Below are 69189 nucleotides of genomic sequence, written 5' to 3' on the forward strand. Positions count from 1 at the left end.
TACAAAAATTAACCGAGCATGGTGGAGGAGGTGGAGGTTGCAGTGAGCCAACTTTGCAACACGGCACTCCAGCCTGGGCGACAGAGTGAGACTCCGTCTCAAAAAAGAAAAACACACACACACACACAGAAGAAAGGAAAGGAAGGAAAGAGAGGAAAGTGAAGGAAAGAAGGAAGGAAGGAGCAAGAAAGCAAGAAAGCAAAAGAAAGAGAAAAAGGAAGGAAGGAAAGAAAAGAAAAGAAACAAAATGGAAAGAAAGAAAAAGGAGGAAGCAAGGGGAGTGAGGGGAGGGGAAGGAAGGAAAGAAGGAAGGAAGGAAGAGAGGGAAGGAGGGAGGGAGGAAGGAAAAGAAAACAAAAGGCAAAAATCATTCCTGCTTTTAAATTTTTTTTATTATTTTATTTTTTTGAGACGGAGATTACAGGCATGAGCCACCGTGCCCAGCACTTTGGGGAGGCTGAGAAGGGCGGATCACGAGGTCAGGGAGATCGAGATCATCCTGGCTAACACAGCGAAACCCCGTCTCTACTAAAAATACAAAAAAAAAAAAAAAAAAAAGTAGTCGGGCGTGGTGGCGGGCGCCTGTAGTCCCAGCTACTCGGGAGGCTGAGGCAAGAGAATGACGTGAACCCGGGAGGCGGAGCGTGCAGTGAGCCGAGATCGCGCCACTGCTCTCCAGCCTGGGCGACAGAGCCAGACTCCGTCACACACACACAAAAAGAAAATGATTAGTAAAACAGTGAGCAAAGGGTTAAGCATGAGGTACACAGGGAGCTCTGAAGAGCCAAGATTTTCAGAGGACTTAGAGAAAGGGACATTCTATCAAGAACAAACGCAGAATTGCAGCACAGACTTGTAGAAAAGGTGTCAGGAAGATTAAAGCCTAGGATGAGCCGGGCCTTGCCAAAATAAGTTAAGGACAACTAAAAGGACTCTTTAATCTATATTTAGAAAGAGAAGAAAGAGCAAGAGAGGTGTAGGCATGATGCTTGGGGCAGATGGTGTGATACTGGTGGATGATAAAGCAAAATTGCTCCATTTCTATTTTGTTTTCATCTCTCTTATCAGTGGACGTCTTTGAGCTAGAAAATACTCTCTACCAAAAAAGATGGACATGTGACTGAGTATTGATTTGACCCACTTATTTGTAGCAGGATTAGGCAGACTAGAAAAGTTCTATTTGAAATTAGACCAGGCCGCGTACGGTGGCTCACATCTGTATCTCAGCACTTTGGGAGGGCAAGGCGGGGGGATCACTTGAGGTGAGGAGTTCAAGACCAGTTTGGCCAACATGGTGAAACCCCGTCTCTACTAAAAATACAAAAATCAGCCGGATGTGGTGGTAAGCACCTGTAATCCCAGCTACTCAGGAGACTGAGGCAGGAGAATCGCTTCAACCTGGGACGTAGAGGTTGCAGTGAGCCGAGATGGCGCCACTGCACTCCAGCCTGGGCGACAGAGCGAGACTCCGTCTCAAAAAAAAAAAAAAAAAAAAAAAAAAAACAAATTAGACCAAGTTCTTGAATGAGGCCAAAGGGAAGTATCAAAGTATGGGAGAGGTGGAGGCAGTTGGGGCTGGAGAATCAGACCCAGGGGCGGATGCATGGAGAAGGGTAAGCCTGTCAATAAATAAATAAATAAACAAACAAACAAACAAATAAACATTGTCCAAAGGAAATGGTAAAACCAGATGACAACGCAGAAAAAGCTGTGTTGGCAATGGGATCGGAGACAATATAATAGAGAATGGAAAACAGAGTTCCTGTGCCAGGAACTCTCCAAGCTGCTTAGTATATATTGTCCCATTTAATCCTTACAACAGTCTTCATGCAAGTGGTATTATGATCCCTGGTTTCTCTAATATGGAAAATAAGACTTCGTTTGCCTAGTTATTCAGCTAGTAAGAGGAGCAGGTGAGATTTGACCCCAGGTCTGGGTGACTTCACAGTCTATATTTTTCCTCTATATACTGAAGAGGGCACAGTGACGTGGAATCCAAGGGACAATAAATTCAAGAATCTGAGGTGCCCACTGGGCTCAAGGAAGTCTGTGAGCAGGAATGAGAGTCCCCATCCTGGAGCTAGAAGTTAGGGGTAGGATGACCTTCCCTGGGCAAGAAGACACAAGGACAAATGGACACAAGGAAAGTTTTGGAGGTGATGGAGATGTCTATTACCCTCATTGTGGTGATGGTTTCGTGGGAATATGCATATGTCCAAACTCATTGCCTTGTCCAACTCATTACATGCAGTTTATTGTGTATCGAGTATACCTCAGTACAGCTGTTTTTTTTTGTTTTTTTTTTTTTAAGAAAAGAACAAAGTTAGGTACTAGGTGTAAATTGTCTTGTACATATCAAAACAATGACCTACTCACAGAGATTAGGACAGAAGGTCAGGAATTAGTAGTACAATTCTAGGAAGGGCGATTTTATGCTGAGCTGCTTAAATACTTCCTGCAAAGATCCATGAAACATGGGAGAATGGTAAAAAGAAACCCCAGGACGAGAGCTGAGCAGAGACCTAGAGAATAATATCTCAGATTGGAGAGGATGGAAGGCTCCAAAAGGAGGGTCTCCAGGGATTAAAAAAAAAATGAAACAGGCAGAGTGTGGTGGCTCATGTCTGTAATCCCAGTGCTTTGCAAAGCCGAGGCAGAAGGACTGCTTGAGCCCAGGAGTTTGAGGCTACAGTGAGCCAGGATCACGCCACTGTACTCCAGCCTGAGCGACAGAGCAAAATCCCATCTCAAAATGATGATGATGATGATGATGATGATGATACTGATAAATTGTTTGAAACAGTCTTTTTAACATTAGAAAAAATAACTAACAACAGTGTGACAGATATATAGGAGCATTTGGGGGATATTAATGAAGAAGCCCTTAGAAAAATAAGCAAATTTTAAAAAGTCAATTTTAACTTTAGGACTAATTAAAGTTGTAAGAGAAAGGAAACAATCACAGCACATTATGGGTTCTGTTAGTGAATCCCATTTAAAATCTGGCTATAAATCTAAACCACACGCAAAAAAAATGTAATATAACTGTATCGAGAAGGATGGAAAAAGAAGAGGGCATGAAAGAGTGAAATCTTCAATAATGATCACTGGAAGTCAGTAGGTAATGTCCAAGACTGAGACATTGAGAAAGAGCCATATAAATAGTTCATCGAGCAATATGGAGTTAAATAACAAGAAAATGGCTAAAGGAGTTCAAAGTAGGTGCCACTGGGGAGTCAGTCTGGGTGGCAGGGGGGTGGGGAGGCTGGGCAGGGTGCAGTGTGCAAGCAGAGACTGCTTTTTTCATTATAAGCCATTTTGTACTATTGAATTTATTAATTATATCCTTATATTATTATGGTTAAATTGCTGTTTTTTAAAAAGCAGATGGAATTTGAACAATTAAAAAGAAAGAAAGAGAAACCACACCAAAATAATTGTGAGTCTTCTCAAGAAAGCCTCAGAGGGCTGGGCACAGTGGCTCACACCTGCAGTCCCAGCACTTTGGGAGGTTGAGGTGGGAGGATCACTTGAACCCAGGAGTTCAAGACAAGCCAGGGGAACATAGCGAGATGCCTGTCTCTACAAAAAATTTAAAAATTAGCTGGACATGGTGAAGCGTGCCTATGGTTCCAGCTCCCTGGGAGGCTGAGGCAGGAGGATCACTTTAGCCCGGGAGGTCGAGGCTGCCACAAGCCGTGTTCATGCCACTGCACTCCAGCCTGGGCAACAGAATGAGGTCCTGTCTCAAAAAAAAAAAAAAAACAAGAAAAGAAAAGAAAGCCTCAGAGAAACATCAAGCTCCAGCCAATGAACTTAAAGGCAAAGGGTGAGCCACAGGGCAAGCACCAGGGTAGCTCACTAAACAGCTCTTCTAGAACCATCCACAACAAGTGTACTTCCCCTCTACACCTCGGAAACAGAGTTGCTATAGCTGCAGTGGGCTCTGTCCAGGGCCAGTTCTCAAGCCACTGGTCTTGTTCTTGGGCTTATTCAAACCCAGATTGTTAAGCCCCACCCCAAGAGTTCCAGGAGGGCCCAGAGAGGCAGAGAATTCACATTGCTAAGTTCCCAGGTCGTGCTGATGCCACTGGTCTGGGATCACACTGAAAACACTGGTCTAGGCGGAGGCTTGAACTGCTCTCTACAGAAAGTGGGTAACGTGTCTGAGGGGAGCTCCTAAAGATGCTGAGAGCTGGAAGAGAAATACAGCAGGGCTTAAGGTAACTCCAGGGCTCCATGACAGACACCAAGTAGATGAAAAAGGAAGAGAAGAAGGAGGAGTAAAAGACAAGGATAGAAATAGACTAAGGTTCTATTCTCCTAGAATAAATCCCTTCTTACTTTGATAATTGAGGAGTTCCCTAACCTGCTGGCTGGCTTCCCAGGTAGTACACTGGCAAAATGCCTGTAAATGCTCTTCACCCACTTACCTAAATCCCACAATCAGAGCTCCCATTCAGGGAAGAATCATGTTGATAAACTGCAGCAAAAGCCTAACCCAGCTACATACTAATAAGCAGAAACTTACATCATAAACACGAAAGTACAAAAAAAGACATGTGAGGAAAATCAGCAGTATAAAAAAGAACCAACCTGAAAAACAGACACAATAAGAAATAGCTCACCCTGGAAGATACATGATCCAGGAAAGTAAGAGAAGTAATTGTTTTGTTTTGTTTTGTTTTCATAATTATAATGAACAGCCTCAGAGAAACTTAAGCACAAATTTCAAGCAACAAGAACAAGCTGTTATGAAAAAGAAGACTTGATCATTCCCCATAAAGTTTGAGGAACCTAAACAATATGACTGCCAAATTTATTTTTTAAAAAGCAAATGAGCTGAATAATGAATAAACAAAGCTAGAGACCAAATTAGTGATTTGGAAAATAAAACCAAGGACATCTTCCAGAACATAACTCAAAAAAGCAAGGAAATGGAAGATATGAGAGAAAAATTGAGACAATAAAAGATGAAGGAAGTCCAACATTTATCTTTTAATTCTACAAGGAAAGAAAACAGAGAAGGGAAATAAAATATCAAAGAAGTAAGATTGGGGGAAAAATACCTAAGCTTAAGAATGAAATGAATAGTTTCAGAGTAAAAGGGCCCACTGAATGGCAAGAACAGTGTAATAAGCCCCATAGCCAGGGACATCTTAGTGAAAATTCAGAATCCTAAAGATTAAAAATATCTATGTGTATGCATATCAAAAGTTTCCAGGAGAAAGCATGTTATCTATTTCAGACCTTGCTAGATGCTTGAATGTCTTTCAAATACGGCTACTTTAGGCTGTGTTTGAAACAGGTGGCTCACGCCTATAATTCCAACACTTTGGGAGGCCGAGACAGGTGGATCACCTGAGGTCAGGAGTTCGAGACCAGCCTGGCCAACATGGTGAAACCCCATCTCTACTAAAAAAAAATTAGCCAGGCATGGTGGCGCCTGCCTGCAATCCCAGCTACAACGGGGGCTGAGGCAGGGAGGATCACTTGAACCTGGGAGGCAGAGGTTGCAGTGAGCCGAGATCGTGCCTCTGCACTTCAGCCTGGGCAACACAGCGAGACTCTGTCTCTAAATAAATAAATAAATAAATAAATAAATAAATAAAGGGCTACTTTATAAGTTGTAGGGCTCCATGAAAATGAAAATGTGGGACCCCTTCTTCAAAAATTATTAAGTAGTTCAAAATGATAACAACAGGGCATTAAACTAAGCATGGGGCCCTTCTGAGAATGGGGCCACTTATTTTCTTTTGCCCCTTTATTTTTAGGTCATTCTCAGCCACCAGTGTCTGTTGTATTTCATGCCACATTCTTTCTTGGAGCGCACAGCTCTCATGCCAATGAAGGCAGCCCTGCTTCCAAGTTCTGAGAAGCACAGACTTTGAAGCTAGAATTCTATACTCAGACAAACCATCCATCAAGGCAAGGGGGTAAAGAGAGACATTTTTAGACTTGAAGGATTTAGAAAATTTACTTGAAAAAATTATTTCGGCAGTTTCTGGAAAGATGAATAAGGACTCCAAGAAAGGATGTGGCATGAAATACCAGAAGCAGTGGTACCTGAAAATGACCTAGAAATAAAAAAGATAAGAGGAAAATGGGAGCTATTTAGGTATTAATGTTTAAGTGATTTTTCTTTACACTTCTAAGTTTTAATGACACTGGATTACATTTTTCTCTGTAGAATCAGTCATTATTGGTTCAATGGTGACTAATATTTAAATAATTATAATATTATAATAGCTTTTAAGATTATTTTTATTCTTAGAATCAATCTATAGTCAAATCACAGGAAAATATAATTATGGTTACAGAACAGAATGTAAATATTATAAACCTTGACAATGTAAAAAAAAAAAGTCTAATAAAGAAATGGCAGGTGAAAGGGAAAATAAATAAAAGTATGCAAACTGCTTCATTTACCTTAGGAGAGAGTTAATAGGAACTGCCAGAATTTGATAAACTGAGAAATAAAGATCTTAGTATTTTATTTGAAGTTGTAAAATATACCATAGAAGAACTAAGGAAGAACCAAAATATCTAATAAAAACTGATTAGGGAAAATGGGTGATTACAGATGCATTAAATTTCCTTCCTTTTTTCCTTCCTTCCTTCCTTCCTTCCTTCTTCTCTCTCTTTTTTTTTTTTTTTTTTGAGACGGACTCTTGCTCTGTTGCCCAGGCTGGAGTGCAGTGCCGCAATTTTGGCTCACTGCAAGCTCCGCCTCCTGGATTCACGCCATTCTCCTGCCTCAGCCTCCCGAGTAGCTGGGACTACAGGCACCTGCCACTATGCCCGGCTAATTTTTTATATTTTTATTAGAGATGGGGTTTCATTGTGTTAGCCAGGATGGTCTCGATCTCCTGACCTCATGATCCGCCTGCCTCAGCCTCCCAAAGTGCTGGGATTACAGGCGTGAGCCACTGTGCCTGGCCTCTTTCTTTCTTTTGACAGGGTCTCACTCTGTTGTCCAGGCTGGAGTACAGTAGCATGATCTCAGCTCACTGCAACCTCTGCCTCCCTGACTCAAGCAATCCTCCCACCTCAGCCTCCCAAGTAACTAGGACCACAGGCATGCACCAACACGCCAGACTAATTTTTTTTTTTTTGACCCATGTTACCCAGGCTGATCTTCAGCTCCTGAGCTCAAGTGATCCCCCATCCGTGGCCTCCCAAAGTGTTGGGATTACAGGCGTGAGCCACTGCAACTGGCCTAAATTCTTCATTTTCATAGCAGGGAATTAATAGACACATTCTGCACTGATAAATCAAGAAAGAAAGGTATAAGCAAATTTCAGTTTCTATAATAACCACCAAAAAAAATAAAACAGGAAATCTTGAAAACAGAAGCTTCTGGGAAGTAGGACTAAGGGAAGAATCTGGGGAGGGGAGTGTGAAGTTTCTTTTGCATTTTATACCTCTCTGCCTCATTTTAATTTTTCTGTGTGCACACATTCTTTCTAAAACTAAAACTAAGTTGAGCAAGAAAGAAAGTAAGAGAGAGAGGGATCAGTAGAATACAGTATGGCGGGATGAACTGGACTTTCTTTCATGATCTCCTGGTTGCTAAACTGGCAGATCAAAGGAATTAATCGCTACCACATCCTAGGCCCTCTTCTAGGAGCTGGTGGTGTAGCCATAAAGTTTAACAAAGAAAACAAAACAAAAAACAGTTCTCATAGAACTCTCATCCTAGCTCAGAAAGCTGACATCCTGGGTGGTTAAGTCCTAAAGATATTTCAGTTAGGGAAAGGGTTAAAGGAGTGCCCAGGGTGGGGGAATGACATGTTGTAGTTAAAAACTGAGTGATCAGGGAAAGCATCACCAAGAACGTGACTAAATGACTAAAGGTAAGGAAGTGATGAAGGAGTGGCCACATGGATATCTGGAGGGAGTATTGCAGACAGAATAGCAAGTGCAAGGGTCCTGGGGCAGGAGTATGCCTGGTGACTTCCAGGAACAGCAAAGAGGCCAGAGTGGCTGGAATGGAGAAGGCGAAGGGAAGTATTACAAGGGATGATGTCAGACAGGGAAGGGGATGGGCAGGTCATGCAGGCTTTTTGGCCTTTTGAAGGACTGTGGTTTTATTCTGAATAAGTTGGCAAGAGATTAGGTTGCAAAAAGACTGTGGCTTCCCTCTTGCTTTCTCTCTCTTCCTCTTTTACTTTCTCACTTTGATAGAAGCTGGCAGCCACACTGTGAGATGTCCTGTGGAGAGGCCCACATGGCAAGGAAATGAAGGATCCTGCCAACAGCCAGTGAGGAACTGAGGCCCTCAGTCCAACAACCCGTAAGGAACTGAATCCTGCCAACAACCACGAGTGAGCTTGGATAAGAACCCCACTCCCCACGTCAAGCCAACGACAGCCCCAGCAAGCATGTGACGGCAGCTTTGCAAGAGCCCCCGAGCTGGAAGACTCAGCTAAGCCATGCCCAGACTCCTGACCCAAGGAAACTGTGAGATAATAAATATTTGTGGTTTCAAACCACTAAATTTTGGAGTAATTTGTAATGCAGCAATAGATAACTGTCTTAGTTCATTCGTGTTGCTACAGAGGAATAACTGAAGCTGGGTAATTTAAAGAAAAGAGGTTTCTTTGGCTCACGGTTCTACAGGCTGTACAAGAAGCATGCCTCGTGCTGCTTCCACTCATGGCAGAAGGTGAAGCGGAGCCGTTGTGTGCAGAGATCACATGCTGAGAGAGGACGCCGGAAAGAGTGGGTGGGGAGGTGCCAGGCTCTTTTTAAACAACCAGCTCTTGTAGGTACTAAAGTGAGCAAGAACTCACTCACTCCCCCATCCAGAGAGGGTGTTAATCTATTCCTGAGGGATCCGCCCCAATAACCCAAATGCCTCCAATCAGGCTCCATCTCCAACACTGGCGGTCAAATTTCAACATGACGTTTGGAGGCGACAGTCATCCAAACCATAGTAATAACTAAGACACCACTGACAAAATTTCAAAAATAATCTGTGCTGGGAGTAGAAAAAAGGCTTCATATATAGGGCATTTTGTAATGCTATACACTAGAATCAATTATCAAGCAAAATCTTGATGGGCAAGAACTTCCATTTGATTAGGCACCAATGAGAATCAAACCCTCTGTGCACAAATGTACATTACCTGATGCTTGAAAGGATTTCGCACAGGTGAGCTTCTGGCTCTGTACATTTAAAAACTTGCTTCTGCTTCATTGTTCACATACTTTATTTCTAATGACTCATTGCTAACTCTAATTACAAACTCTTGCCCTCCACTTTCATGTCACGGGTGAATCGAATCCCACAGCGGAGGAGGGGTCCTGGCTTACAGAGGTGTGCCAGAGCTGGCTCGTTCTAGCTCATGAAGGTCCATTGTTAGCTTTTCAGGAATTTTGGGAGGCAGCTGTTAAACATAGCCATTATTAATTAAATTTTGTAAAGTTAAAATTAAATAATACTAAAAATGAAGATAACAAATACTCAAAACTCGTCTCTTCCCAATTATTTCAGTACATTTTACTGTCACTGTGCTCCTGGGGTTATTTACATTCTACTGGATTCATGTGGTGAAATACTATATACCCCGGTGTGCTGCTCTTCCCAACTGCATATGCAGTGGCCATGGACAGCTTGGAATAGGCCACAGTGGGAGTATTTACACCATGGAAATTAGCAAACACTATAGATCTGGTTGTGAAACATTTACTAGTGTACCATTGCCTTGTAGTCATTCCTGCTCCAGGACAGCTAGCCATAACATAACTATACACAGATTTGATGACAATCTATACAAATACATTCCACAAAACCCAAACAAAATGAAACCCAACTCGAATTTCCTTAGCTGGATGCCCACAGTGCCTATGGTCGCTTGTTCAGCGCTAAGAGGAGAATAAATGTGACAGAGAGTAAGTCAGACTGGAAGGAGAGAGCCATTTTAGCTGCCTTTTGAATTTTTTTTTAAATGAGATTATATAACCTCATTGCTAGGACCCCTCCTAGAACAGTGGAAGAAGCCCCAGCAAGTGAGAGGCCCTGAAACCTAAGCTTCATTAGCTTGGTGGTACCTCTGCCTCTGCTCTAGAACTCTCTGGCTGTTTCCACTGCCCCTCAATGACTCCTACCTGGGGTTGAGCCCAAGGGTTGGGGGAAAAGTAGGGTGGGTGGCTTCTCTATGCTCACTCTGGCAGGCTCCATAAACCAATAAATGTGCAGAGCAAGGACCTTGCATTTTCCCTTCCAGGCTTCTTATCGGAAAAGAATTACACCCTTGGGCTCATCTTTCTTTCTTTTTTTCTTTTTTTAAATAGTCTTGCTCTGTCTCCCAGGCTGGCGTGCAGTGGTGCGATCTCGGCTCACTTCAGCCTCTGCTTCCTGAGTTCAAGCGTTTCTCTTGCCTCAGACTCATGAGTAGCTGGGATTACAGGTGTGTGCCACCACACCCAGCTACTCTTGTATTTTTAGTAGAGACAGGGTTTCACCATGTTGGTCAGGCTGGTCTCGAATTCCTGACCTCATGTGACCCACCTGCTTCGGCCTCCCAAAGTGCTGAGATGACAGGCGTGAGTCACTGTGCCTGGCCCGATAAGAACTCTTTTCTGAATATAACCACAATACCATTATCAACTAAAACCTATCAGAAAAGAATTATACCCTTAGACTCATCTTTTTTTCTTTTCTTTTTTTTTTTTTTTTGAAGTGGAGTCTCACTCTGTCACCCAGGCTGGAGTGCAGTGGTGCGATCTTGGCTCACTGCAGCCTCCACCTCCTGGGTTCAAGCGATTCTCCTGCCTCAGACGCCTAAGTAGCTGGGATTACAGGCCTGTGCCACCACGCCCGACTAATTTTTTGTATTTATATTAATAATAGAGATGAGGTTTCGCCATTTTGCCTAGGCTGGTGTCCAACTCCTAACCTCAAGTGATCCACCCACCTCAGCCTTCCAAAGTGCTAGAATTACAGGTGTGAGACACCATGCCTGGCCTCATCTTTCTTTTTCCTATGGGCCCTATCCTTCTCAGAGACATGAAGCCCCAGTCTCTTGTCCTAGCACTAATGGCAAACAAAAACAAAAACAACCCCCAAAACAAACTGCTGGAAAAGAATCCTTGCTGACTTATCAAGAAGAAAATACAGCTGTATTTCAAAAATGATCATTCGGCTACAGAATGATTCTATAGGGGTCAGGACTGGAACCCAGGTTTGGAAGCTACAGGGAGGCAGATTTTAATTTGGCATGAACAAGCTCTCCATCATCTGATGCATTCAAAAGGAACTCAGTTTGTCCAAGCAGAAGCTGGAAAACTAGTCTCAGGATATTCATTCACACAGCAGATAAAGTTTTGAATTAGATGACTTTCAAGTCTCCAGCTAATCCCACGTTCTCTAATATTTTCGCTGTTAGGATGGCAAACACACCACCAGCTTTAACACATCTTTTATTTTAACTGAGTAAAAATAAATTATCATTCAAAATATACTTCATAACTTAGAGCTATTGCTAAATAATTTTCCTTTAAAATTGTATCTGGAAAAGATCTGATATGACGGAAAGACAAAGCAAAAACAAAAATTCTCCAAGCTCCAAGATTCGAAATTTGAGAAAAATGTTCCAGGTCTCAGTATGAAATGATCCAAAATAGGCAATATAATTTTCACATCTCTTGGAAAAATACTGAGTCATATTGCCCACCCACATCTTACAAAAATAACAGAAATCCAATGATTCAAGCAAGATACACTCTGTCATTGTCTGAAGCAAACATTTGAGTCATTCTGGAAAATTAGGAGCAAACCCCTGTCAGTGACAAAAGTTTTTAATTCCACGTCCCAAGGAAAATTTTGCAATGACAAGTTCTTTCCAGCCCCAGACATGCCTTTTCCCTGCACCCTGGAATACCTTAGGGCTGGATACCGCCCTCTCTCCCGAGAACAACAAACAGCACGTGTGGAGCAGGCTGGGCTGAATGGGTGACGTCATTCATTCACACAGAGCACAGCCATACATCCAGCGAGCAGTGCTGAGGACTCCATCAACAGTCCTAGGGCGAGTCTAGTGGGCGGGAAAGGCTTCCTAGAGACCCTCACAGCCCACAGGACCAATGGAGGCCCTTCCTCATCCACTCCGAGCACCCTGTCCTGCAGACTTTTCTATTCTCAGACGCAACACTCTAGCCCTCCTGTGGTTTACAACTGCCTCCCTCTCTATCTCATATCCCTTTCCCTTGCTTGTGTTCCTTTTATCTCCTGCTCCCCATGAACTCCTTTTTTTTTTTTTTTTTTTGAGACAGGGTCTTGCTCTCTTGCCCAGGCTGAGGACTACAGGCATGCACCACCATGCCCTGCTAATTGAAAAACCAAATTTGGCCAGGTGCAGTGGCTCACGCGTGTAATCCAACACTTTGGGAGGCGGAGGTGGGCAGTTCACTGGAGGTCAGGAGTTCGAGACCAGCCTGGCCAATATGGTGAAACCCCATCTCTACCAGAAATACAAAAATTAGCTGGGCATGCTGGCAGACACCTGTAATCCCAGCTACTCAGGAGACTGAGGCAAGATAATTGCTTGAACATGGGAGGCAGAAGTTGCAGTGAGCCAAGATGGTGCCATTGTACTCCAGCCCAGGTGACAGAGTGAGACTCTGTTTTTTTTTTTTTTAGAGATGGGGGTCTCGCTATGTTGCCCAGGCTGGTCTTGAACTCCTGATCTCAAGTGATCCTCCCGTCTCTGCCTCCCAACATGCTGGGATGACAGGCGTGAACCAACAATTCTGGCCAGACTCCTGTCTGCCTCTTCCTACAAGCTCAGGGTTGCCTGTGCATTGCCCAGTAGAGTGTCCAATGGCAGTAATAGCTGGATGAATGCCCTGGAGAAAATGACAATAAAAACAAAATAAATTCGAAATAAGCTGTCTCTGAGCCTGTTACTCCTAAAGGAACAGACCTAGCCTCCTCATTTCTTCCCGGAGGAATTTTGGTGCTTCCAGTTTTCTTATTCTCCATCACTCTCCAATCCTTCACTACTAGGGACATCACTGAGACGGCTTCCCAGATGGCACCAATGGCCTTGTGGGGCCTTGTGCCTGGCTTCCTTTGACTCCTCTCTGCAGCACTGGATAGTGACAGAAACCATTTATTCTCTTTGAGAATTCTTCACCTGACAAGGCACCCCTGGTTTCCCCTGTAATTCTGCCAGCTAATGTCTGTACAGCCCTTTCACTGCATTGTCTTCCCCTTTGTCACATCTTTCCTGATTCCTTTTTATTTCCACTTTCTCAACACTGCAGACCTCCTCCTCTACCCTCAAAGCCTCTACTTAGTGCTGCTGATGACACCCAAATCCCCCACTTCCCAGCTCCATTCCCACTGCCCCTAGAGCTTCGCCCTCAGCCTTTCAAACTCTTCCTGCCAGCCTCAGAGTCTTCATCTTTGCCCCTAACCGAGGCTGGTCCACTTCCTGAACCCCGTGGCAAGCATCTGTCTTCTTCCAGTCACAGAGCATCAACCTTCCATTTTTTTTGATTCATATGTAGGCCTTGCTGACCTGGGCAACACCCTCATCCCAGTCACATGCAGAAGATGAATTCTTTCTTTAAAATCGCTTTCCCATCCATCCCCTCTCTCCCATCCCTTACACTCCTCTAGCTCTGGCCTTCCCTGCCATTCACGTGGATTCTTGCAGTCCCCACCCCACAACATTGTTTCCCCAAGTCTGAGCCTTTCCCTCCTCCAATTGAGCTCAAAAAACTCTCCCAAAGCACCTCACAGATCTACTGTGCCCTACCCATGACACTTCAGTGGGACTCCATCCTCCCAGAATAAAACTTCCTTAGCCTAGTATTCAAGCTCCCCCAGCAGAAGCAGCGACAACAACAAAAACAACAAAAAATTGTAAATAAATCCGGCCCAAACCCATTTGATCAGCAGCACTGGAGGAAGAATATAGTGCCTAAGAGCTCAGGCTTGAACTCTAGAGCCAGACTGCACTTTCTAGTAGTGTGTTTTTGAGCAAATTATCTAACTTCTCCGGGCCTCAATTTCCTTAGCTGCAAAATGAGGCTGAACAATAACATTGCCAAGGATAGGCAAGCATATGCAGATAAAGCAGTTAGAGCAATGCCTGGAATATTGTAATTGCTCAATAAATGGTGGCTAGCATTATTTTTCAACCTGCTCTCCCACTGCTTCTAGACATGAATCTCTTCACCTCCTAGTCCAATTGACCTGCTGGGGGTTTCTCCCTTTCTGGGCTTTGCCTATGTGAATCTGTCCATAGGAAATGCCCACACTGCTCCTTGTCTCTGTTGATTGAAAGCCCTTAAGGTCAAACTCAAATGCTATCTTCTCCATGAAGCCCTATTTAACTTCTCTTCAGCTGGAAGAGTTAGTGACGCTTCTCTCCTGGTGCTTCTCTTCTTATGCTCATTTTTATGGGTAATGTGTCTGTGCTACTGGATTGTTTTTGGCCCTTAAGGACAGAAAATCTTAATTAATTTTTCTATTCTTGCATAATCATTTCATCCCAGACATTATGTTTTTCATCTCTGAAAGTTCAATTTGGGTCATTTTTATAGCTTCCATGTCTATCTTTATCAAGCTCATATTTTTCTCTATGGTCTTGAACACTGGGAGTATAATAGCTGTCTTAATATTCTTGTCTACACATTGCATCATCTGTGTCATTTCTGAGTCTGTTTCTATTGATTGGTTTTTCTCCTCATGATGGGTCATCTTTTCCTGCTTTTTTGCTTACCTGGTAATTTTTGCTTGGATGCTAGACATTGTCAGTTTTACCTTCTTGGGTGCTGGAGTTTTTGTGTTTCTTTAAATATTTTTGCACTTTGCTATGGGATGCAGTTAAATGACTTAGAAAGAGTTTGATCCTTTCAAGGCTGGATTTGAAGCTTTGTTCAAGGGGCTCAGGACAGTTTTATCTCAGCTGGACCTGATTTGATCCCTGCACTGAGATAATACCTTTTTGAGAACTCTACTCAGTGGCCTGTATTTCTACTCTGGCTGGCAAGAGCAGAAACTATTCCCAGCTCTGTGTGGGCTCTGGTGGGTGTTCCTGCTGCCCTTTTTGAGTAATTCTTTTCCCAGTCTCTGGTTGTTTCCTCATAAACAATCACCGATTAATACTCAGATGAAGAACTCATGAGGAGCCCTCTTCAGATCTTCAGTTTTCTTTCTTTCTCTCTGTACGTGTGTGTGCATGACATTGTCTCCTCTCCATTACTCCACCCTGCAAATTCCAGCCACCTTGGCTTTCCCAAACCCTGAAGTCTTCTCCCTCAACTCAAGGACAACAATGGGCTCCATTTGGATTCCTCCTCCCTGCAATAAGAACCGAAAACTCTCTCCAGGTAGTAATCCCGGGGGATTGCATGCTTCCCCTCATATGTTTCCATTCTTTCAGTTTTCATGGTCCTGCATTGCCTGTTGTACAATGTCTGAAAACAGTTCTTTCATATATTTTGTCTGGTTTTTAAATTGTTTTAGGTGGGAGGGAAAATCTGGTCCCTGCTTCTCAATTATGGCTAGAAACAGAAGTATATCTCTACATAATACTATGAAGCATGCTTTGTTCATCTAAGTGATCAATAACACTATAAAATAGCATTTTAACTGGGTGTCATGGTGCACACCTGCAGTCCCAGCTACTTGGGAGCTTGAGGTGGGAGGATCGCCTGAGCCCAGGAGTTTGAGGCTTCAGTGAGCCATGATCACATTACTGCACTCCAGCCTCGGTGACAAGACCCTGTCTCAAAAAATAAAATAAAATAACATTTTTATTTCTAATTTTAAAATTAATCTAGCACAGAAAACTTTTTAACTACAGAGAAATACAAAGAAAAAAAACAGTTCACACATAACCTTCCATCTTTTGCTGTATGATCTTCCTCTCTTTATAAGTACATTGCTCTTCTTATGAATACACATATGAATATATTTATTATTATTATTTACTCAGCAAACACCGTTGAATGAATACCGGTGAATTGGTGCCAAAGAGTCAGGTATCATGCACAGGAACGCTAAGAGTCCCCTTAACTCTTAGGCAGGAAACAAATGGCTGTTTAGCAGGTAGAGACAGCTGCTTAATAAGGAAACCCCTCGGCGGGAAGTTACTTAAGGAGTTTGGACAACCAAAGTCTAAATACAGAGCCCAAACCTGATTAACTTTTGGCGTGTGGGTTGCCCTGAGTTGGCAGGGCACAAAGCCTCTCTTTCCAGAACAGAATTTACTCTGTGTCCAGGAAAGGCAGGTAGAGAGGGTGTCTGATTGCATGCTGAGCAAGTCGAGTTTGAATGGCTGATGGAAAGAAGGAAAACAGGTGACAGGGTGTAGGCACCCAGCCTCATTGAGGTCATGCTCCATTTACCCCAGTGGAGAAAGGGCCGTCTTTAAAGTCCCCTGACTTCATGGGTAAAATGCCTTTTGCTCCCTCCTCCTTGTGCCCTGCTCACAGCAGGCAGACCACGAATATCGGTTGGAATCGTGAATGGGATACATGAACAGGATAATAGACGGTCTCTGAGATGCCAAGTCTTTTTCTGGAAAGCTCTGTCTCTCTGTGATGGTTTTACCTTAGCAAAGCGTTTTGTCAGCTCTGCCCACACCAAATCTGAGATGTTTGGCACGCATTCCACAGGGATGCAGGGGCCTAATTAATTGGTTCACAGATGCAGAAGTTTTTATTACCCTTTCAGTTTTCAATTATCTGACCTACAACTATTGTTTAGGTGACCAAGCTGGTGTCTTTTGATTCCTGCCATTGACCTCTGACCTCTTGATTGCTTTTGGTGGCGCTCTCTGAGTAGTGGGAGAGGGCAGGGGATGGAAAGAAGTTCAAGTGTCTACCAAGCACAAGTAGAAGAGGTATTCTTTTGATTTTTTTTAATTTTTTTTTTTTTTTTTTTTTGAGACGGAGTCTCGCTGTGCTCCCAGGCTGGAGTGCAGTGGCGTGATCTCGGCTCACTGCAAGCTCCGCCTCCCGGGTTCACGCCATTCTCCCGCCTCAGCCTCCCGAGTAGCTGAGACTACAGGCACCCGCCACCACGCCCGGCTAGTTTTTGTATTTTTAGTAGAGACGGGGTTTCACCATGTTAGCCAGGATAGTCTCGATCTCCTGACCTCGTGATCCACCTGCCTCGGCCTCCCAAAGTGCTGGGATTACAGGCTTGAGCCACCGCGCCCGGCCAGAAGAGGTATTCTTTTGATGAGAACCCAATAAAAAAGCCCAAAAATATATAAGCAACAAAATACAGAAAAGAGAAAGAAAGAGAGAATAGAAAGCAGCAGATTCTTCTTTTACATTGAACACAGAGGATGAACACAGCCAAGCAGCCTCAGATCAAACAGGCTCGGCCAAACACAAGAGAAAATCTTACAGGCAATAATAAGATCTGAGTCCTCACTGACAGAGCTAAAGCAAGAACTCCTGTGTCCCCCTCTTATCTCATGGGAGGCAGGTAGGATCCTGGGGTATTTAAGTACACAGGCTCCGTGTTACAGACTACAGTTCTCATCCCAGCTCCACCACCTAATACCAGCATGACCTTGGGCAAGGTGGGGCTGAATTTAATAGCATCTACCTCATGAAGTTGTTGTGAAGATTCAATGAGGTAAGGAGTGATGGCGGGACGCAATGGCTCACGTCTGTAATCCCAGCACTTCGGGAGGCCAAGGTTGTCAGATCACTTGAGGTCAGGAGTTCAAGACCAGCCTGGCCAACATGGTGAAACCCCGTCTCTACTAAAAATACAAAAAAACTTAGCCGGGTGTGGTGGTGTGCACCTGTAGTCCCAGCTACTCGGGAGGCTGAGGCAGGAGGATCACTTGAACCTGTGAGGTGGAGGTTGCAGTGAGTGAGCCGAGATTGCAACACTGCAAGACAGAGCAAGACTCCATCTGAAAAAAAAAAAAAAAGAAAAGAAAAAAAAGAAAGGAATGAAATATTTAGACTATCTCTGGTACTCAGTAAATCTTGATAATGTTAGTAAATGTTAGCTATTATTATTTTCTTTTCCAGAACTTTTTCTTTGCATATTTGATTTTATTTAAAGAAATTATGCGGGCCAGAGTTTTCAATTGTTACAAAAAGTTGAAGCCATGATGAAGCAGACATTTCTCGGGGGGGGAAAAAGGGAAGTGAGAAACATGGGGAATAAAATATATTAAATGTGAAATACACATGAATGCCCTTTTGAAATTACTTTGATATTTGGAAACACTAAAAGGTATATAACTTACTCCTAGAAGATGTTATATAATGAATGTAAAAACCTGTCTTACCTAAGCATTAACTCTAAATCAATCAGTTGAGTTTACTGTTGACTTACTGTTATACATTTTGAATTCTTGTAAATGGAGCTACAGCTAAGATGTTGAGGGAATCTAAGTTGTCAGTTTTTGCCTATTTATCAGAATCAGGCAAAATCTAAAAGCTGGGGGAAGAAGTCAGTCTTACGGTAAAACAAAGAAAGTCATTATGCTCTTTGTACTCAGTGCCCTCCACTCTGTCAAAAAGATACAGAAAGTCCCAGTTTCCAGAAAAGATGATGAGAATAAAATGAACCCAGATTCACAGAAAACATCTTTTTTTCCACTTGTCTAATCAGTCTTGTTTTGTGTGCTGCCACTGGCATAGATGCCTGCCTTTCTGTTTCATTTTGATCACTTTCAAGAATTTTGGAAGAATGTCGTTTTATCCTAATTAAAATTAATCGCCATTATTCCCATGCCATGTAATTTATTTGGTCACTCAATAAATATTTATGAAGTACCTCCAGGGTGCCAGGCCCTGTGGTCAGGGACATAAAGACACGTGGTCCCTGCCCTGGTGGAGTTCACTGGGTGGAGAGAGCCTTGTAGAGAGGCAAGCAAACTGATCCGTGCCCGAGCTTTAGAGAGGAGGGTGCTCAGGGATAGTGCCCTTCCAAAGGGAGAAGAAACTAATTACTGGGAGGGTCAGGAACTTTCAGGGCACATTTGAGCTAACATACATCTTCCAAAGAGACCTTTATTTTTCATATTCTGTAGGATTTAGGGGACTTGGAAGTGGTTAGGAGCCACTGCTTGCAAAAGTCTCACCCGAACATGGTAAGAATAACTTTACAATCTCAAAATTAGCTGATACCATCTGTGTTATTCATTAAGAAACACCTGACATAGATGTTCAGCCTCGCCCACCCATTTCCTCTCTCAGTATATGTTGCATGCCTACTATTTGCCCGACCAAATGGAATTATGCCATTAGAATAACTAAGAATTACCCTGATTACCTTCAGTGAGTTCCCTATATTAGACCTACAAGCCATTCTTATTAAGGACAATGGTTCTTACATCCAGAACTCCTTAGAGAACTTCATGTTTAACCTTAAAGAGGTTCTTTGCTTGTAATTAACTCCCACAGCATCTTAATCGGGATCACTACCAAGATTCAATACAGAGTTTCAGTGTCATTTTTCTTCCAGACGTTCTTTTATTTTTATCTCTTTTTTTGTTGTTGTTTTGTTTTTGTTTTTGAAACAGAGTCTCACTGTGTCACCCAGGCTGGAGTACATTGGCACGATCTCAGCTCAATGCAAACTCCACCTCCTAGGTTCAAGTGATTGTCATACCTCAGCCTCCCAAGTAGCTGGGATTACAGGTGTGCACTACCACACCCGGCTAATTTTCTATATTTTTAGTAGAGATGGGGTTTTCTCACGTTGGCCAGGCTGATGTCAAACTCCTGATTTAGGTGATCTGCCTGCCTCAGCCTGCCAGAGTGCTGGGATTACAGGCGTGAGCCACCATACGTGGCCTTGTTTTTGTTTTCAAGACAGGGTCTCACTGTGTCACCCAGGCTAGAGTGCAGTGGCACAATCACAGCTTACTGCAGCCTCAACCTCCTGGGCTCAAGTGATCATCCTCCAGCCTCCGCCTCCTGAGTAGCTGGGACCACAGGTGTGAGCCACCACACTCAGCTATTTTTTTTAACTTTTAGTGGAGACAGGGTCTCGCTATATTGCCCAGGATGGTCTTGAACTCCTGAGCTCAAGTAGTCCTGCCACCTCGGCCTTCCAAAGTGCTGGGATTACAGGTATAAGCCATGGCACCTGGCCTCTTTTTATCTCTTCTTGAAGATGGTATCTACCCAGGGACTTTTATGGGAATGACAAAAGGTCACAGCTTAGACATTAGTTAGGACAAGGAAGGATGTGAAGGGGCATGAGTTGGTGTGGAAATACCAAGTATGGGTGGAAGGGGGATGAGCAGATAGGTGGGGTCAAAGCTGCAGGCCCTCTGAGTGGACTCCCTGGGTTCCAGGAGCAGGGAGCCAGTGCAGAGAGGGTGGGAAAAGAAGTCAGACTCCTTTACTGCCAGATTCGCTTCTTTCTCCATGTGAACACTCCACGGACTTCCAGAAGCATTGATCCTCTGCACTAGTGTCCCCAGATTTAGGGACAAATAGATTTCTTGAGTTCCCAGAGGAAACAGATTCTGAGATGAGACTGGATACAGAGCATGGCCCCAGGATCTGTCACTGATGGGGAGTGAAGGGAAAAGGTGGGGCAGAGGGAGGAGCCTCAGTCGATCCCAGGATCCCACAGGGAGCTCTGGAGCTGGGATGGCCCTTCAGAGCTGCCCTGAATTGGAGCTAGCAGACCACACCTGGGCATTGACCAGTCCTTAACATGGGCTGTCCTGCAGGAAAGGGGTGACCTTGAGCAAGGAGGGCAATTCCTGGAAAGAGACTCAACTAAGAGCAGCCATCAGCCACCCATGTCTCCAGCAACTGAGGGAATGAGCACCCACAGAACCCAGTACTGAGGATAGGTCATTTACATAACAAAGGAGCAGTGGTTGCCTGTTCGCATTTTGTTTCACATTATTTTAATTTTTTAATGGAATGCTTCATGAATTTGCATGTCATTCTTGCACAGTGGCCATGCTAATCTTCTCTGTATCATTCCAATTTTTTAGTATATGTGCTGTCAAAGCAAGCACTTGTTTCACATTAGATGATAAAGGCATTGAGGGAAAGACTTGCTCTTCCAACTCTATGTATCCCCCACAATGCACTTGCTCATGATAAAATCAGGGCCTCCCCAGACAGGATTACCAGTTGCACCTGTAATGCCCATATCTAACGTCCTACCTGGCACAGGGATGCCAGCGTAATAAACGGGGCTGCAGAGGAGCATCATCCTGGCTTGGGATTCCTTGTCTTTCTAGATTGCTGAAAATCAGGATCTGAGGGCCACGGAGCACTCAGAATCACCACCAACTGTTGACCCAGAACCTTTAGAACAGTGGGTCTCAGAGAGTGTCTCCCTAGCTCGAGACATTAGGCTTCAGCAAAGCGGCACAAGTGCAGGCGAAGGCAGCCTGGAGCCATGGCTCTACACGGGCCCTTGCCTGGCCAAGGCAAGGGACAGGACAAGAGTAGGAAGGAAGGAGTATCAGAGGTCAGTGTATCCATCCAAGGGCTTGACCTGGCCAGGGGACAAGGCAGAGGAGCCAGGCAGGCCCTGCTGCTCAGCACAGCCGTGATGCCACCTGAGATGAGGTGTGACAAAGGTGCCTGTCAGTGTCCCTCCTCCTGTTCTATACTAAGGGTCTCTGTGCCAGTTGTCAGTTCCTTATTGTAGTTGAAGGGAGGTGCGCTCCCTTTCACTCTGGGTGCTACTTTGTTGGCTGAGAAAAAACAAGCTGCGGCCCAAGCCGCCCCCCTATGTGAGAAAGAGAAGTGAAACAGGCTGTGGGCTGGGCAACAGGAGGCTGACTGCGAGCGACCTGCAGATGTCAAGCCTTTGCTGGCTTGCTCTGGCAGCACAACAGCATACGAAGAAAACCAAAGTGGCTCTCTCATTAGCCAGCTCCCAGAAGAGGAATGGTTCCATTTCTACAACCACTCAAGCAGCAGGGATTTACTGAAACCGATTCACACTCAGGTCCCAGAGGATACAGTCCCTGCCTGAAAGGCACTAGAGCCTAGTTAGGGAGAGTAGAGTATCTCACCTGAAAAAAACGGCAAATGGACATGACCTGCATAATCAGGGACTAAATTATGTGAGCCAGTCTCAAGGCGCAGTCCGTCAGGGAAGAACTCACCATGAAGACTACCGGAAATCACAAAGAGGAGGCCAGAAGTGAGGAAGGGCTCCAGAGGCCAGGAGAGGGCATGGGGTAGGGGGGCATGAAACTGCAGGAACAGAAGCCTGGAGGCAGAGACGACAGTGAAGAAACGGCCCTGCTACAGCCCTGCACCCGAGCCAGGCGCATGGGTGAAGGCTGCCTCGAGAAGTCCCCTCAGCACGGTTGCCACATAAAAAAAAAGATGCTCAGTTAAATTTGAATTTCAGCTAATCCGTAAATAATATTTACCACAGGTATGCCCCACACAATGTAAGACTTTTTTCTAAAATATCTGGTTGAGCATGGTGGCTCATGCGTGAAATTCCAACACTTTGGGAACACCGAGGCAGGAGGATCAGTTGAGTCCAGGGGTTTGAGACCAGCCTAGGTAACATGGTGAGACCCTAATTCTACAAAAAATACAAAAATTAGGTGGGCATGCTGGCACACACTGGTAGTCCCAGCTACTCAGGACACTGAGGTGGGAGAATCGCTTGAGCCCAGGAGATTGAGGCTGCAGTGAGCCGTGATTGCACCGTCACACTCCACCCCAGGCAATAGAGTGAGACTCTGTCTAAAAAAGAAATAAAATAGGCTAGGCACAGTGGCTCACACCTGTAATCCCAGCACTTTGGGAGGCCGAGGTGGGCAGATCACCTGAGACCAGGAGTACAAGACCAGCCTGGCCAACACGGCAAAACCCTGTTTCTATTAAAAATATAAAAATTAGCTAGACATGGTAGCACATGTCTGTGATCCCAGCTACTAGGGAGGCTGAGGCAGGAGAATTGCTTGAACCCAGCGGGCAGAGGTTGCAGTGAGCCAAGATCGCACCACTGCACTCCAGCCTGGGCGACAGAGCAAGACTCCATCTCAAAAATAAATAAATAAACAAATAAATTCAAATATTATCCACTGTTTAACTGACATTCAGATTTACCTGGGCATCCTATATTTGATTTGCTAAATCGAGCAACCCTCCTCCTGAAGTTATATTTTACAGTCGCTCACTTGATACTCAGTACTTCCCTATGAGGTAGCTCTCTTACCACCATCATCCCCATTTCACAGGGGAGAAAACTGAATCACAGAGTTGTCCACAGTCATGCAAGTAGCACATCTGTTTCCACAGTCTGTGCTCCTAACCCTCCAAGCGACTACTAGAGTTTGGGATCCATCAGTCCTCGATCCAGAGTGTGGCTCTGCCACTTCTTAGGTGTATGACCTTTGGCAAGTCACTTACCCTCACTGAGCCTCAGTTTCTCCTTCTGGGAATAATAACAATTCCTGACTTACAGAGTTTTGTGAGAGTGAGGTAACTGAACAAATGGGAAGTGATTCACACATGGTACTTTGATGATGATGATGATGATGATGGGAAGCCTTGGAGCATGTAGAGTCATTGATGAGACTAGAGAAAATGACACGGCTGTGCAGCCTCCGTGGCCATTCCCTTGCCTTCACATGCCTGCCTCTACCCTAGTCCTCTCCCTGCTCCCTAAACATAGACACAGGGCTGGCCCCAGGCCCCGTGTGTAACAGGCTTTCTGCCTAAAGCCACCAGGAGCCTCAGAGCCCAGAGCTCCTGTTGCTGGTGGCTGGAGTTTACTGCCTGGACTTCTAGCCCAGGTTCCCGACTATAAGCAGACCAGGACTTTCTACTTGTCCGACAGCCCCTCCAATCACTGCCCAGGTGTGCCTACATCCTAGTTCTTGCTGCTACCAGGAAAAAATCCAATCCATGGAGCACTGTGCCCCCATCTACAACTACGGACGACAAACGGTTTCCCCTTCCTGTTATATAACTCGGCCTGCCATGTGCCTGCTCTGAACTACTTCAATCTAAGTATCTGATGAGTAAGATCAAGACAGAAAATATCTGTTGATTAGGTTTTGTTTCTGTCACTTCTTGCCTTCTCAGGACAAGTCAGGTCTAGAGGTTAATTTCCGGTCCTTCGGCTTCCCACCCTGAAGCCTCCGCCCTGCTCCAAGTCAGTTTAGCAATGGGACACACCCAACACACTGCCCCGCCTTCTCACACCTGGGCTAGGGTGTCCAAGGTGCTGGGGAATCTAGCCCTTAGCAAAGATTACCTTCTCCCTAGTACCAGGATTATTTCAATGTTTTTTCCTTATGTTTTGTTTTGTTCTACCATCAATGTTCCACTCAGGTATTAATCCTAGCAAGTAAACTAAAAAGGCTGGGCACAATCTGTAATCTCAGGCTTACACCTGTAATCCCAGCACTTTGGAAGGCCAAGGCAGGTGGATCTCTTGAGCCCAGGAGTTTGAGACCAGCCTGGGCAACATGGCAAAACTCCATCTCTGCAAAAAATTAGCTGGACATGGTGGCATGTGCTTGTGGTTCAGCTACTGAGAGGCTGAGGCAGGAGAATTACCTGAGTCCAGGAGGTCAAGGCTGCAGTAAGCCATGATGGTACCACTGCACTCCAGCCTGGGTGACAGAGTGAGATACTGTCTTAAAAATAAATAGGCCGGGTGCAGTGGCTTGCGCCTGTAATCCCAACACTTTGGGAGGCCAAGGCGGGCGGATCACGAGGTCAGGAGTTCAAGACCAGCCTAGCCAACATGGTGAAACCCCATCTCTACTAAAAATACAAAAATTAGCTGGGCATGTTGGTGGGTGCCTGTAATCCCAGCTACTCGGGAGGCTGAGGCAGGAGAATAGTTTGAATCTGGGAGGTGGAGGTTGCAGTGAGCCGAGATTGTGCCACTGCACTCCAGCCTGGGCAACACGGCAAGACTCCGTCTCAGAAATAAATAAATAAACTTTAAAAATGTATGGTCAGTTTTCTTATTGGAACTATGTCTACCTCCTTGGGTGGAAAGAGCTCATTCTTCCATGATCAAGCCCTGACCTTCAAGTAATCCCCTGAGATTCCTGACTTAGTTTGATCTGACTCTTCTTTTCTTCCAGGCAGTGCTTTAGGCAGCATGAAGACTGCAGAGAAAGAGAGACCAGATTTCTGCTCTCAAGGCGTGAATAATAGTCTTGACCCAGATTCTAACTATGTGGTCACTCCTAGTCTCTTTTTAACTCACTTTCTTATCTTGATTCTTAGAACCAACAACACCTGGCTCTGGAACTCTCACAAGCTGTGGTTCTATGGTCTCCTGACTTCCAACTCTCCGTTCCTGTCCTTCTCACCTATGTGAGTTTCCAGCCTTCAGACACTCCCTGTGCTGAGTCCTGCCCCAAGACCCTCAGCTGCCCACCCTGCAACACTGACAATGCACAGAGTCCAACCATCTGGCCCTCATAAAATGTCCCAGGCTCCATGCCAAGTTGTGCTACAGATTGCTTGGCCATCAGTTCCCTAGGAAACTGTAGGCTGGACTGGCTGCCAAGTCAATGAAGGGTTTCAGCCATGTGGTTGGCCACCTGGGCAGAAGCCTTGCTGATTGCCTTCTTATCTGGTAGTTCCCCTTCCTGAGCCTTGATGCCCAACCCTATCTGAGTCACCTGGGCTTTGGAAACCTGTTCCTTTGGAGTTCCAGTCCTTCTAGGTCACAAGCACCTTGAATATCTGATGAGGGCCTGCCTTCATTCTTTTGATCTCTTTGCTGGTGTTCCTCCTGGATGTCCTTGGCCTATGACAGCTGGCCTCCAAACACTGGTGAACCTGTCCCCAGAACCCAAGTCTGAGTCAGCAGAGTCTTGGTAACTTTCCCTAGTTCAACAAAAACCCATAGCTATACCACAGTCCTGCCTGCACTCACACCCTCCACCCACCTGCCCACTTACTCATTCAACAAATGTTTGTGGAGTATGTGTTTTGGAGCCAGATGATGTGAAAGTTGACGTTTCCCAACAAGGAATGGACAAGACATGGTTCCTGGCCTAGAGGAGCTCACAGCCAAAGTGGAGGCATCAGAATAAACATAATCCATTTCAAAATGTGAAAAGGGTCACAGCAGGGTTAGAACAAGTACCAGGGGAACACCTGGGAAAGGCATCTAACTCACACCCATGGGACAGGGAATGTCTGCATGAAGAGTGATGTGAAATCTAAGCTGAATCCAAAAACAGCAGCAAGAGCTGGTAAATGGTTGGGGGTGCTCCAGATTTAATGCATGAAAACTCAAGGAGAAAAGGCAACTAAAAATAGGAAATTGCAAACGTCAACATAATTGGGGCAGTGGGAGAAGTGAGCAGGGCTTCACCTGAAAGAAGGAATTAGTTGGCATCTGAGGAGAGTGGGAGGCCACTGGGGTTCTCAGCAGCACCCACTCCACCTATTCTTCTCTTCACAATGGGATCTATGCTTCAAGAAACTCACTTTGCTATCATGATAGAGAATGAATGAGAGGGAAGGCAAGATCCTGAGTAGGAAGAACAGAGAAGACTATGACAGGATACCAAGACTGAGATGACAACGGCCCGAACCACAGGAGTAATACAAAATACTGGGAGCCTAAGACCAATGGGACTTGGTCATTGATTGTGCATGCCCTGCAAGGGGAAGGGAGGAGACTGTAGCGATGCCAGGAGTCTAGGCTGACAGATGACCTGGAGTGAGACAGTGCTGTGAACTGTCACCAGGGAATAGGGGAGGAGGGGCAGGTTTGTGGCATGGGGGATGGGAGACAAGGTTCAGACAGGAAGGACAGTGTTGAGTTTGAGGTGGTTACAGGACATCCTGTGAGGGGGCTGTGTGTCTCCAAAGCGATCTTGGCCAGTGAGAAAGTCTGAGAGATATCAGCAAATCCATGAACTCTGTAGAAAGAGAAGAGCAGAAGGCGGTCTGGAAACATCAGCTAAGAGACAGACAGAAATTGACATAATCTCAAAGTGTCTCCCATACATGACACTTCCTAGTTACATAGACAGAAGTAACTTTACAGTGGAGAAGCCTGGTAGACACCACCTTCCCTGAGTGATCAAAGTTATCAGGAGTAATGAGACAGGTAGACATCGTATGCCTCCTGATAGGCTGCACCGAGAAGGACACGACATCACTTCTGTAGTATTCCTACCAAAAATGCATACTCTAAATGATTATATATGTCTAATCATGAGGGAACATCAGGCAAAACCATACTGAAGGACATATATACAAAATAACTGGCCTGTGCTCTTCAAAAATACCAAGGTCATAAAAAAGAAAGACCGAAGAACTGTTCTGGATCATAGGAGACTAAAAAACAAACATGACAGCTAAATAATTCAATGTATGATTCTAGATTCGATTCTGGACCAGAAAAAAAAAAAAGAGGTTTTTTGCTACAATTCCTTTGTGACAATTAGCAAAATTTGAAATAAAGTTTATACATTAGACAATAGTACTATATCTCTGTTATGTTTCTAATTTTGATCACTGCACTGTGTAAGAGAATGCCTTTCTTTTTTTTCCTTTTTTTTTTTTTGAGACATAACTTCGATCTTGTTGCCCAGGTTGGAGTGCAGTGATGTGATCTTGGCTCACTGCAACCTCTGCCTCCAGAGTTCAAGCGACTATCTTGCCACAGCCTCCAGAGTAGCTGGGATTACAGGAATGCACCATCACACCCAGCTAAATTTTTTATTATTTTTTTTTAGTAGAGATGGGGTTTCACCATGTTGGCCAGGCTGATCTTGAACTCCTGACCTCAGGTGATCCACCCACTGCAGCCTCCCAAAGTGCTGGGATTAGAGGCAAGAGCCACTGTGCCCGGCCAATAAAATGCGTTTTTAAGGTAATACTAATGGAACTATTTAGGGGGAAAGGAGAATTATGTCTGCAACTTATTCTCTATGATTCAGAAAAAAAGGTAATATGAACAGATAGATGACAGGTAGAGAGTAATAAGGCGGGCCAAACACAGTGTCTCACACCTGCTAATCCCAGCATTTTGGGAAGCCAAGAGAGGGTCGCTTGAGCCTAGGAGTTTGAGACCAGCCTGGGTAACACAGGGAAACCCCAACTCAACAAAAAATAAAAAATTAAAAAAAAATTAGCTGGGCATGGTGGCACATGCCTGTAGTCCCAGCTATTTGGGAAGGTGAGGTTCGAGGATCACTTGGGCCTAAGAGGTCAAGGCTACAGTGAGCTGTGATCACACCACTGTACTTCAGCCTGGGCAACAGAGCAAGAACCTATGTTAAAAATAAAAAATAAAATAATAAAGCAAATGTGATAAATTGTTAACATCTGGGGAATCTGAGTACAGGTAGGCCAGCATTCTTCATAGCATTCTTTCTTACTTTTCTCTTTTTTTTTTTGAGATGGACTCTTGCTCTGTTGCCCAGGCTGGAGTGCAATGCTGTGATCTCTGCTTACTACAGCCTCTACCTTCCGGGTTCAAGCGATTCTCCTGTCTCAGCCTCCTGAGTAGCTGGGATTACAGGTCCCTGCCACCACACCTGGCTAATTGTTTTTGCATTTTTAGTGGAGATGGGGTTTCATCATGTTGGACAGGCTGGTTTCAAACTCCTGACTTCAAGTGATCCACCTGCCTTGGCCAAAGTGCTGGGATTGCAGGTGTGAGCCACCATGTCTGGCATCTTTCTTACTTTTCTGTAAGTGTGAAATTATTTTGAGGTATTAAATACTAAATATTTATTACATAGAGTTGAAAACCGACTTATTGTTCCTCTAAGAATTTCAACTCCTATCCCTACTCTTTCCTTCCCCTCCACTTTGCAGTGCCACTATACCTTCAAACAACATTCTCTCCTTTTCTAATTATTATTGTGATAAAAAGACATAAATTTACCATTTTTAAGTATATAGTTCAATAGTGTTCAGTTAATTTACATTGTTGTGTGACAGATCCCTTGCAAGTCTGCAGTTATTTAAATAAAAGTTTTTTTAAGAAAGAAAGAAAATGGCAGCAGAAGAGGAACCCTAGGAGGAGACAGAAAGAAGAGTCACAGAGGTAGAAGAAAAAAAAAAACAGAAGACTGTGATGTGGCAATAGCCAAGGCAGGAGAGAATGTCAATAGGGGCCTGTGGCCCGAAGGGTCATCGCAGCAGACACGTCACATAAATGTCAGGAAGAGACAAAAGGGACAAAGCATAATCCCCCAAGTTTGCTCTAGAAAAGATCTTCTCCTTCCACTTTCCACAGGTGCTCCTGGTAGGAAGGTGATATGGCTTGGCTGTGTCCTCACCCAAATCTCATCTTGAATTGTAGCTCCCATAATTCCCACGTGTTGTGGGAGGGACCTGGTGGGAGGTCATTGAATCATGGGGGCAGGTTTTTCCTGTGCTATTCTTGTGATAGTGAATAAGTCTCATGAGCTCTGATGGTTTTATAAAGGGCAGTTCCCATACATATACTCACTTGCCTGCTGCCATGTAAGACATGCCTTTGCTCCTCCTTCACTTTCCACCATGATTGTGACGCCTCCCAGCCATGTAGAACTGTTAGTCCATTAAACTTTTTCTTTATAAATTACCCAGTCTCTGGTATTTCTTCATAACAGTATGAAAATGGAATAATACCAAAGGGAAGCCTAGAATATTCTTTGAAACTATTAACTCCATGTGTGGCTGAGGTAGATACCACAGGGTGGGCTGTGCTTTGGTTGGGAAGGTGTTTTGTGGGCCCACTGGGTATGTACAGGCGAGGCTCTCCAACACCCACCCTCGCCTTCCCATGAAAGGTAAAGGTGAGTCAAAGGGTCCAGCATAGAGAGAAAGAGTTACCTTCATGCATGGGCCCCGGTGACCTCAGAGATAGGATTCTGGGGTGGGCCTTGGGAATAAAAGAAGCTAAGATAATTTTAGGAAATTTCATGTAGGAAGCAAAGGAGCTTGAGCAGGAGATGGTGGCCAGGAAGAGGAGCTGCTGGTATGACGCTCCCTGGGGCTAGCTGGCCATGGCCTCAGAAGCATGCGGGTGGTGTCTTGTTTCCTTTGCTTTCTTTTCCATAATTCTTTGGAATTTTCCAGAGACTTTAATAACAGACTGTCTCACCCAGTGGCATGGGGTAGGTGAGTGGTGCCCCTGGGTGTGAAGACAAGGGGGCATGTTTACATCTGAGGCTGATGTAAATTAGAGAGCTTGGGCAGACCACAGGTGATTCAGAAATAGGGATAAGACCAGGTATTTAGAGAGAAAATGGAGACATACATCCGGCCAGGCACGGTGGCTCATGCCTATAATTCCAGCACTTTGGGAGGCTGAGGTGGGCAGACTGCCTAAGCTCAGGAGTTTGAGACCAGCCTGGGAAACATAGTGAAACCCCGTCTCTACTAAAAATACAAAAATCAGGGCCAGGCACAGTGGCTCACGCCTGTAATCCCGCACTTTGGGAGGCTGAGGCTGGCAGATCACCAGGTCAAGAAATCAAGACCATCCTGGCCAACGTGGTGAAACCCCATCCCTACTAAAAGTACACAAATTAGCTGGGTGTGGTGGCGTGTGCCTGTAGTCCCAGCTACTCGGGAGGCTGAGGCAGGATAATTGCTTGAACTTGAGAGGCAGAGGTGGCAGTGAGCCGAGATTGTGCCACTGCACTCCAGCCTGGTGACAGAGCAAGACTTTGTCTCAAAGAAAAAAAAAAAAAAGACATAGGCAGGAAGAGTCATCTGCCTAGAGGGAAAGGGTTTTCTTTTGTTTCAAGATGGAAAAGACTTCAAAGTATTTAGTCGATGATGAGAAAAAAAAAATTAAAGAGTAAAGATTTAAGAGAGACAACGCCTTCCCAACCAAAGCCCAGATGCCGGATTTGGTTGGTTCTTAAACACTCTAGCTTGAAAAGAACACCACAACACCACACCGCCATGAGACAGGGGACTAGCCTGCACACCTGCTCAGGGTGATGCTCTGGAGTCCCAGTGCCATCAATTTTACCTTGAGCCTCACGAACCAATTGGCTCAATCATTAAGCCCAGGCCTCTCTACTGTACCCACCCCACCCAGGGGTGTGGGGCCCTCTGATGAACAGGTGACATTAAAGCAAATGAACGTTGACTCATAGCCTACTAAGCTTACATGCTTGATTATGTTTCATTTTCCCAGTAGTCCTGAGTAGGTATTACTATTCCCATTGTAAAGATGAATACACTAAGGCTCAGAGAAAGTCTATATCAAGCAGGAAAAGGCAGAACAGGGAACCAAACCTGGATTGTATTTCAGCATTCATTTTCCCTTCATTCCAGACCTCAGGGAATATATTCTAATGCCCCCAGAGACAAGAAAATTATGTCCCAGTACCTCCAGAATTAGAGAAAGATGACCAGGCTTTTTCCTGATACCTCCCTAGATTTTCACAATTACAGAAACATGGTCCTCTACCTCCGGAACCACAGAAACCTGAACCTACATAACCTGTCCAACTTGCTTCTCTCGAAACCCAGAAACTTTCTAGAGTTGCTCCTGAAGTTTCTCACCTGTCATGGAACTTCAGAGCTGCTGAGAGCTGCAGTACTATAAAAAAGCAGAGAGAAGAGAGCTGGTCTGGTTGAAGGGGTGGGAAGGGGACAGGGAAGCCCTTGCTTGGACTCTTAGCTCCAGTTATTCCCATTAAACTTGAGGTGCCTCCAGAAACCCTAGGACTTCTCTGAACACAGTTTAACAATCACAGCTATTAATCAGTTTTGTTTTTGTTTTTGTTTTGAGATGGAGTTTTACTCTTGTTGCCCTGGCTAGAGTGCAATGGCATGATCTCGGTTCACTGCAACCTCTGTCTTCCAGATTCAAGCGATCCTCCTGCCTCAGCCTCCCGAGTAGCTGGGATTACAGGCATGCGCCACCATGCCTGGCTAATTTTTATTTTTAGTAGAGACAGGGTTTTTCCATGTTGGTCAGGCTGGCCTCAAACTGCCAACCTCAGGTGATCCACCTGCCCCAGCCTCCCAAAGTGATGGGATTACAGGCGTGAGCCACCATGCCTGGCCTTTTTTTTTTTTAAATGAAAATTTTGAAGCTCAAAAAAGTAAAGTGGCCTGCCTAGGGTTACAAAGAGAGCTTAAATGAACAACAAATCCCAATAACTGTTTATTTCACAGCTACTAAATCCAGCTTCCTCTGATAGACTGCTAGCTGCTTAACCCAACCCAATACCAATGCCCCTTCTCCCACTTAGTAACAAACCCCACATTTATTCAGAGTAACACTGTTCCCTGGACTGAATTTCCCAGCCTCTCTTCAATTTGGACTGGCCATGTTAAGTTCTAGCCAAACAGATGTAAGCAAAAATATAGTATGGTTCTTTCAGGAAGAAGAACATAGGCCCTTCTTCTCCCTTCCCTCTGTCCTGCTGCCTGGAAGTCAGATGTGACGGCTGGAGCTCCAGCAGTCAATTTGGACCATGAGGATGAGACACAGCTTAGGGAGGGCAGTCAGAAAACTAGAGAGTCTGAGTGATAAGGATGCTGACATAATAGACCTCAACTATATACATGAGAAACAATTTTATGTATCTTGTTTAAGTTGTGATTGTTGCAGCTGAATCTAAACTACTTGGTAAAAATCAAGAATTGCTTCAACTATTTTCTCTAAGCCTTAATGACAATCCTCAAATAGACAGCCTGAATGTATCTCTGGGGCTTGGGAAGGTATAGCCAGCAACTTCCTGCTCACTCTGAAAGCCCCTGTGTACTGTATTTCCACAGCCAGGAGAGGCAACATTGCTCAGTCCTTGGAGGACCAGGTCATACAGGTTCATCAGGGTTTTCTAAGTCTATGTTCTGGACTCTATTTCCAGAACTCCAGCCACCTCCTGAGCCTTCGAGCTACTGTTTTCCCCTAACCCCCAGAAAACCCCTGAGGTTGTGTAATTATGAACTCCAAACATGGGGCACCAAAACTCAAAAGAAATCAGGAAAAGCAGCTCCTTAACCTTGTCTGAAGAAGCTCAGTAAAAATATAAATAGTAGCCATGAGTGAGGCAAACACAAATCTGTAAACATAAAGAGATTAGAAGCCGGGCATGGTGGTTCACACCTGTAATCCCAGCACTTTGAAAGGCCAAGGTGAGCAGATCATGTGGTCAGGAGTTCGAGACCAGCCTAACCAACATGGTGAAACCCCGTCTCTACTAAAAATACAAAAATTAGCCAGGCGTGGTGGCATGTGCCTGTAATCCCAGCTACTCAGGAGACTGAGGCAGGAGAATCGCTTGAACCCGGGAGGCAGAGGTTGCAGTGAGCCAAGATCGTGCCATTGCACTCCAGCCTTGGCAACAGAGCGAGACTCTGTCTCAAAAAAAAAAAAAAAGAGAGAGAGAGAGAGAGACAGAGAGAGATATTTACATTCAATAGGGATTAAAAAATCATTAGAATGGGAACCTTGAAACTTCAGTAAGGATTTTCCTGTTAAAAAACAACAAATTCGTCTGGGAGCAATGACTCACGCCCCTAATCCCAATACTTTGGGAGGCCGAGGCAGGTGGATCACCTGAGGTCAGGAGTTCAAGACCAGCCTAGCTGACGTGGTGAAACCCCGTCTCTACTAAAAATACAAAAATTAGCTGGGCGTGGTGGCAGGTGCCTGTGATCCCGGCTATTCAGAAGGCTGAGGCAGGAGAATCGCTTGAACCTGAGAAGCAGAGGTTGCAGTGAGCCAAGATCACGCCACTGCACTCCAGCCTGGGCGACAAAGCCAGACTCCATCTCAAAACAAAAACAAAAACAAAACAACAAATTCAACCTGACTGGAGAACCAGAACATGGGAGACCCCCATTCGCTTCCCACTGATGAGAAGTGTCCTAGGAATCACAGCAGCTGGTGTCTGAGATCAACAGCTCCCCCAGTCACTAAAGCGCTACCCTGCCTTTCACACTCTAGCCCCAGAGCTGGGAAAGGAGCAGGTATGGGGACATTGTCCCTGTTAGCAGAGGGAACATGGCTGCTTGTCAGTGCCTTATCCCACTGTCAGGGCAGCTGTCTGGGATGTGAGGGGAGACTGCATGAACCCCCATATTTGTGAAACTGAGGCAAAAGGAAGTTCAATTCCTGAAAGGGATGAACTAGTCAGGCATGACATCTACAATCACCTCACTTATGAGGCTGCAACAGAGGGGTGCCTGTCTACAGAGGACATTAGCTACATGGGCGATGGCCCCGGGCAGATGACAGCCACGCTCGCCCATGGCACTGAGCATACCATGGTGCCCGGTGACAACACTGGGATCGTGTCTGGAAGCCCTAGATAACTTTGCTTCCCAGGGCTGCTAACACTGACTGGGGAGGACCCTCTGATGTTACAAAAGCCAAAAACGGCACACCCAGTCTGTTTCACCAACCTGATTTCCATCTAGGAAGTAAGTTCTTGTTTCTCTTAAAATGCGACTCCCAGAACTGAACATAATAAATACTTCATTCCTAGGACCCTAAATGGTCCGATGGGGCCGTTACTTCCCTTTTACTTTCCAGCAACGTGACTTCCATCTTCCGTGGCAGTGGGAAAGCACCTGACCTGGCGTCTCATTCCACTCCTGCCACTTAATGACCGAAGCCTCTTTGAGATTCAGACTCTTTGGCTGTCAATGGGGGTAAACATACCCTGCCTATCACTGTGAATCATTCTGAAGGTCGTATGCTCATACACCCAGTTTCCAGCAGTCTGGGGAGATGTGAGATCCCTTTGCACTGATACCCCATGTCACAATGATTCTGAGGCCCCAGATGAATGCAGGCCCTCAGCCCCAGCCCTGCAGAAGTACTCCCTGGGTCTTTCAAGGAGTCCACAAAAGGGTCCCCCACATCTGTTGAACCAATTAGTCCCAGTCATCATTGTATCCTTCTTCTGGCCTGGCTTCTGTGGCTTGAGGTCCACCAATAGGAGCCTTGGGGCCACTACCTCTAATAGCACAGTGCCCATGGGGCTGCCACGCTCCAGGCCCGGGGTTCCATCAGTGCTCTAGACCTCTACACCCTGTGTGACCCAGCAGTGCTGATTCTGTGCACGGATGGAGAAAATGTACCTTCCACCCTCAGCCACTCCGTTATCTCCTACAAGCAACTTTCAGCAACTGCCAAAAAAACACGCCCTGCCAAAAAAACAACCACTGACAAAAACACCGGTTTCCACAGGAGTGAGCTCAGCTGTTCACACCTTCAGACAATATCTCCCCTGGACTCAGGACTGCCTCAGCCTGCATGCCTGATTAATATGCCCAAGCCAGAACTGTGAAGCCCCTCAGAGGGGTACAACAAGAGCGCAGCTGCCTGTCCCAGAGGCCTTCATGAAACCAAAGGACTTCACCTCCACAGTGAACTGAAACATCCACCTCCAAACCCAGAAAACTGCTGGCCACTTTCAAAAGACACCTCCTCCTCCCTCTCAGGACCTGGCACTGTGGCCTAAGCCACCTCTGTCCACGTTGGAGGAGGAGGCCAGAGGGACCACCTAGGGAAAAAAAAATAAAGGGTTCAGAAGCAAAAAATACTGTTGATTGCAATGTGGCAGAGGTGCTAGGGCACTGGGGGAACACATAAGTTCAGAGAAAATCAGACAAATGTAAAAAAGAAGCTACCATTGAGTCCAGACGGAGAAAAGGGTTGTTTAATCACAGAGTGTTGTCCTAGAACACTACATGACTCAGAGGTGAACAGCTCGCCTCTGTGAACAGTCGTCATTTATTTCATAAAGTACTGGAATACAAGGATACAGAAGGGGGTATGGGAAGGAGAGCGTCTCCTCCGCTACCATGATTGGAAGTTAACAAGTAGTGTGCAAAGTCGAAAATCAAGAAATAGTAATGTGGCTGGACGTGGTGGCTCACGCCTGTAATTCCAGCACTTTGGGAGGCTGAGGCGAGTGGATCACCTGAGGTCAGGAGTTCGAGACCAGCCTGGCCAACATGGTGGAACCCCATCTCTACTAAAAATACAAAAATTAGCCAAGCATAGTGGTGCACTCTTGCAATCCCAGCTACTTGGGAGGCTGAGGCAGGAGAATCACTTGAACCTGGGAGGCAGAGGTTACAGTGAGCTGAGGTTACCCCACTGTATTCCAGTCTGGGCAACAGAGTGAGACTCCGTTTCAAAAAAAAAAAGAAAGAAAAAGAAAATAAATAGTAATGTAAGCATATTGTTTAGAAAAATGGTACAAAATACAAGAAAAATGGCTACAGAGTTGGCAGTGCCGGCCTCCAGGAAGACAGCCTTGGGGAACAAGAGGCTGAGAGTAACTGTAATTTTTCATTATACTTTTTATGTATATTTATTCTACTTTGCTGTTTATAGCTATGTACATGTAGCATTCTGTTAGAGACAATTTTATATAAAACAGGTCCTCACCAGGCATGATGGCTCACACTTGTAATCCCAACAATTTGGGAGGCCAAGGTGGGCAGATCACTTGAGCCCAAGAGTTTGAGACCAGCTTGGACAACACAGTGAGACCTCACCTCTTAAAAAAGTTTAAAACGTTAGCCAGGCAGGTGGCGTGTGTCTGCAGTCCCAGCTGCTCAGGAGCCTGGGAGGTAGAGGCAGCAGTAAGTCATGATTGTGCCACTGCACCCCAGTCCTTGTGACAGAGCAAGACCCTGTCTCAAAAAAAGAAAACAAAGAAAAAAAAAAAGGAAAATGAAAGAAAACAGATTTTCTCAGTCTCTACAAAGGCAGGTTTCAAAAACCTCAGGGCTCTATCACAGTCAAGGCTATCATCAGATACGTGGCCACGTATATTACTTTGCTAGAGCAAAGTAACAAAGTACTACAGACTGGGCAGCTTAAACAACAGCAAAGCATTGTCTCACAGTTCTGGAGGCTGGACGACCGAGATCCGGATGTCGGTAGGATGGGTTCTGTCTGAGTGCTGTGAGCGAGAATCTGTTCCAGGCCTCTCCCTGAGCTGTTGGTGGTTGCCAGCAATCTGTGGGGTTCCTTGGCTTGCAGAAGTAGCACCCTGATCTCTGCCTTCATCTTCACATGCCATTCTCCCTGTGTGCATATCTGTGCTCAAATTTCCTTCTTTAGTTTTTGTTTTTATTTTTATTTTTGAGATGGGGTCTCACTGTGTTGCCCAGGCTGGGGTGTAGTGGTGCAATCATAGCTCACTGTAGCCTTGACCTCCCTGGCTCAAGCAATCCTCCTACCTCAGCCTCCTGAGTAAGCTGGGACCACAGGCATATGACACTGCACCTAGCTAGTTTTTTTAAAAGGTTGTATTTTCCGTAGAGATGGGGTCTCACTAGGTTGCCCAGACTGGTCTCAAACTCCTGGACCCAATTGATCCTCCTACCTCAGCCTCCCAAAGTTCTAGGATTATAGGCAGGAGCCACTGTACCCGGCCTAATGGATCAGGGACCACCCTACTCCAGTAGGAACTCATCTTAACTAATCACATGTGCAATGTCCGTATTTCTAAATAAGGTCACATTCTGAGGTACTGGGGGTAAGGACTTCAGCAATGTAGGGGGCAGTGGCAGTAGGAGGAAGACAATTTAGCCCATCGAACTATTAAAACTGTGGAGTGTTATTATCATATACTGTAAAACAAATTGGCCATCCTGCAGGTCCTGTGTCTCAGCATGGCTGCCTTCCTATAATACTGACAGGTACACTTGCTCCCAGAGCTCCCAATTCAACTCTGCGACAGCCCCAACTCTCTTCATTTCTCCCTGAACACACACCCACTGAGAGGTACTCTTGCTCCCTCCCCTCAGCCCCCACATTAACACCTGTTGCCCTGTGGTGCTACTGTGCCTATGTCCTGATTCCTTTTGCACAGATCCCTGCTCGCTAGATGAGCCCCATCCATTCTCCCTCTGCCACCGATCCAGCCAGTCCTTTCCAAAAGCTCCTTCTCCTTAGATCAGGGGTGTCCGATCTTTTGGCTTCCCTGGGCCATACTGGAAAAAGAAGAATTGTCTTGGGCCACACATAAAATACACTAACAATAGCTGATGAACTAAAATAAATAAATAAAAATAAATCACACACAAAAAAAGGCTCACGACATTTAAAGAAAGTTAACAGATTTGCATTGGACCACATTCAAAGCTGTCCCGGGCCGCAGGCAGCCCATGGGCTGGACAAGCTTGCCTTAGACAGAGACCAGGAAGCCCCCAACTTCCCCCATAACAGAACTTGTAAACTGAATCTCAGCACAAAAAGATCATCCTCCAGCGGCTGAGTACACTAGCAGCCTGAGTCCTCTGCTCATGGGGCCACTTACTAGTTGGGTAACGGACAACTTAACCTCCCTGTGGCTGTTTCCCTACCTGTAAAGTGGGACTAATAATAGTAACCCACATCATAGGCTTACATGACATAAAGCATGTGAATCTCCTAGCACAGTGCCTAGAACACAGTAGGTATTCAATACATACCATTTGTTACTATTTTACTATTACCAGTTGTTACTGCTTGTTATCTTCTTTCATTGCATCATGTCCAGAGCAAAGCCTGGCTGTGCTAGACCCCCAAATCGCCTTTGACACAAAAGAGAGGCCCCCCCCTGGGCTGGGCGTGGTGGCTCACACCTGTAATCCTAGCCCTTTGGAAGATCAAGTTGGAAGGATCCCTTGAACCCGGGAGTTCAAGACCAGCCTGGGCAACACAAGAAGACCCTGTCTGTAATTAAAAAAAAAAAAAAAAAAGCTAGGCGCGGTGGCTCACACCTGTAATCCCAGCACTTTGGGAGGCCAAGGCGGGTGGATCACCTGAGGTCAGGAGTTCGAGACCAGCTTGGCCAACATGGTAAAACCCCATCTCTACTAAAAATACAAAAAAAAATTAACCAGGCGTGGTGGCAGGTGCCTGTAATCCCAGCTACTTGGGAGGCTGAGGCAGCAGCATTGCTTGAACCCCAGAGGCGGAGGTTGCAGTGGCTGAGATGGCGCTACTCCACCCCTGCCTGGGCAACGGAGTAAGACTCTGTCTCAAAAAAAACAACAAAAAAAAGAGAGAAGCCCCCACTGGGGCTGTGCTGTGCATCTCAGCTATCAACGCTTCTGCATCCTCCTGGTTCTGTCCTGCTAACAACCAACAGGACAGCTCAACCTGCCTCCTTTCCTCCTGGTCTCCCAGGGCACATCTGTCTCTGGAACAGCCCTCATCCCACTCTGCCTCACTCACACGATTCCTATTAGTCTCTTAACTCAGCATGGTCTTCGGGAGGACATCCTTCAACGCAAAAGCAGCACTTTTAAAACATGTTTAAAAAGTGATTTAGTAAATACTGTTGATTTGTTTTGTGAAATTTTTAAAGACAAAGTCAAGTTATGTTACCCATGCCATAAAAATGAAAGCAAAAACAGAAACCCATATTCCATTCCATTTAAAAGTCACTGACACCCAAGCACCCAGCCGAGGGCTCAGCAGCTTGTTCTTGCAATGTTTTACAGTGGGAAAGGAAGGAACATAAAGCCTAGGAGTGGATCTCTAGAAAAAGACATTGTATATTTTGTCTGAAAGCATGTGACTTACGAACTCCACTTCCAATACCATTTGGAGATGGTTCTAACCAGAGAGAAGCAAAACCCTAAAACATTTCTCAAACAGTTCTTCAAGACCTGCTGCCTAAGATTCTTATAGTACTTGCCACAGCAATATAGAGAATTTTCAGGCTTCTTATTTGTAATAAAAACTGTCAAGAGGTCAGGCGCAGTGGCTCACGCCTGCAATCCCAGCACTTTGGGAGGCCAAGATGTAGGGATCACCTGAGGTCAGGCATTCGAGGCCAGCCTGGCCAACACAGCGAAACCCCGTATCTACTAAAAAATACGAAAAAAAAAAAAAAAAAAAGCCGGGCACGGTGGCTCACACCTGTAATCCCAGCACTTTGGGAGGCCGAAGCGGGCAGATCACAAGGTCAGGAGTTCAAGACCAGCCTGACCAACATGGTGAAACCCTGTCTCTACTAAAAATATAAAAATTAGCCGGATGTGGTGGCACATGCTTATAATCCCAGCTACTCAGGGGGCTCAGGAAGGAAAATCACTTGAACCTGGGAGGAGGAGGTTGCAGTGAGCCAAGATGACGCCACTGCACTCCATCCTGTGTGACAGAACGAGACTCCATCTCAAAATAAAATTTAAAAAAAAAATTAGCTGTGTGTGGCGGCGGGAGCCTGTAATCCCAGCTATTCAGGAGGCCGAAGCAGGAGAATTGCTTGAACCCAGGAGGCGGAGGTTGCAGGGAGCCTAGATTGTGCCACCACACTCCAGCATGGGTGATAAGACTGAAACTCTGTCTCGGGAAAAAAAAAAAAAGGGTGACAAGTACAACAGTTCATTGCACATTTACCGTGTGCCAGACACTCATCTGTTTTGTGTGGTTTGACTCATTTAAATAAACCAATTAACTTTTAGAGAAGGAGCAGTTCAGGAAGGAAGGCTTTCAGTCACATAGCTGTGTGACCCTAGGCCTTCAATTTCTCTTCTATAAAGTGGGGACAATACCCACCTAATAGTTATTGTGAGGATTACACAAGACAAATGTAGGTATAGCACTTTCACCCAAGGTTTTCCAATGTCATTTCATAGGCATAAAGAATCGAATGATACATTTGAGAAGTACGTACTGTATTAATGAAAAAAATGAACAAACCAGGAAATGGAAAATTTTGAGATTTGTTTTGGCCTGTTTCAATCTGCCCTTCAATATGTCCGTCCTGGTGGAGGTGACCTTGGACTGGCGCTTGACTCCCCATAGCCAGTCTCTGCTAAGCCCTGTCACCACATCAAAGGGGCCACCGAGACAACGTGAAGTCAGAGGAACCCCAATCCTGCCCACACTTCAAAGGGGCTCCTCTTCCGGAAGTTGTTACAGCATTCCTTTCAAGGAGGGTAAACAACGAAACAGCTCCAGGAGCTCACAGCTCGCTGCAGCTACATCAAACTGGCCTCCACGCTGGGACGTGGAGCTCTCTGGAGCCCAAACAGCACACCCAATAATGAAAATGTCGCTCTGCCGAGAGCAAGTCGGCCCTGCTGCCTTCCCATTTCACCCTTACACTAATGAGCACCAGGAAGCGCCGCTCCCAGGGCGCGCCCTCAAACGGCGTCTGGCCCTGAGCAGGTGGCACCCCTCTCTTCCTCTCTGCTCTCTGTCAAGACCACGCCACGGCTGTTTTGATTCCTGGGCTTCCGCCCTTTAGTTTACACATGTGATGATTCCGTTTGACAATCGCAACCTGAAATACTCCTCTTCTGGGCTGGAGGTGGGGTAGGGGGGTGGGGGTGGCGGAAGGAGGGCCCTCAAACAAAGACCCGCTTACTCCTGAACAGGTGTCATGAGACCAACCTTTGACCTCCGGCTCCTTGGCCTCCGGGCGCGGGCCCTGGGCTGATACGGCGGTGGACGTGCAGGGCAGCGGGCCCGCGCCCACCAGCTGTGGCCCAGTTTCTAGTAAGAGAGGGACAGAGACAGGCTGAGACCGGCTGGGGAGTTTCCCGGCGCTCAGCAATCCCCTAGGGGGGCGGCGCAGAGGACTGACCCTTTTGTGGGCCCTCGGGTCCCCCCGTGGTACCCGCTGGCGCGCTCGTCCCCTGCCACCCCCAGATCTCTGTGCACTCCCCACCCCCGGGCGCTGACACTGCCCCCCGGCGCGCTCTCGCCTCCCCCGGGCCCGGAGCACCGCGCACTCCATCCCGCAACGCGCGCATCCCCCGACCCCCGCGCGTCCACACCTCTGCGGCGCCCCGCGCCCCCGCAACCCTACACCGCGCCCCCCGGGCGGGGCCGGATGCGCAGACGTGCAGCACGTGCGCTGCGCAGCGATTGGCAGCGCCGCCCCCACCCCGCCCCGCCAGGGAAAGGGCGTCCCGTGCGCGGCCGCCGCCGCTGGTCCTGGTGGCAGGGGCTGTCGGGGCGCGCGGGCCGGGCCGCGGGGGTCGCCGCCCGAAGTGGCCGGGGAGCAATGACTTAGCCCGATGGGAAAGGACGGCGGCTTCCCTAGAGGGCCGATTATCTGGCTCGGAGCTGGGAGGCGTAGGGGCCGTAGGTGCTGCTCCTGCGGAGTGGAAATACGTTCTGTGAGTGGTGCGCACGTGTTTCCACTTTATTTGGTTGTCAACTGGGGCCCAGTGCACTTAAACTCCAGTGTTATTCGGGACCGAGCCAGGAGGCCACCGCACCCTTCAACCTGCGGGTGGGGGAAGTTAGGAAGGGGACTGAGTGACAAAAGTGACAGAGGCGCAGCTCGCGTTCGTGACCCGAGAAGTGATGCTCAGTTGTGGGTTGAGGACCAGAAAGATGTCCATCGCGGGACTGGGCAATGAGGGGGCCGATTTGAGCCGAGGCTACTGTTGCCCGGCCCGGGACGGCTGCCGGGCGGGCAGGATCTGCAGGCGCGCGGCCGGGACGCGCAGGGAGCGCGTAGGGAGCGGTGGGGCTTCCCGGCCGCTTCGGGGACATGGGCAGGAAAGGGCACACAACCGTAAGTGACTCTCAGCTGTGAACCTCGGCTGAGACTGCCTCGCCTCATCCCAGCAGCAGCCAGCCAATGAAAAATAGGCTGAGGGTGTTCCCGAGCCAATGGAAGCCCGCGGGCCGTGAGGACTTGCCACTAGAAACGTTTATGGTGTCCCGGCCCGGAGACTTCTGTGTGTTTGTTAGGGGGGCGGGGGGCGTCTTTCCAGCAGCCCAGGACAGGTGTGTGCCTAGGCGGATTAGAGCGCCTGCTGTTTGTAAGACCCCTGCCGTGGCGGGTGGAGGGGGAAGGGAGGACAGGGGGAGGGTAGAGGTGAGGTATCTGGGAGCTTGCGAAGGGTTTCTCCCGCTTTCTGTGTCCTGCGTCACTTTCCTTTCTGTTAACGGTGGTCTTCCCTTTGTGTCGCGCTTGATCGTTTCTAAATTGCTTTCCCATGCGTTACTTTACCCAGCCATCACTGTAACTCATAAGATAGGTTTGATTACTCATTTTATCAGCAGGGGAAGTGAGGCTTAGGTAAGTTAAATCCTATGCACATAGTGGCACAGCTGCTTAGTACAGGTTTGGGACTGGAACTCAGGTGCCCCGACGACAAATCCAGGGCTCTTTAAATACATCAAAGGAAGGAAACCAGGTGTGTTTTATGATCCTGGTGCCAAGGGCACACCCAGTGATTAAAATGAAATCCAGAAGGACTAGGTGAGTTTTATTTCCCCTCAGTCACGCTCTTTCAGGTTGAACCTTTGCAACACAGGTTTGCTCTGCTCTTACACACCGTGCCTTAAGATTAAGAGAGTCCACTGACTGCCAGAAACGCCAGAAGTGAAAAATAGAATGTGTGTAGAGGCGGGCGGGTTACTCACTGTGCATTTCCTCCTTACCCACACCCTCAGGCCACCTTGAGACCCGTGGTCCTCTCTCATGTTGATCCCCCACCTGCAGATACTGTTTCCTGTTCCATGGACTGGGCTCGGCCTGCCTAAAATAGGCTGCACCCAAGAAGCCTATATCTCCACCACTGCCATTATCCCAGCCACGAGGAAATAAACACCTCCCTCCCCGCCCTTCCACGGCTACTATTTATTTATTTACTTATTTATGGAGTCTCGCTCTGTCACCCGGGCTGGAGTGTTGCAATCTTGGCTCACTGCAACCGCCTTCTCCCGGGTCCAAGCGATTCTTCTGCCTCCGGAGTCCAAGTAGCTGGGACTGCAGGTGCCGGCCGCCACACCGGGCTAATTTTTGTATGTTTAGTAGAGAGGGGGTTTCTTTTTTCTTTTTCTTTTTTTTTTTTTTTTTTTGAGACGTAGTCTCGCTCTGTCGCCCAGGCTGGAGTGCAGTGGCCGGATCTCAGCTCACTGCAAGCTCCGCCTCCCGGGTTTACGCCATTCTCCTGCCTCAGCCTCCCGAGTAGCTGGGACTACAGGCGCCCACCACCTCGCCCGGCTAGTTTTTTGTATTTTTTAGTAGAGATGGGGTTGCACCGGGTTAGCCAGGATGGTCTCGATCTCCTGACCTCGTGATCCGCCCGAGATGGGGTTTCACCATGTTGGCCAGGCTGGTCTCGAACTCCTGACCTCAGGTGATCCTCCCACCTCGGCCTCCCAACGTGCTGGGTTTACAGGCATGAACCACTGAGCCCGGCCAAGGCTACAACGTTTTTAATAGGAGTGTTGCTCCTAGAGGATTTGTCAGTCGGGGCCTTGCTGTGTCTCTGCTATGGTGCCTGACGAAGTCTCTGGCTCTTTTCAGCAAAGCAGATGATGCTCAGTGGTTCCCAGGGCTGAATGCCCATCACAGTCATCTGTCAAGCCTTTTAAAAATACACATCACTGAGCGCATCTCTGGATTGGGATTCAGCAGGTCCCGGGCGCGTGTTATGTTTTTTGTTTTAAATACTGAAGTGATTTAGATGACCAGTCAGATTTGAAACCCACAGATATAAAATGACTTCCATCTGAAAAGTCTGAAATAACTCAAAGCTGAAATTGGAGGCTTTTTGGTCAGATGGGAACTTGTCATTCAGAGGTCCATCATGCCTAAGAATGTGAAGAATGACAACTCTATTCATAAGAGGGCCCAAAGGGGAACTAAAACGCTTTGTGGTAGGAATATCCTATGCTGAGTAATCTAGGGCCTTAGGGGAATTTAGGGTTTGGGAACTGATACTGGGTGTGAACTGATTTTATTTTCACTAAAATAAAACTAAGAAATCGTCACTCAAAGTCAGTGGCTTACATCCTACACAACTTGTATTCCTATCAATGGATGCTATTTGCTTTGTTTTCATTTATCAGCCCTTGCTTTCTAGACCTGCGCTATCCAGTACATTAGCCACTAGCCACATGGGGCTATTGAGCACTTGAAGACTGTCTAGTCCAAGTTGAGATGTGTTGTATGTGTCAAACAAACATTAGACTTCAAAGACTCAGTAAGGAAAAAATGTAATCATTAATACTTTCAACATTTATTATGTATTAAAATATTTTGGATCCGTTGGGTTAAGTCAAATACATTATTACAATTAATTTCAGCTTTTTCTCTCTTCTTTCTTTTCTTTCTTTTTCTTTCTTTCTTTTTTCTCTTTCCTTCCCTCCCTTCTTTCCCTCCTTCCCTCTCTCTCTTTCTTTCTCTTTCCTTCCCTCTCTTCTCCCTCCCTCTCTTTCTCTTTCTTTCTCTCCCTCCCTTCTTTCTTTCTCTCATTCCCCCTTCCTTCCTTCCTTTCTTTCTCTTTCCTTCTCTCCCTTCTTTTTCTCTCTTTCTCTTTCCTTCCCTCCCTTCTCCCTCTCTCTCTTTCTTTCTTTCTCTCCCTCCCTTCTTTCTTTCTCTGTCTCTCCCTCCCTTCTTTCTCTGTCTCTCCCTCCCTTCCTTCCTTTCTTTCTCTTTCCTTCCCTCCCTTCTTTATCTCTCTCCCTCTTTCTCTCTCTCCCTCTTTCTTTCTTTCTCTTTCCTTCCCTCCCTTCTTTTCCTTCCCTCCCTCCCTCCTTCCTTCCTTCCTTCCTTCCTTCCCTCCTTCCCTCTTTCCTTCTCTTCTCTTCTCTTCTCTTCTCTTCTCTTCTCTTCTCTTCTTTCTTCATCTCACTGTCTCCCAGGCTGAAGTGCAGTGACACCATCATAGCTCACTACAGCCAGGAGTTCCTGGGCTCCAGTGATCCTCCTGCCTCAGGCTCCTAAGCAGCTAGGACTACAGGCATGCCCCACCATCCCCTGGCTAATTTTTTTTTTTTTTTAGAGGTGGGGGTCTCATTATGTTGCCCAAGGTGGCCTCAAACTCCTGGCCTCAAGCAGTCCTCCCACCTCACCCTCCTTAATAGCTGGGACTATAGGCGTGAGCCACCACGCCCCAGCTTTTTACTTTTATTGCTTTAATATGCCTAGTAGGACATTTTAAATTACATATTTGGCTTGTGGAGGCTGGGAACATTGTTGATCTGGATGACAGAGGTATATGTTTGTGTGTGTGTTGTTGAAATTCATCAAACTGTGTCCTTAAGTTTTGTGTACTTTACTGCTCTGTGTAAGTAAAAGTCAGTTTAAATATTAAACAGTACAGGCCAGGTGTGGTAGGATCACACCTGTAATCCCAGCACTTTGGGAGGCCAAGGCGGGTGGATCACTTTAGGTCAGGAGTTTGAGACCAGCCTGGCCAACATGGTGAAACCCCCTCTCTACTAAAAATACAAAAATTAGCTGGGCATGGTGGCAGGTGCCTGTAGTCCCAGCTACTTGGGAGGCTGAGGCAGTACAATCATTTAAACCAGGGAGGCGGAGGTTGCAGTGAGCCGAGATGGCACCATTGCACTTCAGCCTGGCGACAGAGTGAGACTCCATCTAAAAAAAAAAAAAATTAAACAATAAAGAAACAATGGCTTCCTGGTGTGTTTAGAGTAAAATCTAAGCTCTCATTGGCCACCAAGACTCTGCCCACTCCTTCACCTCATCCTGTCCCATCTTCCCTATGGCTCGCTGGCCTCCCTGCTCTTCAAATCCGCCCTGTTCACATCCACTTCGGGGCATTGGCATTTGCCTTTTTGTCTACTTAGAAGGTTTTTCCTCCAGATTTTCTTTACATGGCTAGTTATTTGTCATCATTCAGATCGCAACTCAAGTACGGCCTCCTTCCTTGACCACCTCTGTCAGGTAAGATGCTTTTGGTCAAAAGAACAAGAAACCCGACTGGGTGAGTTGGCTCATTCCTGTAATCCCAGCACTTTGGGAGACCAAGGCAGGTGGATCACCTGAGGTCAGGAGTTTGAGACCAGCCTAGCCAACATGGCGAAACCCCGTCTTTACTAAAAATACAAAATTAGATGGGCGTGGTGGCACACGCCTGTAATCCCAGCTACTCAGGAGGCTGAGACAGGAGAATTGCTTGAACCTAGGAGGTGGAGGCTGCCGTGAGCCAAGATCACACCATTGCACTCCAGCGTGGGCAAAAAGAGCGAAACTCCGTCTCAAAACAAACAAGAAACCCCAGTTGGTGTAAACACAGAATGGAGTTTATTGGCTTGGGAACTAAAAAGTCCAAAAGAAAATCAGGCTCCAGCTAGGGTACAGTGGGGACCTGGATCCTTTTCCTGTGATTCTCTGGGCACTCCCCTGTGTGGGTCACTGAATCCTCAGGCTGACTTCCCAGCCATGAGCAAAATGGCTGCAGCAACCCCGGGCCTCACATGCACATCCCACCCCATCCAGAAAGAGAGTTTCTTGCCTCCCATGCTCAAAGAAAAACACTGGATTTCACCTAACCAGTCATTTAGCCCAGAGAAACCTCACATGCTCACTGGTGCATCCCTGAAATGTGCTGGTGAGCAGCACCCAGTCACTGCTAAAAGATCCCTGATTAGGCTTAAGCAGCTAAGGCCCCATCCTACACAAATCTCGAGGCTGCCATATATTCAGGAGAAGTGGGTGGGTTCTGTGAAGGTGATAACCAGCAGTGTCTGCTAGATAATGCAACCAGTTGACAACCTGCAGTATCTGCTAGATAATCCAGCCAGTTGACAACCAGCAGTGTCTGCTAGATAACCCTACCATTGCAAGTCACTACCTAGACCAGGGCTCAGCAAACTTTTTCTGTAAAGGACTAAATCGTAGATAATTAGGGTTCGTGAGCCTCCTAAGGGTTCTTTTGTTGGATTTGTTTAACAACCCTTTAAAAATATAGAAACTCTTCTTAACTCATGGGGCTTACAAAAACAGGCCAAGGGCTAGATTTGGCCCAAAGATAATAGTTTGCCAACCACTCATCTGGATCATTATGATACTTGTGATGTCTACATTGACCTTGTTAACTTGTTTCCCCTGACTATAATCAAAGCTCTTTCAGAGTAGGAACCAAGTTTGTCTTATCCACTACTGTCTTCTCCACACCTAAAACGGTGTTGGCACTTTGGGAGGCCTAGGCAGGAGAGTCACTTGAGCTCAGGAGTTCGGGACCAGCCTGGGCAACATAGCAAGACCTCATCTCTACTAAAAATATAAAAAGTTAGTCAGATGTGGTGGTGTGTGCCTGCAGTCCAAGCTACTCAGGAGGCTGAGGTGGGAAGATCACTTGATTCTATGAGATTGAGGCTGCAGTGAGCCGTGATCATGCCACTGCACTCCAACCTGGATGACAGAGCAAGATCCTGTCTCAAGAAAAACAGAAACAAAAATACAGTACCAGGCACATGGTAGATGCCCAATAAATATTCACTGGATGAATGACTGAAAACTTTATCCAGAGCATATCAGGACCCAGTGCCTAGCTCTGACCTGGGTTTCTCTGTCCTGTCTGTCTGTGGGACACAGCTGCCCCCATAGTGACCAATGCAGGAACAGACAGGGCTGCTGCTGGTCCACATGGTGCCTTTGTGCAAATCAGAAAAAAGGTCACTATTGCTGGCTGCTGTAGCCCAGCACCCAGGAACACATTGAGTGGGTGAGGGCTGAATTTTAGCCCCTGCCTTCCCTCTTCGAGGGTGTTTTTGGGTGGGATACCTGCCCAGTTGCGTGTGCCGGCTCTGGGATAGAGTGCAGAGCTGGAGTTCTAAGACCTCACCTGCTTTTATTGTTCCCACACCTCTCTGAAAAATGTTTCTGATAGCACTCTGCCTACAGCTTTTACCCTTTTCTCTCACCAACTCCCAATCCCTTCTCTTTCCAGTTCTTTTCAACACAATGACTGTGATTTGCATATATTGAACTGAAATTCTCATTTTGTGCTTGGAAGTTCATCCAAGCAGAGTAGAATGTGGCATAAGGGAGACCAGCCTGGGCGACATAGCAAGACCTCATCTCTCCTAAAAATGTACAAAATTAGTCAGATGGAGAGGGATTGTGGTTGGAGAGGGATTTCTGTCCTGTGTGCTTACTACACTTGAAGAAAGACCATAAGAAACTCAAAAAAGAAGCAACCAAATCATCAAGGAAATAGTGAAGTTGCCGTAAAAACGCAGTCATGTGTTAAGGGTTCTTCTATTTGGAAAGATAAAGGCTAAGACGGAGGAACATCTGTTTAATCATGGATGTTATGGTTAGGGTGGTCTTGAACTCATTCACCAAATCCTTAAAGAGAACCGGGGAGGGGGTGCTCTGCTTAAAGCTTGAGAGAGTTATGTTTAGGAATAATCAAAGAAAATGTTCCTTCACTTGGTGGGTGGTAGAATCATGGAACTCATTATCCCAAGCGGGAGTCAAGCTGGAAATAAAAAGTCTTGGGGCACTTAGCTGTCGACAGACCCCTAATGACTTATGAAGAGGAACGAGGAGGCCTTGGGATAGGGCAATGTTCTTTGAAGTTGCTGACAAGGAGCATGACTGGTTGTCCATAGGGTGTCCCTGCATGCCCTTCTCAGAGACAGTTTTGAGCTGGGCAAGATAAGGAGCCAAGGCAGCACCCGCAACCCCTGGCAATCTGGAAGTTTGCCTTGTTAATGGGGGACAGGGTGGGGGCCTCGTACAGGAATGGTTGACTTTCCCAACTCGGTTTTCCTTAGGCCAGCTACCATCTATTGCTGGGAATTCGAGGGTCATCAAAACAAGGAAATGATGTTTGTGGGTGTTTTACCTAACTGTCTACACTCTGCATGGGGACCTCGCCTGTTGTCATTATGAGAGCTGACATTTAGTGATTATGTACTACATGCTGTGATATGCACTTATTTAATGTTTATAGCAATCCCATAAGGTAGGTGCTATTATTTCATCATCCTGTTTCACAGATGGGGAAACTGAGGCACAGAGAAGTAGCTCTTTCAAAGTCTAACAGGCAGTAAATGATACAGGATTCAAATGAAGGATGGAAGCCTCTGGAGTACATAATGGTCTATTTCTCCATTAGACTGGGGTTATGGCCACTCCTATGGCGCTACCAGAGAGGACACAACTCCCCTCCAGCCATGTGGTACCAGGAAGGAGTGCAGGCCCATTGTGGCCATATCCACTTTTTCAAGAAAAGTCATAAGGATCAACACTGGGTGGATACAACAAATCTAGCTAAATGCAGACTGAGGTCGCCCAGCTCTGATCATTGCTGTACCCACACCACCCTACAGCGACACATCTTAAGGGCAGGGTGCTGTTGTCCATGTCCATGGAAAACATGAGTTACCAGGGGTGGGCTCAGAGCAGCAGGGAGCCTGGCTGGACACACATGGTGAAAAGGCTGCTGGGCTGGGGTGCCTGTGTCTAGAAGTTGGTCTCCTGCCTTTCAGCGGTGCTTGGTGATCTGTCTAGGCCTCTGGCCAGTCCAGGATTCTATGAATGTCATCGCAGAGAGCAACAGCAAAGGCTCTAAGGCACAGAGAGATGTTTGATGTCTGCGAAGATGGGCTCTGTGGCATATAACCGGATTGTCCCAGTTGGCACGTAAGCCACACAAAATGTGCAGAACCCGAGGCTACACCTTCGATTTCATGTGTGCTGAGAAAACTGGCCGTGCACGGGGTCTGTGACATCCCGGGGAGACTTCGTTCAGCTTGGGCGCTGCACCTCAACCACACAGGGAGGGCTGGGGGCTTTTCCTAGTTTGCACAAAGGCGCCGTCTGTGAGATAAGCTGCACATCGTGGGTGCGCGTCCACCCGGAGAAGGGACCTTTTCCAACTCACATCAAGTTTCCTTGCGTCCCCGGGGGCCCTGAAGCAGTTTGGGGTGCTGCTGACCTTCCCCACACCCCCACTGCTTTCTATTTATATCTTCCCATCTTTTCTACTGTTGAGAGTAGGGTGGGATTTAGGGGACCCAGGAATGCCGGAATTCTGCCCTGGCTCTTCCACCGCTTCCTTCCTGTGGGGTTCCTGGGGACTGGCACACACAGAGGATAAAGGCAAACGGCACAGAGCCTGACACTCCACTCCGGGCAGGGCTCTGGGCTGCATGGCACAGCTGAGGCTCGGAACTCCAGGATCCAGAGGTTCTCCCTTCCCTGGCCATGCTTGGGCCCAACCTGCCAGTACTCATGTGGGGAGGATGAGGGAGGCCAGAAGGACAGGCTCTGAGAGGACCTTGATTCGGCGTCCTTGTTCTGTCCCCAGAGCTGGAGGAGCCAGTGAGAAGGGCAAGGTCTACCAACCCCCTGAGAGCAGGATATAGGAGGGAAGGCCACACCTTGGCACAGACCTTATCACACAGGGTCCCTGCCACCTTATACAGGTGGCTGAAGCAGAGTCCCAGATCCTGGCCAAAGCGATTGGCAGCAGCTTCCTAGAGGGAAGCCAGCCGAGGGGCGGGCTTCTTGTCCCTTACGGGAACATGGTCTCATTTAATCTTCACAGCCTCCCTGTTTACAGATGGGGAAACTGAACTGCGTGCTAAACGAGGATGAGGAATTGGGTCAAGGTCACGCAGCTAGTAAGCAGAGCTGGGCTTTGGTGCTGTGGCCGACTTTGCAGCCTCTGTCCAGGTTCCTCTTTGGGATACGACTGCTGACAGTTCACCGCTAGTCTCTTCCCAGGAATAGCCCTGCCCAAAGGGGGCTGCCTGGCCCAGGGGTAGCTCCTTCCTTGCGGGCAGCCTGAACTCAACTCAGCCATGTAGGGGTGAGATATGGGGAGAGGGGTGCAAACACCCAGCCCCCTGCCTCCACTCAGGACAACTCTGAAGGGCTTTGTAACTCGTCATGGGATGGAGGGCCAGGCTTTGGTGGCAAGTGCATCCCATTTCACCTTCTCCCTTGGCCCAGCCCTGCTTTCCTCTTACAGCTGCTGTGCTGAGCACATGCCCAGATCAGCCTCTGCAGGCATCTTGCCTATGCCATCTGCACTCCCCGTCCTTAGGAAGTGCTGCCTCACCTCCTTCCTAGGACCCAGGACAAATAAACCAAAGATCCAAAAAGTAGAGGGTGAGGTAGCCCAGAGGTTCACAACAGCGGGAAGTCACTGCCACCCCTAGGCTGGAGGGACAGGAGGGGGTGGGGTGCCTGCGTCTAGAAGTTGGTCTTCAGCCTTTCAGCGGTGCTTAGTGATCTCTCTAGGCCCCTGGCCAGTCCAGGATTCTATGAATGGGGACAGGAAGAAGGGGTCGGGCTTCCCTGCACCCAGGGAACACCCATCAAAGCCGGGCCATGGTGGGTCTGTCAAGGGGGGATATGCAGCCCTTGACGGAAACACTCCTGAAGTTGGGGGCCCAGAGTGACACCCCGGCTTCTCCCTTTCTGCTTGACTTTTCTGATGATAGACTACCTAACAACACAAGGTGTTCATACCAAGGTTTTAATATGCACGTATTTGGGTCATGTTAAAGATTTCGTCAGCTTGGGGTCCATAATAATTTTTTTTTTTTGAGACGGAGTCTCACTGTGTTGCCCGGGCTGGAGTACAATAGCATGATCTTCGGCTCACTACAACCTCTGCCTCCCAGGTTCAAGGAATTTTTCTGCCTCAGCCTCCCAAGTAGCTGGGATTACAGGCACCCGCCACCACGCCCAGCTGATTTTTGTATTTTTAGTAGAGATGGGGTTTCACCACGTTGGCCAGGCTGGTCTTGAACACCTGACTTCAGGTGATCCACCTGCCTCGGCCTCCTAAAATGCTGAGATTACAGGCGTGAGCCACTGCAATAATTTTTTCTTTTGAAAGAGAAACACTGCTGTAGGATGATATGCCAGAGGTGCGTGGCAAAGTACCTCCCTCTCCGGCCCAGCCACCACAGCCTTAAGGTCCAATTCCTTAAGTTTCGATTCCTTTGATCCTTCGGGATATAGGGGTGGGGAGCTGAAAACAGCCCTTAGGGTCAGAGGATGCTGGAGCACAGGAAGAGGTCCTAGAAGTTTCCTTGTCCACACTCCTTACTTTACTGAGGGGAAATGCCAGACACAGAGAGCTCTAAGCTTGGACAACCCCTTTTATGGAGAGTGAACTGTGGCGTTTTGGGGAACCATCACTACTGAGGAATGGAGTCACCGCAGGGCTTTTATTTTTATTTTATTTATTTATTTATTTTGAGACAGAGTTTCCCTCTTGTTGCCCAGGCTGGAGTGCAATGGCGTGATCTCGGCTCACTGCAGCCTCCACCTCCTGGGTTCAAGTGATGCTCCTGCCTCAAGTCTCCCAAGTAGCTGGAATTACAGGCCACCATGCCCAGCTAATTTTGTATTTTTAGTAGAGACAGGGATTCACCGTGTTGGTCGGTCTGGTCTCGAACTCCGGACCTCAGGTGATCCGCCCACCTTGGCCTCCCAAAGAGCTGGGATTACAGGCATGAGCCACCGCACCCAGCCAATCGCAGGGCTTTTAGATCTCAGCCTAGATGAGGGCTTGTATGTGCACGTGTGTGTGTTTGGTGTGTGTGTGTGCATGTACATGGTACGTGTGTACATGCATGTGTGTGACACATGTGCATAGTGTATGGTATGTGTGTGCCTGTGGGTGCACATGTATGTACATGTATAGTGTGCATGCATGTGTGTGGCGTGTACATATGTGTGTGCATGTCTGCAGTCTCCACCTTGGAAGTTCACATCTTTTGAATTTCTTTCTTTTTTTTTTTTTTTGAGAGGGTCTCACTCTGTCATGCAGGCTGGGCTGGATTGCAGTGGTGTGATCTCGACTCACTGCAATCTCCACCTCCTGGGTTCAAGCGATTCTCCTGCCTCAGCCTCTCAAGTAGCTGGGATTACAGGTGCCTGCCATCACACTGGGCTCATTTTTTATATTTTTGGTAGAGATGGGGTTTCTTCATGTTGGCCAGGCTCATCTCGAACTGCTGACCTCAAGTGATCCACCTACCTTGGCCTCCCAAAGTGCTGGGATTACAGGTTGAGACACCAGCCCCAACTTTTGAATTGAGACACTGGCCCCATCTTTTGAATTTCAAGTGGCCGCAGGCATTAATGATAGAATGTGAATACAATTTGATTTGTATTCATATGGAGGTAAAGTGCCTCTGGCCTGTCCCCATGGTAGGGAAAAAAGATTGGCCTAGAGATACTTACCTGCTGGGGGAGATACCATGATCACAAAACTGATCTGCCCAGGGCAAGGCTCATCCATTGCACTCTGGATGGGCTGACCCTTGCAATTTCCCCAAATGTGGGACCTCAACTGCATAATTTGTGGTAATGGGGGACTGTGTTTGTGCTTTCTCCTAGTAATGAAGGAAAAGGAAAAAGAGACTGTCCTGGAGAGATGAGGACTGAGAAACCCAACCCAGCCCCTGGCTCCAAGGAGTCCCGGCCCAGCCCTGGAGACAGCCCTTATCAGCTGCCATCCCAGCTTCCTGTTTTTCAGTGGGCTGGGGACTGGGGCTGAAGGAACATCTGCTTCTGTTTATTCTTCCCCTTTATCTTAATGGGTTCCCTGAGATGGCTCCCTGCGACACCTCTCACCACTGCTCTGTGTACTCAGGTATGTACTGCTCCCTGTCCTGGCTAAGACCCAGGAAGGGAAGGAGGAAGCATGGAGGGGCCAGAGACTTGGTGCCCTGTGATTAAACCTAGTTACTAAACAGGTCCGGGACTTAAAACTGGACCCTAAAGTCCATGTGGAGGAGGGAAAAAAGGAATACAAGGCGAAAGACTCTCCTCCTGAGGGTGAGAGCAGGACATGGCAGGTTGCTGGAGGCAACCTTAGTGGCTAAGAGAAATATAATTACTTTTCAATTTCGGTTACACCTAGGCTAATAACCACAACTGGAAATTCTTGTTGGGAGGAGGAAGTTTTCTCTTATTAAGAGATAATAGAAAGTCATTCACCCTTGAACCTAGAACAGTCAACTTTAAACTGAAAGAACTTGACTCCGCTCGGGCCTCTGCTAGCCTGCAGTGCTTATCTGCACCTCTGTGCAGATCAGAAAAAGGCGCTCCTTTGTCCAAGCAGTCACAGCCCCCAACTTGGCAGGTGTCCCCCTCCCTATCCCCTTCCCCAGCACCCTGTGACAAAGACAACCTGACATAGGTACATCATCATAGCAGCTTTCTCTTCTCCCTCACTAACACTTTCATTACCCTGGACAGCTTAAGCTCTGAATGGACCATCTCAGAAGCACAGAAAAGACTTGCAGGTGAGAAGCTGGAAGGGCTTTCAACATTCCCTTGGTCCAAAGTCCCTGCTCCAATTCACTTCATGATAAGTCTTCTGGTTGAGTTTTAAGAAAGCTTTCTCCTCATATTCTGGGTCGATCAAGATCATTCTAAACTATGATTATTGGCAATTTAGAATCAATGAGAAAGGACAGAGCGAGACTCTGTCTCCAAAAAAAAAAAAAGGCAGGTGCGGTGGCTCACACCTGTAATCCTAGCACTTTGGAAGGCCGAGGCGGGCAGATCACCTGAGGTCAGGGGTTCAAGACCAGCCTGGCTAACATGGCGAAACCCCATCTCTACTAAAACTACAAAATTAGCTGGGCGTGGTGGCACGTGCTACTCAGGAGACTGAGGCAGGAGAATCACTTGGACCTGAGCCAAGATCGCACCACTGCACTCCAGCCTGGGCAACAGAGCAAGATTCCAGCTCAAAAAAAAAAAAAAAAAAAAAAAGGAATGAGAAAGTTTCCAGATTGTACTCAAGGATTTCTTTCCCTAAATTTTGCTTAATACCTATTACCTTAAAGCATGGTTGTTTTTTAAAATGTAGATATTATCAAGTTCAGTGCTGCTTAAGGAGTTTTCTTCTTTTGTAGCCAAAATGTCAATAGATTATGGTGGTTCCAAGCGTGGGCTTTGGCATCAGAATGATTAGAGTTCCAATTGCTAGCTCCTCCTCTTGCCAGCTGAGAGGACCTGGGCCATTTACTTAACTTTTCCACACACTGATTTCCTCATCTGTAAAATAGGGATAAGTAACATAATCTACTGTAAAGAATTAACATGTGAATTAAATGAGGATGCATGGAAACATGTGGCCCAGTGCCCAGCACTTGATCAACATTAGCTACTATTAAGCTAATTTTAAATAGGTAAGGAATGTGATACCATTATTCTGTTTTCTTTTTTCTTTCTTTCTTTTTCTTTTTTTCTTTTTTTTTTTTTTTTTGAGACAGAGTCTTGCTCTGTCACCCAGGCTGGAGTGCAGTGGCACAATCTCAGCTTACTGCAACCTCCACCTCCAGGCTTCAAATGATTCTCATGCCTCAGCCTCCCAATTAGCTGGAACTACAGGCACCGCTACCATGCCCGGCTAATATTTGTATTTTTTTTAGTAGCGATGGGATTTCATCATGTTGGCCAGACTGGTGGAATGTGATACCATTGCTCTAGGTAATTGAGAGGATGACCATGTTTTCTGCCCCTTGGAGAAATGGTGAGTCCCCAGTCTGGGGCAGGGAAAGTGAGCCTGGGCCATCAAATTGTGCCAGAAGACAAAGAAGTGTTCCAAGACGGCAACCAGCTCGAAGGAAATTTTACTTGCCAAATTTAGGTCAATCCGAACATCAAAATAAATACTCAATATAGTTGGTAACACAATTTTTTTTTTTTTTGAGATGGAGTCTCGCTCCATCAACCAGGCTGGAGTGCAGCGGCACGACCTCGACTCACTGCAACCTCCGCTTCCCAGACTCAAGAGACTGTTCTGCCTCAACCTCCTGGGTAGCTGGGACTGCAGGCACGCACCGCCATGCCCGGCTAATTTTTGTATTTTTAGTAGAGACGGGGTTTCGCCATATTGGCCAGGCTGGTTTCAAACTCCTGACCACCTTGGCCTCCCAAAGTGCTGGGATTACAGGTGTGAGCCACCGTGCCTGGCCTGATAACACAATTTTTAAAACTCTCTAGTGATATTCAAAACAAGGAATAAAGGAAGGGAAATACCAGCTAATAAAAGTGAAAGGAATGATGGAATTGGAAATCACTATTTGGAAACCCCCAATTAAATAAAGATTTTTGATGAAACCACTGGACAAAAGGTTATTGCAGAGCAAGATACTCACATTGGGCTAAAGTATTACCTGCAGATGACTTGCAAATTACCAAAGGGAAAATTGCCTTTTTCAATGGAGAGAGCTGGTGGTCCTCACCTTACCAAAGTGATCAAACTCAGCCAGGCACAGTGGCTCATGCCTGTGATCCCACCACGTTGGAGACTGAGGCAGGAGGATTGCTTAAGGCCTGGAGTTCGAGACCAGCCTTGACAACAAAGTGAGACTCTGTGTCTCTACCAAAAAATAAAAAATTAGCCAGGCATAGGTGGCACTTATCTGCAGTCCCAGCTACTAGAGAGGTCGAGGTGGGAGGATTGCTTGAGCCCAGGAGTTCAAGGCTGCAGTGGGTGAGCTATGATCATGCCACTGCACACCAGCCTAGGCAATAGAGAAAGACCCCGTCTCCAAAAATAAAAATAAAAACAACAACTAAGCATTGCTAATAGTGCAGCTGTTATGCACTTATGCACTTTGTGATGTGATGTAATCTGAAATACTTAATACTACCACCTATGAATTATTCCTGCCATATGTGATAAACATGAATCTAATCAAGCCTCATGACTTAATGGTGGTAGAGGAACAAGTTAAATCCCACCAAAAGGATGAAAAGACAAATGTAAGGCCGGGCGCGGTGGCTCACACCTGTAATCTCAGCACTTTGGGAGGCTGAGGCGGGCAGATCACCTGAGGTCAGGAATTTGAGACCAGCCTGACCAACATGGAGAAACCCCGTCTCTACTAAAAATACAAAATTAGCCGGGCATGGTGGTGCATGCCTGTAATCCCAGCTACTTGGGAGGCTGAGGCAGGAGAATTACTTGAACCCAGGAGGTGGAGGTTGCGGTGAGCTGAGATCACGCTATTGCACTCCAGTCTGGCAACAACAGCAAAACTCCATCTCAAAAAAAAAAAAAAAAGAAAAGAAAAGACAAATGCACAGTGTGAAACGTACTATGAGACAACTAACCTGTGACAAAGGCTGTCTCCCTGACCAAACTTTAGTCAGACTCCTCTGAGCCCTCTTTTCAACTAGGCCTGGACCTTGGCCCCCGTCTTATCTTTGGTCTGCCCAGCCAGTCTTACAAAGAATCCTGCCAAGTCATCCCTCCACCCTACCTATCTGATCAAGCACCTCACCCCGCTTCCTTGATATCTAAGCCCTTAGCCTGTCTTTAGCAAGAATCACCTACGCTTGATGTCTCCCATCATGGGTCGATCAAGCTCATTCTAAACTGTGATTATTGGCAATTTAGAATTAATGGGAAAGGACAGAGCGAGACTCTGTCTCAAAAAAAAAAAAAAGGCAGACGTGGTAGCTCACACCTGTAATCCTAGCACTTTGGGAGGCCGAGGCGGGCAGATCACCTGAGGTTAGGAGTTCAAGACCAGGAAATTCCTATTAGTAATTTCCCGTCCACTGACCCCTCATCCTGCTCTTTGGCTGTGAACCCCCACTTGTCCTTGTACTCGGAGCTGAGCCAGATCACACTCCCCTATCGCAGCACTCCTATTGCAATAGTCTTGAATTAAGTCTTTCTTACTTACTGCTTGAGAATAATTTTTTTCTTTAAAACCTGGATACATCAAGAAGTCATTTTTTATGATTAATTGTTTTAGAATAAAAGAAATTAGAGAGACATAATAATCAAATGCATGTAAGATACTTTGATTGGGTCCTGGATCAAAAAAATGAAAAATATCTATAAAAGATATTTTGAGAACAATTGGATATATCTGATTATGGATTGGATACCATAAAATTATTGTTAATTTTCTTAGGCGTGCTAATGATATTGGTTATGGGGAGAATACCCCGAGTCCCACTAAATGCCCACATTTAGATAACACCTGTATTCAAGAGTTGTATTAGTTTCTTAGGACTGCGGTAATAAATTGCCACAAGCCAGGTAGTTTGCAACACAGAAATTTCTTCTCTCACAGTTCAAGTCCAAAATCAAGGTGTTGGTGGGGCCATGCTCTGTCTGAAGGCTCTAGGGACGAGTCTTCCTTGCCTCTTCCAGCCTCTGGTAGTTGCTGGCAATCCTTGGCGTTCCTTGGTTGGTGACATCAGGTGGCCTTCTTCCCTGTGTGTCTCTCCGTGTCTTCAACTCTCTCTCTCCCTTATAAGGACGGCAGTTATTGGATGTAGGGCCCACTCTAATCCAGTATGACTTCATTTCGAGTACCTCTGCAAAGACCCTATTTACCACTAAGGTCACATTCAAGGTATCAGAGGTTAGGACGTCAGCGTTTCTTTCATTGGGACACAGTGTAAGCCACAACATGAATGCGGTGTCATGATGTCTGACATATACCTTCAAAGGTCTCAGTAAGAAATTCTGTAGATGCGAAGAAGGAGGGGATAGAGAGAGAGAGGGGGAAAAAAACCTCAATGTGGTAAAATGTTAATGGTGGAATCTTTGTAGAAGGTATGGGGTGGTTGCTGTATTCTTTCAATTTTTCTGTAAGTTTGAATATTTTCACAATAAAAGGTTGAAGGAAAAACATAGATTCCTGCTAATTCCCCCCTCCACAGTCCTGTTCTATTTCCATATGTCTGAGGCAGGGCCCAAGAATATGTTTTTTTGTTTGTTTGTTTGATTGTTTGTTTGTTTGTTTTTGAGACGGAGTCTCACTCTGTCGCCCAGGCTGGAGTGCAGTGGCACGATCTCGGCTCACTGCAACCTCCGCCTCCCAGGTTCAAGCGATTCTCCTGCCTCAGCCTCCTAAGTAGCTGGGATTACAGGTGTGTGCCACCACACCCGGCTAATTTTTGTATTTTTAATAGAGACAGGGTTTCACCATGTTGGTCAGGCTGTTCTCAAACTCCTGACCTAGTGATCCACCCACCTTGGCCTCCCAAAGTGCTGGGATTACAGGTGTGAGCCAGCGTGCCCAGCCGAGAATACATGTTCTTAACAAGCATTACTATTTTTTAATAGGAACTTGCAGGTGCTTCTAATGCTCTGCAAAAGTTGATAAATACTGGTTAATGTTATAAACCCAAATGGATATATTCAAACCCCCTGCAACTTTTTTTCTGCCAACAAACCCTAATTATAAGATGCATTCTTTTGAGAAACAGTACAAATGTATGTAAAACTAAATCAACCAACACAACACACACATACACTCTCACACAAAGATAACGAGTATTTCAGTGAGCACTGATCAATGTAACAGTGTCTAGCAATTTATTATTGGACATATATGTCACAGAAGGGAATTATATCCAAAGTAAATCTATTTATTTTGAACATCCACAGGCTCCAGCTAGTTGTCAGTAGAATGCTTTGTAGCTTTTTTCTAAGTGTGCTCTGCAAAGCATCACGTGGGACCCCAGGTCGGGTTGAGGAGGAAGCACGGTGGACAGGATGAATCTCTTCCATCCCTACCTACCACCTTCAGTGGCTACAGCCCTATTTTCATCTCCATTGTAATATTGCATGTCTGTCAGATACTGTGTTTATTTAAAAAAAAAAAAAAAAGATTTTGTTTCTTAAAAAGAATTTTTTTACACCACTGGTCTAGTTATTGCCTTTTAAATTATATTTTATTTTGAGACAGGGTCTCACTGTGTGGCCCAGGCTGGAGTGGAGTGCAGTCACACCATCACGGCTCACTGTAGCCTCGACCTCCTGGATTGCTCAAGCAATCCTCCTGCTTCGGTCTCATGAGTAGCTGGAACTATAGGCTTGCACCACCACTCCTAGCTAATTTTTTATTTTTTGTAGAGACAGGGTCTCCTTATGTTGACCAGTCTGGTCTCCAACTGGACTGAAGCAATGGTTCCACTTCGGCCTCCCAAGAGGAGGGATTACAGTCATGAGCTGCCACACCCAGCCTAGCTATTGCCTTAACTGACACATAATAGATATTCAATAAAATGTTTACTGGCCGGCCGCGGTGGCTCATGCCTGTGATCCCAGCACTTTGGGAGGCCGAAGCAGGCAGATCACGAGGTCAGGAGTTCGAGCCATAACATGGCGAAACCCCATCTCTACTGAAAATACAAAAATTAGGTGTGGTGGTGGGCACCTGTAATCCCAGCTACTCAGGAGGCTGAGACAGAAGAATCACTTGAACCTGGAAGGCAGAGGTTGCAGTGAGTTGAGATCGTGCCACTGCACTCCAGCCTGGGTTACAAGAACAAGACTGCATCTCAAAAAAAAAAAAAAAAAGTTTACTGAAGGAATGGACTCCACACGATATCTAGATCAAAATGGAATTATTTTTCTCTGACAATAAAAGCTTTTTTGGTACATTTGTAAAGAGTGGCCCTGACAGGGAAAGAAAGAGCTCTGGCCTCATGACAAGCTTGCTCAGATGGTCAAGCCTCATGCACTTGCCACCATCTGTAGAAGTACATCCTAGCCAGTTGTTCTGTTAACACATGCTATAAAAGGCAGGGGCTCTGGGCTCTGCCATCAACTCAGTGGGGAGCCGCAGACACGTCTCCAAGGCCCTGTGTGGCTGCATTTCCTCCAATGGTTGTGAGCCACAGGGACCTGGTTACTAACAGTAGTTAAGATCCTGGGATTTATAATATCTACTTTTATTTCATTTCATTTCATTTCATTTCATTTCATTTCATTTCATTTTTTGAGACTGAGTCTCCCTCTGTCACCCAGGCTGGAGTGCAGGGGTGCCATCTTGGCTCACTGCAGCCTCTGCCTCCCGGGTTCAAGTGATTCTCATGCCTCAGCCTCCCGAGTAGCTGGAATTACAGGTGTGCGCCACCACACCCAGCTAATTTTTTTTTTTTTTTGTATTTCAGTAGAGACGGGGTTTCACCATGTTGGCCAGGCTGGTCTCAAACTCCTGACCTCAGGTGATCCGCCCACCTCGGCTTCTTAATGTGTTGGGATCTCAGGAGTGAGCCACTGCACCTGGCCGATCTACTTTTAAAAAATTATGTTTGAGAAGATTTTAGGTTATTCCAAAAATAATGTCACTTTAACTTATTTAGATATTCTTCCTTGTGTAGGAGAGAAAAGGATGAATTTACAGTGAGGAATTATGTATAACCCTGGACTCCCAGGTGGGAGTAAGGAGCGTACATGATCATTACCCTTCTTTCAAAAGTGCAGAAAAAGGTGGGAATCGCTGCTCTACAGTGTCTGATGGGGCATCTTGTTTTATTTATTTGTTTATTTAGAGACCAAATTAGAGGCCTGGCACAGTGGCTCACACCTGTAATCCCAGAACTTTGAGAGGCTGAGGTGGACAGATCATTTGAGGCCAGGAGTTCCAGACCAGCCTGGCCAAGAAGGCAAAACCCCATCTCTACAAAAAATTTAAAAAATTAGCCAGTACGGTGGTGCACGTATGTAGTCCCAGCTACTCGGGAGGCTGAGGTGGGAAGATTGCTTAAGCCCAGGAGGTTGAGGCTGCAGTGAGCTGTGATTGTGCCACTGCACTCCAGTCTGGGTGACAAAGCAAGACCCTGTCTCAAATAAATGAACAAATAAATAAATAAGATACTATCAGTAAAATGCCTACCATGGTTTCTGGCATATTGTAAGCACTCAATAAATAATAGCCACTGCTAGTTTAACTTCTTCTGTAATTCAATAATGATCTTTCTTTAGTTATTAACAGATAACACATTTGCATTATTTGAAAAGTAAAATAATCTTTAAAATCTTAAAGCAAGCAATTCCTTCCCCACTATTCCCACCCTTGATTATCAGAAGCAGCCTCTTTTTAGCTTTCACGAGCTTCTCCGGTTTTCTCCGTTGCATTTATTATCTGTTGTCTTCCTTCTTTGGAAAACAAGGATTTAGCTATCATATATCTTCTCTTCCCCTATCCTCCTAATTTGCTTGTGTTGCAATTTCTGGTTTAATCAGTAGCCAGTGTTTATTCTGACAATGCAACCATTATTCATGGCTGAGCTGTGAAGTGTAACATGATTATATTTCCTATCTGGTACAAACTTTTTCTTGTTTTCCCTGAAGATAAATATTGTCTCACTTTGTATTTGTTCAACTGCCTATGTACCTATTGCTAATTCTTCTCCACACTCTACTGGAAATGTAAATCTTTGCTCACTGTATTTAGACATAGCAGGTTGTCTGCTGGTTTCATGTGTTTTTCTAGGAGACATCCTCAAGTCCTCCATCGCCATCCTCCTGCTCCCAACTCTGCTCTCTTCCCATTTCCTGGCCTTCAAGGCTTCCTCTTTATTCCTTCATTTTCATGGAGTATATCATCCTATAGTTTCCTGAGAAAAGCTGTTTGGGCTGGGTGTGGTGGCTTCTGCCTGTAATCCCAGCACTTTGGGAGGCTGAGGCAGGTGGATCACTTGAGGCCAGGAGTTCAAGACCAGCGTGTCCAACACGGCAAAACCCTGTCTCTACTAAAAATACAAAACTTAGCCAAGCGCGGTGGTGTACACCTGTGATCCCAGCTCCTTGGGAGGCTGAGGCACATGAATCACTTGAACCCGGGAGGTGGAGGTCGCAGTGAGCACAGATTACACCACTGCTCTCCAGCCTGGGGGACAGAGGGAGACTCCATCTCAAATAAAAAATAAAATAAAAAAAGGAAGGCTGCTTGCGAGGTTAAAATTTTGAAAGCTTACATTTCTCAAAATGTCTTCATGCTTCATTCACACTTGCATGTTAGCTTTGAATTCATCACATTCCGGCTTCAGCGTTGTGCTTGAGAAGAGGAAAGCTATTGCCATTTCTGATCCGTAGTACATAACCTGCTATTTTTTTTTTTTTTTTTTATCCTGGAAGCTTTTTAGATCTTCTTATTCATCGTTGTTCTGAAATTTCACAGTGTTGTGCCTTGGTAGCGATTTTTTTTCCATTCATTGCCTTGGATACTCGGGTAGGCCCTTTCAATCTAGAAACATATGGTCTTCCATTTTAGAACTTTTTTTCTTGAATTACTGTTATTTTGTAAAACATTATTTCCTCCTTTCCATTTTCTGTATTCTCTCTTTATGGAACTCCAATTGCTCAAATGTCAGACTTCCTAAATTGATTTAAAAGGTCTCTGATTTTCTAACTGTCTTTCTCCTACTTTCTGACCCTTTTTCCTTACTTTCTGCAATTTTTTTCAACTTTATCTTCTGACTTTTCTTTTCTTTTTTTTTTTTTTTTGAGACAGGGTCTCACTCTGTCACCCAAGCTAGGATGCAGTGGTGTGATCATAGCTCACTGCAGCCTTAAACTTCCAGTCTAAAGCGATCCTCCTACCTTAGCCTCCCAAGTAGGTGGGACAACAGGCATGTGCCACCATACCTGACAAATTTTTTATTTTTTGTAGAGGCAGGGTCTCACTATGTTGCCCAGTCTGGTCTCAAATTCCTAGGCTCAAGATATCCTCCTGCCTCAGCCTTCCAAAGTGTTGGGATTACAGGCATGAGCCACCACACCTGACCTCTTGATTTTTTAGTTTCTACTATCACAGCTCAACCTTCCTTGAATGCTTTTATTAGTTCAATATGCAGTTTTAAGAAACAATATTGGCCGGGTGCAGTGATTCATGCCTGTAATCCCAGCACTTTGGGAGGCCGAGGCCAGTGGATCACCTGAGGTCAGGAGTTCAAGACCAGCAGGGCTGACATGGCGAAATCCCACCTCTACTAAAAATACAAAAATTAGCTGGGTGTGGTGGCACATGCCTGTAATCCCAGCTACTCAGGAGGCTGAGGCAGGAAAATCCCTTGAACCCAGGAGGCGGAGGTTGCAGTGAGCACCACTGCACTCCAGCCTGGGTGACAGAGCAAGACTCTGTCTCAAAAAAAAAAAAAAAGAAAGAAAAAGAAAGAAACAATATCCTTGGGCAGGGGGATACACTGTGCAGATCCACCTTCAGGGAGCACACATTGACCTTGCTGTCAGCTCTTTCTCGGGACTGCCTTGGCTGCAGCTGCCCTGCTTAAGGGCACACCTATCCCAGGCTAGTCCAACAACTGATCAAGACCAGGATACAAATGCCTGGCAATTTTGGCCCAACCCAGAACAACCCTGATGTATGCTGCTGTATGCTCCTCATGAGTTGGCCAGGGCTTCATGAGTCCTGCATCATCACTTGACTTCTCCCTAAGCCTGATTCTGTTTCCTCCTCACCCTTTCCGTAACAGTTGATCCCTAAGAAATATCTCACACTGCAAACTGTTTCAGCATCTGCTTCTGCAGAATCCAATGGAGACAATCCTATTTTTATTTTTCATGGACATAAAAATCTACTTTTATCTCTCTGAGTATATGTATTGTTGTGTGGTTTTTTGTTTGTTTGTTTGTTTTTCTTCTGCTCCCTTTATTGGCTCTCTTCTGTGTAGGTTCTTCTTTTTTTCTGTTTGCTTGTTTTGATCTCTGTCTCTCATGATAGAGACTTTTCACAAATTATCTAGCTGTTTTTTGTTGTCTATTCCTATTTAAGAATTACATACGGGCCGGGCGCGGTGGCTCAAGCCTGTAATCCCAGCACTTTGGGAGGCCGAGACGGGCGGATCACGAGGTCAGGAGTTCGAGACCATCCTGGCTAACACGGTGAAACCCCGTCTCTACTAAAAAATACAAAAGACTAGCCGGGCGAGGTGGTGGGCGCCTGTAGTCCCAGCTACTCGGGAGGCTGAGGCAGGAGAATGGCGTAAAAACCCGGGAGGCGGAGCTTGCAATGAGCTGAGATCCGGCCACTGCACTCCAGCCTGGGCGACACAGCGAGACTCCGTCTCAAAAAAAAAAAAAAAAAAAAAAAGAATTACATACGAAAACCCTGGTTTAAAAAAGATTTGCGTCCAGGCGCGTGGTGGCTCACACCCGTAATCCCAGCACTTTGGGAGCGTGAGGCAGGTGGATCACCTGAGGTCGGGAGTTCGAGACCAGCCTGACTAACATGGTGAAACCCCGTCTCTACTGAAAATACAAAATTAGTAGGGCCGGATGTGGTGGCTCACACCTGTAATCCCAGCACTTTGGGAGGCTGAGGCGGGCAGATCACCTGAGGTTGGGAGTTTGAGACCAGCCTGACCAACATGGTGAAACCCCATCTCCACTACAAGTACAAAATTAGCCAGGCGTGGTGGCGCATCCCAGCTACTCGGGAGGCTGAGGCAGGATAATTGCTTGAACCTGGGAGGCGGAGGTTGCAGTGAGCCAAGATTGCACCCTTGCACTCCAGCCTGAGCAACAAGAGTGAAACTCCATCTCAAAAAACAAAACAGGCCTGGCGTGGTGTCTCACGCCTATAATCCCGGCACTTTGGGAGGCTGAGGCGGGTGGATCACGAGGTCAGGAGTTCGAGAATAGCCTGACCAACATGGTGAAACCCCATCTCTACTAAAAATACAAACATTAGCTGGGCGTGGTGGCACATGCCTGTAATCCCAGCTACTTAGGAGGCTGAGGCAGCAGAATCACTTGAACCGGGGAGGCAGAGGTTACAGTGAGCCGAGATTGTACCACTGCACTCCAGCCGGGATGACAGAGCGAGACTCTGTCTCAAAATGAAACAGAACAAACAAAGCAAAACAAAAAAAAGATTTTCATGTATGATGGAGTGATTTTAGAATGGGGTGATCAGACAAGGGCCAGTCATTCTTAGGGGACTCCCTTATGATACTTTTCCATATCTCTTCTTTTGGTGGTCAGTTTTCTAGGGGAGTTCTCTGAACTCCCTCCCCATAGTTATAAATATGCCTACCAGTGTCTAGGAGTCAAATGTGAGGACAGCACGGGTTCACTGGCCGGTACACTGACTTTCATTTCATCCCCCTTCTTTGGTACTAATCTTCCACCTTCAGTTGTTCCTAAGTCCAAAGTTCCTCTAACTCAAACTCCCCATACAATAAGTGGTCCGTCTCTGATGAAGGCTGAGAGAAGGCAGTAGCTTGTTGCATAGGCTAAGGGAAGAATTGCAGGGATTAACTATCTTTTTTTTTTTTTTTGAGATGAGTCTCACTCTGTGGCCCAGGCTGGAGTATAGTGGCACCATCTTGGCTTACTGCAACCTCTGCCTCCCAGGTTCAAATGATTCTCCTGCCTCAGCCTCCTGAATAGCTGGGAATATAGGCATGCACCACCATGCCTGGCTAATTTTTGTATTTTTAGTAGAAATGGGGTTTCACCATGTTGGCAAGGCTGGTCTTAAACTCCTGACCTCAAGTGATCTACCCGCCTCAGCCTCCCAAAGTGCTGGGATTACAGGTGTGAGCCACCGTGCCCAGCCTTAACTATTGCTTAAGAAAACTTTTTATTTTTATTTTTTTCTTGCCCTGTTGCCTAGGCTGGAGTGCAGTGAACCGAGCATGACTCACTGCAGCCTCAATCTCCTGGACTCAAGTGATCCTCCTGCCTCAGCCTCCTGAGTAGCTGGGACCACAGGTGTGCACCACCACACCTGGCTAATTTTTGTGTTTTTTGTAGAGATGGGGTCTTACTATGTTGCCCAGGCTGGAAGAAAACTTTTAATCAGTGCTCTAGTTTTCAGCCACAGCCATGCCTTTTCAGAAGTTTCTGGTGCCTCCAATTCCTAGACCTTTGGGGGTGTTTCAGAGGCATGGATTGGCTTGTTTTCTTGGCTTCCCCATTTTGAGACCTTGTACTCTGGTATGTGAGGTTCATTATCTCTCAATCAAATTTCCAGCTTAAACATTTTTTTGATGCCTCTCTCTGCTCTTACCTCTCTTATGGACCTATGCTTTTTTAAAAAAAGTCTCTTGACTCACATTTTAGTGGGTTTTGGGAGGAGGCCCAGGAGTATGCCCATGCTCAGTTGGCTACGTTTAATGGGAAGTCCTCCTAGTCCCCAGAGTTTTCAACTCTGGTTTTCTTGAATTAGGCCTCCTCATATAAACCTATGTCCAATTTTAAAATGGAAGTCAAGGAAAAAATATGATTTGATTCACATAGTTTTAAGAACAGCTTTTATTTATTTATTTATTTATTGAGATGGAGTCTTGCTCTTTCGCTCAGGCTGGAGTGCAGTGGTATGATCTCGGCTCACTGCAACCTCTGCCTCCTGAGTAGCTGGGACATCAAGCGTGCACCACCACGCCCAGCTAATTTTTGTATTTTTAGTAGAGACAGGGTTTCACCATGTTGGCCAGGCTGGTCTCGAACTCCTGACCTCATGATCCACCCGCCTTGGCCTCCCAAAGTGCTGTGATTACAGGCGTGAGCCACCACGCCCAGCCTAAGAACAGCTTTTAGAGATGCTTTTGGCCTGTGTGGCCAGGTATGAATTCTCACTCTGAGTATAATTGTCTGACTGTCATGTGTTGACTGTGTACACACAGCTCAAACCCAGAGCCCAGCCTTGTCTCTTCTGATGAAATACCAGTGCCCACAAACAGAAGGTTCCCCTTCTCTCACCCATGGAATAAACAGGAAGGTCTCTTGGGGCTGTGGTCTTGGGGCTGTAGCCCTGCCCCTAATTTCTTCAGACCCTTTACTGAGAACTGAGTCATTGCAACATCACGCTCAGCCAGCTGTCTCAGCACAAGAAAAAGCTTTGCTGTGGTATGAGATTTTGTGGGCTGCAAACTACATCTAGGTCAGCAAATTAAACTCCACAGTGTGGTTACCAATTCCAGCTTCATCTAGCTTAAGGGCTGTCTGATTTCACCCTCTGGGCATTGGCTCTTCTGGTGTTTGGGATATAAGGCCCCTCTGTGGGTGTTTAAGGCACAATATTTCAGGCCTAAACCACTGAATGACACATGCCTAAACCCAGAATCCTGTATTCTCCACCAGGGCTCCAGGGGTATGTGAGGGTAACAATACTCTAACCCTGCAGATAATGAGATTTGTGTGTGCGTGTTAGAACCAAGGGGAAAGTGGGGATGTATTTCTTTGATGCTCAGTTTCATCTACCACTTGTATTTCTCTCCTGCCCTTCTTTGACCCTAACAAGATCCAAACCCTTCTTTCTTGCTTCTCTTTTTGGAAGTTTTGAAGAATGAATGGTTACACAACAGATGGCCAGCCGGTCTACCTAGAAGGGCCTTACAAAGGACAGTGCCTCCGTGGGGAAGGCTCGCCCTGGATCAGACGCTGGATCGCAGATTTACTGTGAATGAAGCCCTTGGAGACTGAATGATGTTAAAAATTCAAAAACAACTCAGGAAATATTTATTTGAAGGCCTGCTGTTCTTCAAGTCCCTGGAATACAGATATGAGAAGAGTCACTGCTGCCCAAGAGCTGACTGACTGTGGAGGAAGTCCATGCTAGCGGATGACTACATTTTCTACCACCTAGCACCAGCTCCCCCTTCTCCTGGTAATGGTATCTGCAGACAACCTCCTCAGTCTGTGTGCTTTCCGTGGAACTGAATCTACCACTGGCTCAACAGCTCAGGTACAGCCTCTGGCCTGGCTGCAGCGATTAGTTTAGAGAGGGACTTGTAACCTCATCAAAGCCTGATATTGTTCAGGGTAACATACTAGATATATTTTGCTAGGATTGCCAATAATCTTTTTTTTTTTTTTTTTTTTTTT

General features: G+C 46.3%; 2 non-coding genes across 2 annotated transcripts; one reads left to right on the forward strand and one right to left on the reverse strand.

The window, feature by feature from the left end:
- Positions 1-20872: 20872 nt before the first annotated feature.
- Positions 20873-20981, reverse strand: LOC112621861. Its single transcript, XR_003118798.1, has one exon. It is a non-coding gene; the product is annotated as a U6 spliceosomal RNA (small nuclear RNA).
- Positions 20982-53796: 32815 nt separating this feature from the next.
- On the forward strand, positions 53797-53959 carry LOC112622000. Its single transcript, XR_003118908.1, has one exon. It is a non-coding gene; the product is annotated as a U1 spliceosomal RNA (small nuclear RNA).
- Positions 53960-69189: the final 15230 nt, after the last annotated feature.

The sequence above is a fragment of the Theropithecus gelada genome, chromosome 3 (assembly GCF_003255815.1).
Source record: "Theropithecus gelada isolate Dixy chromosome 3, Tgel_1.0, whole genome shotgun sequence".
In the NCBI taxonomy this organism is placed as follows: domain Eukaryota; kingdom Metazoa; phylum Chordata; class Mammalia; order Primates; family Cercopithecidae; genus Theropithecus; species Theropithecus gelada.